Source organism: Diabrotica virgifera, chromosome 5 (genome assembly GCF_917563875.1).
Source record: "Diabrotica virgifera virgifera chromosome 5, PGI_DIABVI_V3a".
NCBI lineage: Eukaryota > Metazoa > Arthropoda > Insecta > Coleoptera > Chrysomelidae > Diabrotica > Diabrotica virgifera.
This window is the reverse complement of record NC_065447.1, coordinates 202,622,458-202,694,546: the sequence shown is the minus strand read 5'-3', so window position 1 is coordinate 202,694,546 and position 72,089 is coordinate 202,622,458. Positions and strand designations below refer to the sequence as shown.

The 72,089-nt window shown below is 33.1% G+C and overlaps 1 protein-coding gene across 1 annotated transcript; it reads left to right on the top strand.

Moving 5' to 3' along the window:
• The first annotated feature begins 43,897 nt into the window (after positions 1-43,897).
• LOC126885569 (uncharacterized) lies at positions 43,898-48,034 on the top strand. Its single transcript, XM_050652158.1, has 2 exons — positions 43,898-44,036; positions 44,368-48,034. The coding sequence occupies exon 2, from the start codon at positions 45,686-45,688 to the stop codon at positions 48,032-48,034; it is 2,349 nt and encodes a 782-aa protein (XP_050508115.1). The 5' UTR covers positions 43,898-44,036; positions 44,368-45,685.
• Positions 48,035-72,089: the final 24,055 nt, after the last annotated feature.

Below are 72,089 nucleotides of genomic sequence, written 5' to 3'. Positions count from 1 at the left end.
TGAATGGAGAAAAATGTATAAATCGGTATTTTAACGGTTTCTATACCGGGTATAACGAAAATACAGGTAATAAATTAAACCACATATTATGGGACCAAAAATAGTTCCAATGAACCTAACTTACCTTAGTACAAATATGCACATAAAAAAGTTACAGCCCTTTGGAGTTATAAAATGAAAATTGATTTTTTTTAATATATCGAAAACTATTAGAGATTTTCTATTGAAAATTGACATGTGGAGATTCTTATGGCAGGAACATCTTAATAATTATAGTGAAATTTGTGCACCCTTCAAAAATTGTATAGGGGTTTTGTTCCCTTAAACCCCCCAAACTTTTGTGTACGTTCCAATTAAATTATTATGGTGATACTAAGTTAAATTCAATATTTTTAAAACTTTTTTGCCTCTTAGTATTTTTTCGATAAGGCAGGTTTTATCGAGTTACGGCTTCTTTTTTAATATGTTACCATAAACATTTTATGGGGGTTTTGTTCTTTTAAACCCCCCAAATATTTGTGTACATTCCAATTAAACTATTACTGCGGTACCATTAGTTAAACACATTGTTTTTAAAACTTTTTGCCTCTTTGTATTTTTTCGATAAGGCACCTTTTATCGAGATGTGGTTTCTTTTTTAATATGGTTCAAAATATACCTAAAAATGTAAATCATAAATAAATTTTCATATTATGTATTACCAATAGTCTCCATAATCGTACTTAGCCATATACAAATATGTGGTGGATTTGACAAATATTCAAAATATCTCGATAAAAGCTGATTTTTCGAAAAAGTACTTAGAGGCAAAAAGTTTTTAAAACATTGTGTTTAACTAATGGTACTACAATAATAATTAAATTGGAACGTACGAAAAAGTTTGGGGGGTCTAAAGGAACAAAACCCCCATAAAATTTTTGTGGGGTGTCCAAATTTCACTATATATTTTTTTAAGATACTACTACCATAAGAATACCATTTGCCTATTTTCAATAAATTATCTCTAATAGTTTTCGATATATTAGAAAAAATCGATTTTCATTTTGTAACTTCAAAGAGTTGTAACTTCTTTTATGTGCACATTTGTACTAAGGTAAATTAGGTTCAATCGAATTATTTTTGGTCCCAGAATATGCGATTAAATTTATGACCTGTATTTTTGTTACACCCTGTATAGTCCATGTGGTGAGACCGCTCCCGTCTGAAAAAAATTTCTGATTCGGTTATTTAAACAATTTTTTTAAACAAATACAAAAGATCATGTTTTTTTGATTTGGAACATATATTTTTAGATTTTTTGGGCCAATCTAAACAAGAAAGGTATCTTATAATTTTTCTCAAAAATTGATAGTTTTGGAGTTATAGGCGATTTAAAATCTGAAAAATGCGAAAATACGCATATCCGAGGCTTAAAAACTCATATTTAAGTTAGTATTCTTGAGGTTTCCAGATACTTAGATTGAAGACTGAACATTCAAATTCAAGATTCTAAGGAGTGATCGCGTCTAACTTTAATTTATATCGTTGTTTTTTTAATCAAGTATATTCAAATGGGAAATAAGCCACAATTTTACCTAAAAATGATTTTATTAACGTTTCGACGCCCAAGTCGGGTGTCGTTGTCAAAATACAAAATAAAATTAAATAAACAAAAATGTTGTTGCTTAGTAAAAAATTCTTCTAATAATTTATTTAATCTGACTCATTTATATCGGCAATTCAGACACGTATTATACATTTTAAAGTAGACGACTTTAAAAATGATATTGCCAATATTGATGAGTTGCGTTCCTGGGACGACTTTACTAAAAGATAGTTCATTCGATTACATGAAATCAATCCCAACTCAAGAATAGCCGCCACAAAAAATCATAGCATGTGATCTGTCTTTAAAAAGACAACCAAATGCAACGGTGGTACTGAAATTCTCGCGTTAGAGATTCCATAGTAAATCACGAGGGAAAACCAGGAAAAACCTCGTGATACTATCCCGACATCGCAAGTATTTGGGTTTACATTTAGTTTACTCTCAAAACTAATACCAAATTCTGACTTGATATTTTAAATTTTAAATAATACTAAAATACTAAATATGTACTAACTCGATATGTTACTGATTTACTAATTGTGGTATTTTCTTTCTATTGACTTCCTCCTTTAGTATGGGTAACCACGTCCTACTGCATTCTACCGAGGAATTTGCGACACAATTGGTTTCATTTAGCATAATTAGAGCCGCTTTGATTTTTCTCTTTTTACTATCTGCTTCTTTTAGGACTATACTTGAATCTCTCCACTGAACTCTATGTGCATTATCCCATGCGTGTTGACATATTTGAGATCTATCAAATTCTCTATTTTTTATATAAGACTGATGTTCATTTACTCTAACGTCTAATGGTCTTGACGTTTCACCTATATAAAATTGTTCATATAAATTTCACCTATATATTATAAAAGACCATTAGACGTTAGAGTAAATGAACATCAGTCTTATATAAAAAATAGAGAATTTGATAGATCTCAAATATGTCAACACGCATGGGATAATGAACATAGAGTTCAGTGGAGAGATTCAAGTATGGTCCTAAAAGAAGCAGATAGTAAAAAGAGAAAAATCAAAGAAGCGGCTCTAATTATGCTAAATGAAACCAATTGTGTCGCAAATTCCTCGGTAGAATGCAGTAGGATGTGGTTACCCATACTAAAGGAGGAAGTCAATAGAAAGAAAATACCACAATTAGTAAATCAGTAACATATCGAGTTAGTACATATTTAGTATTTTAGTATTATTTAAAATTTAAAATATCAAGTCAGAATTTGGTATTAGTTTTGAGAGTAAACTAAATGTAAACCCAAATACTTGCGATGTCGGGATAGTATCACGAGGTTTTTCCTGGTTTTCCCTCGTGATTTACTATGGAATCTCTAACGCGAGAATTTCAGTACCACCGTTGCATTTGGTTGTCTTTTTAAAGACAGATCACATGCTATGATTTTTTGTGGCGGCTATTCTTGAGTTGGGATTGATTTCATGTAATCGAATGAACTATCTTTTAGTAAAGTCGTCCCAGGAACGCAACTCATCAATATTGGCAATATCAATTTTAAAGTCGTCTACTTTAAAATGTATAATACGTGTCTGAATTGCCGATATAAATGAGTCAGATTAAATAAATTATTAGAAGAATTTTTTACTAAGCAACAACATTTTTGTTTATTTAATATTATTTTGTATTTTGACAACGACACCCGACTTAAGCATCGAAACGTTAATAAAATCATTTTTAGGTAAAATTGTGGCTTATTTCCCATTTGAATATACTTGATTATAAAAATGCCACAAGAAAATAGCTTCAGAACAACGTTGTTTTTTTATTGTTAAATATGCGTGTTTATCCGATTTTTTGCCGGTGCGGCGCGCTCCATTTCAAAAATCTCCTATTTTCCTCCGGAAAATATATTTTTTAAATTCTTTGTAATATTCTAAATAAAATAAGTTTCTTGCCATTTTTCTCAAAAGTTAATAGATTTTAAGTTATAAGCGATTTAAAATCCGAAAAATGACAAAAAACGCATTTTCGGATTTTAAATCGCTTATAACTTTAAAACTATTAACTTTTGAGAAAAGTGTCAAGAAACTTATTTTATTTAGAATGTCCCAAAGAATCTAGAAAAAATATTTTTAGGAGAAAAATAGGAGATTTTTGAAACGGAGCGTGCCGCACCGGCAAAAAAATCGGATAAACACGCATGTTTAACAATTAAAAAACAACGGTATAAATTAAAGTTAGACGCAATCACTCTTCAGAATCTTGATGCTGAATATTTAGACTTCAATTTAAGTTTCTGGCAACCTCAAAAATACTAATTTGGATATGAGTTTTTAAGCCTCGAAAATGCGTATTTTCGCATTTTTCAGATTTTAAAATCGTCTATAACTCGAAAACTATCAATTTTTGAGAAAATTTGCAAGATACCTTTCTTGTTCAGAATGACCCACAAAACTCAAAAATATATGTTACGGAGCAAAAAACGTGATCTTTTGTATTTGTTTAAAAAAATTGTTTAAACAATTTCTGCCCAAAAATTCCGCCCGGCACCCTTCAGATTTGTTTAAAGGGGACATTTTTGAATAGTTATCCACAAAGAAACCGAATCAGAAATTGTTCCAGACGGGAGCGGTCTCACCACATGGACTAATACTTTAAAATTTGGTCAAAAGCTCGTTTCGAATCAAAGTAACTTGTTATAATGCCATATAATGACATTTGTGAGTCCCTTCTATTAAAAGATGTTTTCCATTAATACTTTACGATAGAAAATGCAAATTTGTTTAAATAAACACCAAATCACTGTAAAAACGCATAAAATAACATTTTGACCTTAAATATCTTATTTTTACGTCCCGAAGAAGCTTATCCTTTGTTCAGAGATCCAAAATTTTTTTTGTTCCAAAATTGAGTGATTAGAAATGGAAGCACCCTTATACATTCGGAATTTGCCTTGTATAGAAACGTACTTTGAGTTCATTAGGGCCCTTTAACTGCATAATAATTTTTTAGATCGAAATATTAATATACGCCGAGATGCTATATTGCAAAATATCGTCTTCTGGAAAATAACTAGAATTGACAGATAACATTCCGTTCTATTTCGTAAAGGATAGTTGCCATGGCAACAAATAGCTAGTGTAGTATAAAATAGTTCTTGATATCGTGCACATATATGCAGCAGGTAATTTTCTAGGAAAATAAAACAAAAAGCCATGCCAACACGTCTTCATAAATTGGAACAAATAAATGTGAAACAACAATTAATTTCGTCATGCATAACATAATAATTGGAGCAGCGGAAGGGCGTTTAATTAGTTAACGCCAGACTTACTCCAAAGCATTGCTAATTGGATAGAACGTTCAACAATCGAAGGTAGTTTTGGAACGCCATTATCTTACTGTTCTTTTGTTGGGGCATTTTACTTCACATACTTGTTTGTTGTCGGATGTCGCCTTCTACTTCCTTTGGCATTAATTAGGTATTATTGGCTCGACTTTATTTCTTTTGCTAGACTAAATAATAAAAGCTAATTAGTAATGTGTTCGTCGAATCACAAAGAAACCAATTAAAATAAAAAAATCTAAAACAAAACACTGAAAAACTTTTGTTCTCAATATTTCCAACAATATTTTGTTTTCAATATTTTATAAAATTTCCAAAATTTATTATAGGTTAATGTCACTACACCTGTTTTGGCAGAGTTTCTTTCTCAAGTGATATATTTTACTGTGTGTCTGTGCTTTAAATTCTCTAACTGAATATGTTGAAGACTGAGTACCTGTTTGTCTCAAGTTGATGATTCAGAATTATGTGTGTATTTTTTAATTTATTAACTTCCATATATTCTAATAAACATAAGCTTATGGCGTTTATTTTGAATTTGAAGAATTTGAAACTGTTCATTAAAATAATGATTATGATCTAGTAGGTGAAATGCGTACGCAGAATCCCTTTTTCTATTATTGAAAACTATTTTGTGTTCTGATATACGTTTCTCAAAGTTTCTGCTAGTTTGGCCAATGTAAGTTTTTGGCAGTCACCATATTATGTCAGTTTGTATACACCACTCTGTAATTGCTGTTTCTTGTGGATGTTATTGTTATTAATGTAGGATTGTAAATAGTTTACCTTATATTTTAAATTCCCCTGTATATCATTTTTCATAATTATTAGTACGAGAACGGCATAAGGGTCTACACATATGGACGTTGGCCCAGATGTACACAACGAATTGGGGATTACGGCGACGGTAGCGGACTACTTTTAACTTTATAGTTTTAGTTTATTGGAAAAAGACGGCGGCGGGTCGGTCCATACTTTGAACCAATTTTAATTGGGTTCTTTCACAGGAAAAAAAAAAGATTAGCCTAAGAGGGTTTGTTTTAGCGTAGGGAACGAGAACGAATACATTTAGTCGATTATAACATCACAGCGACGACAGACGCGTTCTTAGGGATAATACTTAGAAAAAGACGAATTAAGACGGGTATTATATTGATTAGACGCAAATTATCTATAAATACATTTCTTTTTTGTAAGAATAAGAACACGTAAGATTTTGGGCACAATTACACACTTTCACACTTTTACATTTCGTCAATTTAATAGTATCAATAATTTAGTCAACTATTTTATTAATTAAAACTGTTAAACATCAAACGGACTTTTATTACGATTGTCTTTAAAGAAAACCTACATTAATGAATTTGCTTAAGTTTTTGTTAGCTCTAAAAGCTAGTGTTATTTCTTTCTTTTCTAAGTGTTTGAATATTTTTGTTGATATCTTACCTCTGTAATATATGTAATATAGCAGAAGGTTCGGGGTTTTCTCTCTGGTGGTGAATAGACTAATTTCAGGACTTTCTTATGTAGTTTTTGGTTTTTAATTTCGTTTATTGTTTGTTCCTTGTACCCAATATGTACTGCTACTTGCTTAATAATATTTTCCAAAGCATTCCTAATTGGACAGAACGTTCAACAATCGAAGGTAGTTTTGGAACGCCATTATCTTACTGTTCTTTTGTTGGGACATTTTACTTCACATACTTGTTTGTTGTCGGATGCCGCCTTCTACTTCCTTTGGCATTAATTAGGTATTATTGGCTCGACTTTATTTCTTTGGTAGACTAAATAATAAAAGTTAATTAGTAATGTGTTCGTCGAATCACAAAGACACCAATTGAAATAAAAAAATCTAAAACAAAACACTGAAAACCTTTTGTTTTTAATAGTTCTACAAAATTTATTTTACGGTGTGTCTGTGCTTTAAAGTCTCTAACTGAATGGGTGAAGTCGAGTTCGCTCCGCTTAGTTCAGGTATATTTTAGAAAGGTACGAATTGGCTCCCGCATGAATGCGGGTTGGCTCTCATATAATCGCGGAAACATTAGACATTGTTGCCAAATCGTGTAATATTTATACTGCTTAGGAAATTTACATAGTGATATAGACTTTTTATAGGAAAATTATACTTTTAGACAAATACTTTTAGAGTTTGTTTTAGTTCAACATTGGCATATGAGACAATTTTAACACAAATTATCGGTGTCGGCCGGTATGCGCTCGACCGTTTTGCGCTCTTACCTGAAATCGGCCGGTTTGCGTTCTACACTCTAATACCCGAAAGTTAAGTTAGGACCGAAGGGTTAGGTCTTTCTCCTTTTCCATTAGATATTTCTAGGAAAGTACCTGTTTCTAACAAAAAGAGAAAATTTGAAAGAAGTGACAACGCTGGGTGATATTTTCGACATATTTAGGTAAAATAAATTTTGTCTATGGGAGCCAATTCGGACTCTACCTTTTTTAGTTCAGGTAAAATTCTTACCATTGGGAGCGAACTCGACCCCGTCCAACTGAATATGTTGAAGACTGAGTACCTGTTTGTCTCAAGTTGATGATTCAGAATTATATGTGTATTTTTTAATTTATTAACTGCCATACATTCTAATAAACATAGCTTATGGCGTTTATTTTGAATTTGAAGAATTTGAAATTGTTCATTAAAAGAATGATTATGATCTAGAAGGTGAAGTGCGTACGGAGAATCTCTTTTTCTATTTTATTGAAAGTCATTTTTTGTTCTGATATACGTTTCTCAAAGGTTCTGCTAGTTTGCCAATGTAAGTTTTTGGGCAGTCATCATATTATGTCAGTTTGTATACTTCACTCTGTAATTACTTTTTCTTGTGGATGTTATTGTTATTAATGTATTTGGTTAAGCTTTTGTTAGCTCTGAAATCTAGTGTTATTTTTTTCTTTTTTATGTGTTTGAGTATTTTTATTGATATCTTGCCTGTATAATATATCTAATATAGCAGAAGTTACGGGGTTTTTCCTGGTGGTGGATAGAATAATTTCAGGACTCTCTTATGCAGTTTTTGGTTTATAATTTCGTTTACTATTTGTTCCTTGTACCCGTTATGTACTGATATTTGCTTAATAATATTCTCCAAAGCATTCCTAATTGGATAGAACGTTCAACAATCGAAGGTAGTTTTGGAACGCCATTATCATACTGTTCTTTTGTTGGGGCATTTTACTTCACATACTTGTTTGTTGTCGGATGCCGCCTTCTACTTCCTTTGGCATTAATTAGACATTATTGGCTCGACTTTATTTCTTTTTCTAGACTAAATTTAATAAAAGCTAATTAGTAATTAGCTTTTCGTCGATCACAAATACCAATTTAAATAAAAAATCTAAAACAAAACACTGAAAACCTTCTGTTTTTAATATATCTACAAAATTTATTTTACGGTGTGTCTGTGCTTTAAAGTCTCTAACTGATTATGTTGAAGACTTAGTACCTGTTTGTCTCAAGTTGATGATTCAGAATTATTTATGTGTATTTTTTAATTTATTAACTGCCATACATTCTAATAAACATAGCTTATGGCGTTTATTTTGAATTTGAAGAATTTGAAATTGTTCATTAAAAGAATGATTATGATCTAGAACAGTGATATTCAACCTGCGGCCCGCGGGCCGCATGCGGCCCTCTAGCGTTTTTTATGCGGCCCGAAGGCTAACTAAAGGGCCATGTGATCAAATTATCTGTCAAATTTCACGTCTTTTTCAAATTATTTGATACTGTGCCGATGTGTTTTTTGCGTGTTTGGGCGTGAGGCAGACAATTTAATGATTTTAATTTTAAATTATATTGAAATTTGTAAGAACTCTGATTAAAAAGCAGGGTATTATTAACTGTTACTAATAAAGTATTAAAGTTAATGAACAAATACTCATTTTAAAAATAATCAGTATCTATTTACTACACTGCAACGACCCATTTATTAATCACAAGAAAAATTCAGGTCCGGATTAACAAAAAAAATTAAAATAATTGTGACCATGAAACAACACCTTGTATATTAAAATTTTTAAAATTCGTCTGCACATTTGAAAAGAGCACAAAAAATAAATTTAATTGCTCGCTTCAATTTTTTGCGCCGATAGTTTAATGACATTAATTTTGAAATTATATCGAAATTTTTGTTTTGAAAGTTCAAGTTTTTAAAAATTTCGACACAATTTCAAAATTAAATTCATTGGATTGTCTGCGCAAAAAATGGAAGCTCCATTAAAGCTCTTTTCAAATATGCAAACGGGTTTTGAAAATTTCAATATACAGGATGTTGTTTCAAGGTCACAATGGATTTATAATTTTGTTTAATACGGACCTGGATTTTTCTTGTAATTAGTAGTTGGTGCTTTGGGTTCTAAATGTGACATATGTGTACCAAATATCAAAAAAATATACAAAGTGGTTCTAAAGTTATGAGTCCCGAAATAAATGGGCAAAATCGATAAATCGCCTTGTAACTCGGTTATAAACTCAGTGGAGAAATAAATTTAGTATGTCTAGAACCGCCTCATTTACCTCTATTCACCATTCAAGTATTTCCGTTTCCCAATGAAACACCATGTATACTACTTCATCTTGATTGCGGCCCGCAAGCTGTGGCAATATCTACTATGTGGCCCAGGAAAGAAAAAGATTGAGTATCGCTGATCTAGAAGGTGAAGTGCGTACGTAGAATCTCTTTTTCTATTTTATTGAAAGTCGTATTGTGATCTGCTATACGTTTCTCAAAGGTTCTGCTAGTTTGCCAAAGTTTTTGGGCAGTCGTCATAGTATGTCAATTTGTATACTTCACTCTGTAATTACTTTTCTTGTGGATATTATTGTTATTAATGTATTTGGTTAAGTTTTTGTTAGCTCTGAAATCTAGTGTTATTTTTTTCTTTTTTATGTGTTTGATTATTTTCATTGATATCTTGCCTGTATAATATATCTAATATAGCAGAAGTTACGGGGTTTTTCCTGGTGGTGGATAGAATAATTTCAGGACTTTCTTATGCAGTTTTTGGTTTATAATTTCGTTTATTATTTGTTCATTGTACCCATTATGTACTGATATTTGCTTAATAATATTCTCCAAAGCATTCCTAATTGGATAGAACGTTCGACAATCGAAGGTAGTTTTGGAACGCCACTATCTTACTGTTCTTTTGTTGGGGCATTTTACTTCACATACTTGTTTGTTGTCGGATGTCGCCTTCTACTTCCTTTGGCAATAATTAGGTATTATTGGCTCGACTTTATTTCTTTGGTAGACTAAATAATAAAAGTTAATTAGTAATGTGTTCGTCGAATCACAAAGATACCAATTGAAATAAAAAATCTAAAACAAAACACTGAAAACCTTTTGTTTTTAATATTTCTAAAAAATTTATTTTACGGTGTGTCTGTGCTTTAAAGTCTCTAGCTGAATATGTTGAAGACTGAGTACCTGTTTGTCTCAAGTTGATGATTCAGAATTATATCGCACCTTGAAAACCATATGGCAATATCTGCAATTTTTTCATGAAATGACCTTTGAATGCAGTCTAACAGGAAAAAAATCTATTTTTTAATGCTATATAGCAGCATCTGCAAAAAAATTTTAAGTTCGGCACCAGAAAGATACATCCCTATGGCTTTTTTCAAAAATCGATTCTTCTTTTTATACCATCAGGCATTATCTGCAGTTGATGCTCTACGGTTCTAAAATTGGAAAAAAACTCAGATCTATATGGCAATATGTGCAAAATGTGGCTCACGCTTTTAAAATAAAAGCAAGATGTACTAAGGAAAAATCATTTGAATGCAACAAAACATAGAGTGCTGCCTAGAGATTTCATTGCAACACTGGAAATAAGCGACAAGACTATAACAAATTAATATACAACGTCGTACTGCAGATGGGTTTATCCCAAAAGAAAAGCGAGCAACTCATAAGAATGGAAAAAGAATCAACGAAGTCATGAAACAAAACATAATGATTTACATCAAGTCCATTCCTCGAGTCGGATCTCACTACCTAAGGAAACAAACTACCAGATAATTCGTCAGCGATGACAAAACTCTTGGTGAGAAAGTTACAGAAATTAACTAGATAAATCGGCATTATAAACAGCCTATAATACTCACCGTCAGGAAGTGGAACTCAATAGGAAAGAGAAATAAATGACTTAAAATCTGCAAAATCCAACACTTGCATCACTGCTTGTTTTGATTTACAATCATTACTACCGACGCCTTCAGGCGAAGTCTCTTTATTTTATTACAAAAGGAGATTATTAACATTATTTAATTTCACAATTTTTTGCCTGACCACAAATGCAGGACACTTCTGTCTTTGGTTCGAGCGAATTGCTAATCGTGATTCAAATGAAATAGCGTCGTTCCTGTTACAATTTCTGAGGAACCATGCCAGGGAAAAAGAAATAATATTATACTCAGGTAACTACTGTGGGCAAAATAAGAACAAGTATACTGTCTATCTTTGTCAATAAGCAGTACAGAAATTGAACATACCTAAAATTACCCACAAATTTTTGATAACGGGTCACTCCTAAAATACGGTAGATAACGTGCATTCTTTGATTGAGAAACAAAAAAAGGCTTTAAAAGATGACCAATTTACGTGGCTGCGCAATCGTTTACAGTAGGTCAAACAGCGAAAAACCAGGTGAACCTTATAAAATTAATGAAAGGTGTACATCGGATATATTGGACTTTAAAAAACGATGTAAGGAATGGGGAACAATTATATAGGTCTGGATCCCGTGTATGAAAAAAAGTTGATTAATAGCAAGCTGAAAATTTGTTAATAGCTTAAAGGTGTCTAGTCGTACAAACTTTGATATATGGGAACACTGGAACAGGGGAAGTTTTAATTGTGGAACAGTTTAAAATTTGGAACGGTCAGACCACAAAAACGTCACGTGTATTTTGTCCGACAGAACTTCCAATTAATTTGTTACTCTTTCATTTAACTCTCATGCAAAAGTCAGGCTGCTGTTTATCAGCAAATGGGCATGATAATGAGTGGAACACGTAGAACATGTCAAATGGCAAGAATTATGACAGGTGATAAATAGCAGTTTTTTTGCATGAGAGTTTTTGTGGTCTGACCGTTCCAAATTTTTATCCTGCTCCACAATTAAAACTTCCCCTGTTCCAGTGTTCCCATATATCAAAGTTTGTCCGACTAGACACCCTTAAGCTATTAACAAATTTTCAGCTTGCTATTAATCAACTTTTTTTTCATACGCGGGATCCAGTCGTCTAGGTCCAGGTCGTCTGGAATGACATAAGACGAGCTAGGTGGAGAAGACATTTAAAAGTAAGTTTCAGGTTAAGGCAAGCTTCAACGATACAAAGTTCAGAACCATTAATATAAGGCAAAGACAACTAGGGATGATATGGAACTAAGTAAAGCATATTCGCATCCACCAGGAATATGCAATCTCAAAAAACAAGATGTAGACACTCACTATGTAAGGCTAATTTTATTTAAGAGCACTATCATAGGTTTTATGCAGATTTAAATGTGACCCATGCAACAACAAAAACCGAACAGATTATAATATGCAAGACTTTGATTAAGTGTTAACACTAAAAAATTGTAATAAATAAGTACAATCTTAAATAAAAAAACTGTTATTTGATATGCATTTTTACTGCGTCATTTGCGAAAATTGATATATTTTTTAAAACCATATGGCCGTATGTGCTAAAATACCTATTTCCTAGAGGAAATTTTATGTACTTCTTAATTCATATAAAAATATGCAAAATTAAAGACAATTATACCAAATATCAGGTTTGTAGCTTAATTTTTGGAACTAAGTACAGGAAATAAATTTAACTTTACAACAAGTTAAAATGCTCATAACTCGATATTATGATTTTTGCAGTTACTGCCCTATGGTTTTCAAGGTGCGATATGTGTATTTTTTAATTTATTAACTGCCATACATTCTAATAAACATAGCTTATGGCGTTTATTTTGAATTTTGAAGAATTTGAAATTGTTCATTAAAAGAATGATTATGATCTAGAAGATGAAGTGCGTACGTAGAATCTCTTTTTCTATTTTATTGAAAGTCATTTTGTGTTCTGATATACGTTTCTCAAAGGTTCTGCTAGTTTGCCAATGTAAGTTTTTGGGCAGTCACCATATATCTGTTTGTATACACCACTCTGTAATTGCTTTTTCTTGTGGCCATTATTGTTATTAATGCATTTGCTTAAGTTGTTGTTCTGACAGCTAGTATTATTCCTTTCTTTTTTTTATTTGTTTGATTATTTTTGTTGACATCTTGCCTGTATAATATGTAATAGAGCAGAAGGTATGGGGTTTTCTCTCTGCTGGTGGGAAGACTAATTTCAGGGCTTTCTTATGTAGTTTTGATTTACAATTTTTGTTCATTGTTTGTTCGTTGTACCCATTGTTTACTGCTATTTGCTTAATATTATTCTATAAAGTATTCCTAATTGGATAGAATGTTCAACAATCAAAGGTAGCTTTGAAACGCCATTATCTTACTGTTCTTTTGTTAAGGCATTTTACTTCACATACTTGTTTGTTGTCGGATGCCGCCTTCTACTCCTTTTGGCATTCATTAGGTATTATTGGCTCGGCTTTACTACGTTTTCTTGACTTTGTCTTGCGGAATGGAAGCTTGGACCGTGAATGCGGCATCAATGAAAAAACTGGAATCATTCGAGCTGTGGGTATATAGAAGAATTCTAAAAATATCATGGACAGAACACGTCACAAACAAAGAGGTTCTTAGAAAGATGAATAAAGAAATGGAAGTCTTAAATACAATCAAAACCAGAAAATTGGAATATCTCGAACATATTACGTAAAGAGAGATACAACTTGCTCCAATTAATTATGCAGGGAAAGATTCAAGGAAATAGAAGCATAGGGAGACGCAGAATATCGTGGCTGCCCAACCTGAGAGAATGGTACGGATGTACATCAAACGAACTTTTCAGAGCAGCAGTCTCCAAAGTCCGAATAGCTATAATGATTGCCGACCTCCGTTGCGGAGATGGCACATAAAGAAGAAGAAGGCTCGGCTTTATTTCTTTTGCTAGACTAAATAATAAAAGCTAATTAGTAATGTGTTCGTTGAATCACAAAGAAACCAATTGAGACAAAAAATATTAAAATTTTTTTAAGCTATAAATGAGGAAGTTTTTATAGGTTGGCTGTATAACCATAGTAGTTAAAACAAACTGAGAATGCGAGCATTACCATAACGAAAACTTTATATATAGACCAGGGTAATAAGCTAGAAATAGACCATGTTCAGGACACTCAAAGATCCAGGTAGCTGACTTCTTTTTTAGTTATTGTATACATATAGGATAAAAACATACCTAATTCCTGCCTAGAGTTCGCGTCCGTTTTTTAATTATTAACAATTTAGTGCAAAAATCGCGATTTTTTCGATTTTTTGCACCCCATTCAAAAGCTAGTTGACATAAAATTACAAAATTCAATTATTTAGAACATTAAAAAACCTTCAAAATGCCGATTTTTGAAAGTTAAAAAGTTGATTTGTTGCTACGCAAACTGAAAAATAAGTGAAAATAGTTATTTGTTAATAACTTTTACAAAAACTACCTTAGAATTTTAGTGTTTCACCCAAAGTTGGGTATTGGGGTACTTAACAAACCCACAAAATTTGAGACCGATCTATTAATTAGTTTAAGAGTTACTTTAATTGTTTATCCCAGAGACCTTTATTTTGAAATAACATAAGACATAAAATAATGAAGATAGGGCAATTCTGAGTATGCCAAATGAAAGTAGAAAACTGATAATATCAAAATGTACTAAAAAACGATAAAAAGATTATCTAATATAGTCAAACATCCTTATGCCAAATTTGTGAATTTTTGTAGTTTAAAAACATTTAGAATAACTTTAAAAATATTGTCTGCAGAAAAAGTCATTTTACATATTACAAAAGCTGGTATTTTACACGAATTTTTAAAAATGTAGTTTAACCTTCGGATGAACAAGCGGGGGAAATTGTGACCCCAGCGTATATTTTTCTTTAATAAATTCAAAAGTATTTTTAATTTTTAACTCATTATTTTTTTATTTGACTTTAATATCATTCTAGATATCCTCATATTTTGAAATAAAAAAAATTCCCTATATTTTACGAATAAAAAATATATTCTGAAGTTGATGTTTAGTAAAATAGCGTCTATTATGTGTAATTACAAGTAGTTTTACGCTAATGACGTCGACTTGGCAAAGTAACAAGACACTTACTCAACATACACACTACACATGACACTAATACTCATCTTGTGACTGGCTGAATATGACATAAAGTCCATGCCAAAAAAAAATTAAAAATTAAAAAAAAAACTTTATTTTTTTGTTAATTGTCATTTTTGACATTTTTGACCTGGGGTCATTTTTACCGCCCCTTGGTCATCCGTGTAACAAAGAAAGGTTGGTCATCAGAAGGTTAATTGGTGACTAGTCGTGGTAAGTGAAGGGGGAGCTGGGAGGCGACAAATGCACGAGTTCAAATACTATAAAAAGCAACTTAAAACTACTATCATTTTCTATATCTCGGAATCTACTGAATATATTTTGATCGTTCTTTTTCAATTTGTATGTAATTTTTCTGTACATTACAAATATGCAATTTGTCTAGACATTTATTAATTAATAAACTAATAAATAATAATTAATAATAATTAATAAATTTGTTTAAACAATTTTTGAAAAAATAATTTTTTCCCAAAAATAGATGACTTTACTCATACTATCTAATTACGATTAATATATACTAATTAAGATAGGATATTTGGAATTTGCTTCGAGATATCTATCTGGCAATATGATATTCGTAATCTACGTAAAAAAATTTTTGAATTTGAGGCCGGTTATCTCGAAGATGGTTGGAGATATCGAAACGCCGTTTAAAGTTTTGGATTCAGGAGATAATTTGTATAATATTTTTAATAAAACATTAATATTAACAATCCAATTGGTTTCTTCCTCCTTCATCTATCTTTTCTCCTTCGTAATGTAATGTAATTTGTTTGAATATTTCTGTCCAATTATCTCTCTTCTTTGCGGCTTGTTTTTTCTTCGAATAATGAGTAACCAGTCATGTCCTTTATTTGGTCCGACCAACGTACTGGAGATTTTCCTCTGGATCCTTTGCCTGCTACGTTGCCTTTAACTACCATTCGTTCCGTGTCTTCTCTTCTTCTACTTTTGACCAAAATAGCTCAGCGTATTTTTGTTGATAGTTGTAGTGAATCTAGCTTTTATGTTAAGTTCTGCTAGTATTGAATTATTTGTGCGATGTGCGGTCCATGATTTACGCAACATTCTACGGTAGACCCACATTTCATATGCATTTATAATCTTTGAATCTGATTTTTGATAATCCAGGTCTCTAAAGCGTAGGTGGTGATAGGAAATATTAATGCTCGAACAAAAGCGTAATGTTTTTTGTAATGTCATTGTTCTTCCATATCTTTGTAAGTTTGGCTGTTGCCGGTCTGGCCATTGTGATGAGTCGACGGATATCGTCCTCGTATGCTCCTCAATTTATATTCACGTTCTTTAAAGCGTCTTTAAAGCAGTACTTCCCTTTTTCTCTTTCCCAAATATCTCACCTTTGATAACATCCTTGGGTTATAAGCTCGCATTCGATACCTCATTTGTCATTATATCGCACACCTAGATCTAAAGAGAGTTAAGTCAAAAATATGTGAAATTGAGTTAAGCTCACCATTTAATTCCCTGTACGGATACCTATCGATCAATATAAGAGATTTAAAAATATGTGCAAAATTCAACGCTAGATGGCACCCAGAGTCTCTTTTGTTGAATGAGCCAGCCAGATCCCTCCGCGCATAAATGGGAACAATGCTAGATGCAATCAGAATTACAAGCGGAGTGCCAGTGTCCTCCGTAAAAAGTATGGAGTTATTTTGAGTTGTACCTGTTTAGTTGAAATTTGAAGCAGTATTATTTTGAGTTGTCACCTTTTAAATGGTTATTGCTAATTACAAGGATACAACAATTTGAGTTAAACCTGTATCGCTGGCAAGGTAAGTAAATATTTTATTTTTATTTTTAGTTGTTACCTTACTCTTGAAACATTTTCGATATTGTAGTTGTGTCTGTTTTGCTGAGTTATATTTGATACTTCCTTTTTTTCTGTAAAATATTATCAAAATTACACTTATTTCGTTATTGACGATTCGAGTTTGTAGGTCGTACTACAGTTTAATGTTTATCTTACCATTAACAATATTGGTTCCTCTTTTACTGCCAATTTTTCAAGTTGGATCCCTTTAGATGGTTTCTGACAAATTTATCTTTACAACAAAGCCAAAAAGATTAAAAAATGTTTTTTGTGGGCTTTCTAAATTGATTTGTGGCACATAACTCTGTAAATTAGTAAAATAAACATTGTATATTTCAGGAAAACAATGAATCGCCGGCGATTTTTAGTAAGTATGGTAGAAGAACAGTATAAATAAAATATTACTCCTATAACTTCTAGTCAACATGCAACCGTGGAGGATAACTTGAAGATGTCATCAAGTGATAAAGTTCCATCCAAAGAAACTCATGCTGTTTTGACACCGGTTAATACATATATCCCTAGCACATCTAAACAGCAGCCCCGGACTATTATATTTCACTTATTTGGAGCCATTAAAGTGATATTGACAACTAAGATAAAGATCCTAATTTGCAATTGTTAAACAAAAATGCGCACCCACTTAAGGTCGTACCTTCATCATCATTGGCAACTTGATCCAGCAGAAGCAGCTCCAGTGCATCGGATACCGAAGATGATAGTGACAAAGTTGGCCCAGAAGATGTTATGGTTCCTGAAACTGCTACTAAGATTGAGATAGATAAACCACAATGTCCAAATCTAAAACACCAATTCTAGCAAGAATGGTTGTACCACCCTGTGGAGACAAATGTCGCCTAAAATGCAAAGATCAAGTGGACAAGATGTCAAGACAACAGGACTTTGATGAATTTTGGGCACTCGGTGATCTTGGAAAGCAAAAAGAATTCTTAGTACGCCACTAGCAACAAATAAAGTCTAAATATCGGTACTTAAGTACACACAATTTAAGAGCTCTCAAAAATCCATTTTACTTTGAGATTATTGGATCCAAAATGCAAATATGAAAGGCATTTTTTAAATAAACTCTTGATTTGAGCAATACAGCGATAAAAACAGCATATTCGAAGAAAACAGAATTATGTATTATTCAAGCCGATTTAAGAAGAAAACAATAATCATCATCCATCATCCAACCAAAAAGTCACTTCGTTCTAACTAAATGAACAATGCCTCTTTAAAAGAGAGTCAACTACAAACTTAATTCACCAACACAGGCTCAACTCAAGTTAGTATAACAAATATAAATATATTAATAAGCAAAAGGGAAATAATTCAAAAATATCGATTTTTAGCCTTAAAACGTGTATTTAACATTAAAGTACTTCAACATAATATTCTGGTGTATAAATAAAGCAAACCGTAAAAACGAAACACTCCCGCAGTTAACATGGACACCCAAAACAGTTTTTCGTGTTTTTTGAAAAAAGTGCTTTTTTGACTTAACTCTCTTTAGATCTAGGTGTGCGATATATTTTTTAGTAACGTAGGAGTTATATGTTCAAAGTACCTATCTTATATCTTCAAAGCAAGTAGAGTATCTTCAAAGCAAAGATAATCAGCATATAACGGATAACCAAGTGGCTATTCTGGCGGTAAATAACCCACTCACCAAATAAAAACTGTTGACAAATTGCAATGATCTCAAGAGACTGGCAAAAGATACTGAATTGTATTTAATATGGGCACCTGGTTAAGAAGCGGTGCATGAAAATGAACGAGTAAAGACTTTTTTGCAAAACAAGGAAATAGGTAAATCTTTGTAGGTGTAGAATCCTTCTATACATCATTAAAGAAATGAGGACTCGTTAAAAGAATTGGAGAGCCGCTAAAGGGAAATCCAGACTAAAGAAAATAATCAAGAATATTGATAAGAACTCTCGGCAATTTAGTGAACCTTAATAAACGGGAAAACAAAATGGTCACTGAAATGGATAACCGGACATTGTCATTTAAGAACAATGGTTACGTCTTATCTCTTAAGACCAATGCCAGATATTAACGAGTCTCGCCTGAACTAAAAAGAAGAAGAAAAATAACGTACAAAATATAAAAGATACCTATTACCTTTTTTTGAGGATATCTTTAGTTTTGTAGAAGGACTGCTAGAAATAACAACGTATATGCTTATTTTTGTTCTTTTTAGCAATTAAACCAATGTAACTTAAATACAAACTTAGTACATTCTTTTCCGGTTTTTGCTGTAAATTTTAAAGAACCGCTTGGATTGACATGAAATTTGGTATACGCATAGCTAACATGTCAAAAAAAGTGATATGGTGCCGATGTGTGCTTTTGCCCTGGGGGTGACTTTCACCCCATCTCGGGGGTGAAAAAATATATGTCCAGGATAAGTCCCGAAATGGATAAACTGACTAATTTTAAGCAACTTTTGTTCTATAGAGTTTTTTCACCAAATCAATACTTTTTGAGTTATTTGCAGTGAATATGTTCATTTTTCAACAAAATCACCACGTTTTTAGACAGTTTTTCGCAAATAACTCAAAACGTATGCATTTTGTCGAAAAAAATATTCTTAACAAAACTATAGCTTATAAAAAAGTGTAAAAGTGTAAAAGGTGTATATATTAGGTCTCTATACCTAATAAAAAAGCTCTCTGCAAAAGAAGAGTTATACCTAATGAAAAATAGGTTCATATTCGAAAAATTCCAAATATAATAATTCAATGTGAAATATCCAAATATTGAAGCATTTGTGGGGAAAACACATTACAACTTTTTTAATGTGTTTAAAAAGCTTTATTTCTGTTTTTATAAAAAAAATTTCTAGCATCAAATATAAGCAAGTTACGCTCAAAATAAAAATGGTCCCTATTGGCTATGTGTATGCCAAATTTCATGTCAGTCCAAGCGGTTCTTTAAAATTTAGAGGTTTTGCAATATTTTACCTTTAAAGAACGTACTAACGAGGCTTATTTTAAATAATTTATAAGATTTTTATTGTTTTGTCGACTTGCTGTAGATAATAAATACAACGGCTTAAAAAAGCAATTATTCCAGTAAGTTTTTATTACCCCGTATATCCGACGTGAAATAGGCAAATTGATCTCACCTTAAAAAACAGTCTTTGGCACGTCATTACTTCACCTCGGATAGGATATCCTTCTTCTGGCTTGTTATCCCAAGGATTTGCCTTTTCTTTATGGTTGACCTCTGGCTCCTCTTTTCCGTTTAAATCTCCGTACATTTATTTCTTTTAGACTATTATCGCCTATTATTCGGTTCTTCAGAGAGATGTTTCTAATATCTTAGTTTTATTGCGTTTGAACCCTTGTAAATTTTTTGGCCTTTTTTCGCATATAACTGAGAAGGGCCTGAAACAATATGGTCGGGAATCAAATTTAAGGAGAGATACGATGTACGAGGGCCAATTCGTAGATAAATGGAGTTATGTAATTTTCTAGCTGTATAAAAATTTCTATCTGAAATAGTATAAAAGTATTGTGTTCTCAATTTAGCATATAGTATGATACAATTGATCCAAAAATGGTATAACCCAGACATCAAAAGTGAAAGTTATCCTCCAACACCAAATTGTTTTATATGGTCCACATAATGTTCAGAAAAAAGTCACACCATTTTGAGCGTCGGGTTAGGGGGTGGGGAAAGGGGGGAGAAATCGATAAATTCGTAGTTTTTTAAGTTTTTCGTCAATATTTCTAAAACTATGCGGTTTAGCATGAGCAACCTTCTATACAAAACTGATCTACATTAAATTTGAAATAAGAAAGGCTATTTGCATAATCCTTCTAAAATAAACGGTTCCAAAGTTACGGGAGTAGCATAGTATAATTGGTCCAAAAAAATGCCTAACCCAGACATCCAAAGTAAAAGTTTTCCTCCAACACCAAATTGTTCTATATGGTCCACATATTGTCCAGTAAAAAGTTACACAATTTTGAGCGTCCCGTTTGGGGGGAGAAGTCGGTAAATTAGTAGTCTTTTTACGTTTTTCGTCAATATTTCTAAAACTATGCTTTAGCGTAAACAATGTTCTATAGAAAAATGTTCTCTACATGAAATTTAAAACAAAAAAGGTCCTATACATAATTATTATAAAATCAACGGTTCCAGAGATACGGAAGGTAAAAAGTTAAGGTTTTCGATACTTAACTTTACTTAACTACTTACATTTTTTGGGCAATTAATGATGATTTTCTGTGGTGAGGTTGACGTTTCTTCAAGGGCTTATCACTAACATACCATGGTCCACTGAAATAGCAAATTTTATTTACAAAACACAACCCTGTTAAAAAAAAATTCTTTCATCAGTACATATTAATGTTGTTCTGAAGATATTTTCTTGTGGTATTTTTGTAATTAACTAGTTTTGATGGTAAATAAGCCATAATTTTACTAAAAAAATGATTTTATTTAAGTTTCGACGTCCAAATCGGATGCCGTTATCAAAATACAAAAAATATTAATGAATTAAACAAAAATGTTGTTGCTTAGTAAAAAATTCTTCTAATAATTTATTTAATCTGACTCATTTATAGACGCTCAAAATGGTGTGACTTTTTTCTGAACATTATGTGGACCATATAGAACAATTTGGTGTTGAGGTTAACTTTCACTTTGTATATCTGGGTTTGGGTCTAGTTATACCATACTAATAGGCAACATTGTTTATTATAAATAAACTGTCCAAAATTAATGCATCACTTGAAGTAAAGGACCAAGTACCAAAATCAGCAAAAAAGTTTATAAGCAAAATTTTAATGAATGAATTGTAACAATTGTGCAACAGCGTTGTGCAAGAGCTTGATTGTGTAGAACAGTGTTTTCCAACCGGTAGACCCACTAGTGGGTCGCGGGCGGATTTCAAGTGGGTCGCGGCGTGGATCTTACAGCAGCTGAGTACCCTACAGACCGGTTTTCTCCCAAGCCCCAGTCGGACCTGTTTTCTCCCATTTGCTCTCTTACTCGGACCTAAACACTCGGTTATTATTCTCAGTCTGACTCTGGCTCTGGTATTTGCCCGAGTAACATACAACATTGGTTTGATATTCTTTCTAGCGTTGTTTCCGTTTAAAAATAATGCAGTTTTCACTACTTTTTATACTATTTAACAATAGATATTTGGCTGAAAAGTGGGTCTTGTGTTAAGAGGAAACTGCAATCTACTGTCGAAGGTGATCTTATTCGTCCATCTTCTAGCAATGACGCTAAAGTACCTCTAGTATTTTCAAACGTTAAGAAAGGGAAGAAAATGTTACGAAAATATTGTCCTGAATAACTTCAATACGGTTTCACGTTCATAGGTACGAATAAGAACCTATACTCCAATGTACTCCTTTGTTTCTAAACCTTGGCTAAACCTTTAGTTAGAAAGTATGAAGCCTTCAAAACTTCATTTCAACCAAATTTCAACTAAACATCTGGAAGCCTTAAATAAACTTTGATGTTTTTTCAAAGAAAAAATTTCGACTCGGCCGAATATCTAGAATGTGGCGTGGGGACAAGGTAATAAGTAAATAAAATTGCCATGGCCTCTTACCAGCTGTCTTTGCTAATAATAGCAAAAAATAGCGCTCCGCACACAGCTGACGAAACCTAATTGTGCCCGGGGCAGAAATAATTTCGTCATTTTTGTTTGACAAAAAAGCAGATTAACAGATATATTTATGTAAAATACCCCTACACTACAGTGAAACGTCGAATCAAGGAAATATCTGTTAACGTAAAGGAGAGTTTAATATCTGCTATGAAAGAGAATGACTTTTATTCTTTGCAATTAGACGAAAGTACACATATTGTTGACAAGGTTAATTTGTTATGCTTAGTAAGATTTAGTTTCAATGGATTAGTTGAAGAAGAAATGATATTTTGCCACACATTAAACACTACTACAACTGGCCAAGACATTTTCGAGTCCTTGGATAATTTTATTCGCGAAAATGGAACTAATTGGTCCAAATGTGTCGGCCTTACAACCGATGGAGATAAGAGATGGGTCGCATATATGAAAAAACATCAGAAGGTGGGTCGCCAAACATAAAAGGTTGGAAACCACTGGCTGTAGAATATTGGGCCATAATAAACTCATTACAAAACAGCTGAACTAATTACATATATACAGACCTGGTAGAGTACACACAAATGCCTCAACTAGAATAAAAATATATGAAGGAACAGAATCAGTTCAACTAATACGAGGAGTTTGACAGAGAGATACAATCTCTCCAAAACGATTTAATCAAGCGCTGGAGGTTGTCTTCAAAAAAATTCACTGGGAGGAACGAGGTATTAACCTTCGGATGACCAAGCGGGGGAAATTGTGACCCCAGCGTATGTTTTCCTTTAATAAATTCAAAAGTATTTTCAATTTTTAACTCATTATTTTTTTATTTGACTTTAATATCATTCTAGATATCCTCATATTTTGAAATAAAAAAAATTCCCTATATTTTACGAATAAAAAATATATTGACGAAGCAAGTTTTCAATCCTAATAGTAAATTAATAATATTGAAAAATATTAAAAATCACTAAAAGATTTTTAAATTGAAAACTTATTGGTACATTTTCATGGTAACACCTCCAAGACTTCTATAATTTGCAAGTCATATGGATGCTGCAGTGAAGACGAGAGGGAAGGAATTCTACACTTTGCAATTCACATCCCCCGTCTGCAGCCGGCAAAGTTCCAACTGAAAGATGCACCTGGTTACTCTACGGAGTAATACGAAAATAAATAAAAATGTGTACCATTTTTATTCGGTTGCGATGCGAAGGCAAACCAATCTTACTTTTTAATTAGAATACGGAGTGCAGTCCAGTTCCTTTAACCGCGATTTTCTGCTCTTATTGGAGCTTCATCAGAAGAAACGTAGGCACTGTTCTCCATACTCCAACTAAATTGCATCGAGAGGTTTTCCCACACATCGCAACCAAATGGATGATAATAGGTGGCTAGCGCCATCTGGCAATTGAAAGACGAAGCAAGTTTTCAATCCTAATAGTAAATTAATAATATTGAAAAATATTAAAAATCACTAAAAGATTTTTAAATTGAAAACTTATTGGTACATTTTCATGGTAACACCTCCAAGACTTCTATAATTTGCAAGTCATATGGATGATGCAGTGAAGACGAGAGGGAAGGAATTCTACACTTTGCAATTCACATCCCCGTCTGCAGCCGGCAAAGTTCCAACTGAAAGATGCACCTGGTTACTCTACGGAGTAATACTAATGTGTTTAACTAACGGTATCGCAGTAATAGTTTAATTGGAACGGACACAACCATTTGGAGGGTTTAAAGGAACAACACCCCCATAAAATCTTTATGTAAACATATTAAAAAAGTAGCCGCAACTCGATAAAAACTGCCTTATCGAAAAAATACTAAGAGCCAAAAAAGTTTTAAAAATATTGAATTTAACTAATGGTATCACAATAATAATTTAATTGGAACGTACACAAAAGTTTGGGGGGGTTTAAGGGACAAAACCCCCTTAAAATTTTTATGGGGTGCCCAAATTTCACTATAATCTTTCTTTAAGATACTCCTGCCATAAGAATGCCACATGTCTATTTTTAATAAAATATCTCTAATAGTTTTCGATATATGGGAAAAAATCGATTTTTATTTTGTAACTTCAAAGGGCTGTAACTTTATTTATGTGCATATTTGTACTAAGGTAAGTTAGGTTCTTTCGAACTATTTTTGGTCCCAGAATATGTTGTTTAATTTATGACCTGTATTTTTATTACACCCTGTATATTTAGGACAGATCTCTCTTATTCATTCTTCTTTATTTAGGTATTATTAATAGATTATAGAAGTTTGACTGGCTCAGAATGAATATTTTTAAAAAGCTGGAGTTAAAAGCGAATAACAATTTTTCGTAGTTTGGTAAAAAATACTATTTTCTTCGGAATAGAAAGATTAGAATCAGAGATACGAAAAAATGTTTAAATATTCCCAAGCACTTGGGTTGAAACATTTTTTCTACGGCAAAAATTGAGTGAATCGTAAATGAGTATATCGAAAACCTTTAATTTTTTCGATATAAAACTAACACTTTCGATAGCGAATAAATCGAAAGCTATTAATTCTAGCAAAAAAAAATGTATAGAATATTTTTTGCTTAGAATTAATGTTTGTACCAACTTTTGCTGTCAAAATATAATAAAAAATTTCCACTCGCGAGATGGGGTAGCAATCATCCCCATGGTAAAAGCACCTTTCGACATCATATAGATTTTGATCCTTGGACTATCCACTACTTATTCTCAAATTTTCAAGCAAATCGATCCATTCTGTAAAAATTGCAAGGTGAAAAGCTTCGGTTTCTGGACTATAATTTGAAACTATAATTTCATATGTACATTCCTTAAAATTGTAAAAAAGGTATATATTGATCAATAGACTTGATCTATTTTTTAACATAATCCACGAAAATGTATTTATAGCTTACTGAAAATTATATTTCCACATTCAGGAACAATAAAACCGCCATACATCCAATACTGCTCGCATTACTCGCGAGACAAAATTGCTTTTAAAGCGATACACAATATTCGTTTATATAAAAGTGTCTGTTACATATTTTCAAGAATATCCTAAAGCTTTCAGCAAGATATCGAATTACATAATGCCGAACAAAATACTTTTAGAGTTATTAACGATAAAGTATACCAAATTTTGTTTAGAATGGTTTGGATCATCTCTAAGTATTAATTACACCTCACGGGAAAATTAAATTTAGGGGTAAGTGAAAAAGAAACAAAAGGAAAGTAATTTATAAAATATTATCAATGATTTCTTAAAAATATTGTTTTTATAAGAAAATATGTCGTTAAAAACCGAAGAAGAACGAATAAAAAGCATCCTTGAAGTTTACGAAAATATAGCTCCAGATGAGCAATTTAATTTTAATTATTTAGCGAATTAAGAAATCATCCACTAAGGAACTTGACGAATAATGAAACACTAAGAAACTTGACGAATTACGACGAAAACAGACCCACGACGCATAGAAGATGCACGAAGAGCGAGACATCAAAAGGTAGTCACATAGTAGGTAAGAAGAGCTATGGATTGGCATTACAATGGACCCGGCAAGTGAAGTAGTAGAATAGGTTAATTAATAAAATAAGATAATTAGCTTTAGGAAAAGAAATACAGAAACCCATACACGAGGCATGTAAGGACGCTATATACCTGGGAATGCATGCCTCACCCCTAGGTTAAACACTACTACTACCCTAACAACACAAAACATTCCAGGAATGTACTATCAAAGTTCTATTAATGTTTGAAGGTACTGGACATTCAAGGAACATTCGGTGAATATCTGATTAAGTTATTCGTGGAATGTTACCACAAGACATTCTATGAACATACTACCAATGTCCTATATTTTAAGAGAGGCCATTTACTATTCAATTTGCATTCATTTTCAAATTTGCTGCGTGTATATATGTATTTTGGCAATCCAAATCACGTGACTTCTGGTTCTCGTTGGCATGGCATACAGGTTACAGAGGTTATGTTTGTAATATCATTTCATTTCATCATTTCAATGTTTATCGTCATATTTTGGATTTCGTTTGCTGTATTTTGTGAACTTTATAAACTTTACCACACTGCAAAGTGATTATTTAAGGAAATTATTATTGGAGACACCAGATGTTTGGAGAAAGGTAGGGCAAACAATTTTTATCAATGTTCATTTTTCTCTGATATTTATCAATATTGATGAATTTTGCAAGCAATAACATTATTTCTTTTATTTTTTTAGATATTTATTGAAGCTGAAAATAATTGGGGATTTAGATCCATATACAATTCAGTCAGAATTGGATTTTACCATAAAGTGCATTCCACCAAATTACTATTATAGATATTATAGATGAAAGCATACAAAAGCCTTCAGGCACATAAATATTTTACAGCTGGATTTGTTTTTAAAGTTGGAGTAAAGTTGGAAGCCACAAGCTGCAAATCCAGCTCCTGGATACTACTGGGCAAACTAGAAGATTGAAGAGGACAAAGCCTTTTGAACTAGTTTGAGTGATAGTGAAAAGCAGAGCATAATGCTTGTGTGCATGTGTATGTTAGAATAGTGCGGTTAGAAGAGAAGAGCATAGTGCTTGTGTGCCTGTTAGATTAGATAAGAGACGCTATGGGTAATCTCTTCATTTTAAGGAACAGTAGTAATTAAGGTTAAATTAAAATTGCTCATTGGTCAGAGTTATGACCAGATTGTAATTCTAATGAACAATTCAATACAATGAATCGTCATCGTAGTGATGATTATGGAAAAAAATATATGACAAGATTTTGTGCAATAAAAATGTTTATATTTATCAAGGATTTATTATTTGGTATGGTATGGCTACATATACAGTCGGAAAAATGAAAGAATATCCATGAATGAACATATAAAACACGCTGTATTTTCCTGTCACCGTGTCACAAAGAAAATTGTCCAGTGCAAGTAACAATAATTATTACATGTACTTGTGCTGACCAGTTTTTTGTGTGACACGGTGACAGGAAAATACAGCGTGTTTTATATGTTCGTTCATGGGTATTCTTTCATTTTTCCTACTGTACTTCTGGTATATCGTCGGTGATGTGACAATACCTCCTATCTGCTTTTTCATGAATTTTGTAGGAGATGAAAAACTTGTTTGGGCCACCTCGTGTTTTCATATATTTTTTTATTTGTTTTGTAGTAAATTCAACTATCTATTTACTACAAAACAAGTCAAAACTTACGTATGAAAATAGGAGGTGACCGTAAAAAATGTTTTTCGTCTCCTGCAAAACTCATGAAAAAACATATAGGAGTGGTATTGTCACATCACTGACGATATATTTCAGAGAATGTCTAAAAAATATACTTTGAATGTCCTAAGAACATTCATGGAATGTTTCAACAAGACATTCAGTCTAAACAATATACTTTGAATGTTCAAAGAACATTCGTAGACATTCATGGAATGTTCCAACAAGACATTCAAGGAATGTTTAAAATGCTGACACAGCACTTTCCTGGGACTTTCCAGGGACGTTAGTGTGCTTTTGGGGACATTCCAGGAATGTTTTCAATGTCCTGTGTGTACCTTCTAGGAACATTCCTGGAATGTTTTGTGTTATTAGGGTACACACCACTTAATAAATTTCTTTTGAGTTTTAGGACATCCAAAAGAGAACCAAATTTTCTTCCGTCCAGCAAAGTATTCCAGATGAATCAATCTCTAGTCCTGAGCATTGAGGCTGTGTACCGTTGGGTGTCGGCCGGCGACGTAAGCAAACACCGCTTGCCAAAAATCGGTGATCGACCGTCAGGCACAGACAAAACCCTGGTGGGAGAACCAGTGATTAAGGTTAAAAACCAAGGTCACTGGCTAGCTGAACGGGCACACATTTGGAGAAAATGATTCAGAAAAATGAACGGTATACAATGGAGAAAGGCGTGTAAGTGTAACCCTACCCCTTCGTAAGCAGCATCACCGCAGAAAAGCCTGTCGGATGCTCCATTTCCCAGGGCATCCAAGATCAAAAACAAGTACGGTCTCCAATGTTATTTCTGCGATTGGTGAGGGATAATGTGGTAGCTTGGGGGCCAGGGAGGTACCGTCTCCTTGAGGCGTGACCTCTTTGATCTTCGGACATGAGAACACATTACTCCGGGAAGCTCATGTCCCCTTGAGCTGGAATTTAATGAAATGAAGTTACAAATCTTAGAGAGAGAGATCATTCTACGAATAATGGGACCAGTGAGGATAAGTGTAGGCGAATTTAAAAGATTAACCAAAAAAGAAATTAAAGAAGTCATTCAGGGTGAAGACATAATCAAGTTCGGGTGAAGGCGCAAAAGCTCAGCTGGCTGGGACACACAGAAAGAGCTAACCCAGACTCTACGCTAAAGAGAATAACTGACTGGAGACCAACAACAAAGAGACCAAAGGGAAGACCCAAAACAAGATGGAGAGATTAAGTCTTAGCAGACATAAAGAAGCTAAGAATCTACAATTGGAGGAAGTGATGTAGGGACCGGAAAGAATGGAGGAAAGTTGTAGACAGGGCCAAGTCACACAACACGCTACTTTAATAATAAAAGACAACAGTGGACTGATTCTCCGCAACAAATGAACCAGAGAGCCCGGGCGGCAAACGCTCCGCCAGGAGTGAATAAGCCATAATGAAGATGATAATGATGTTTATGTAGGCTTCTTCCCTGTTTTCAGTTGCTTATCTAGCTGTTCTCTTTTATTCTTTCTGCAAATGCTTTTATTATATCTTCTTTTAGCTACATAGTTTTCGATCGTATTTTGGATATAACCATTTTATTGTATTTTACCTACTACAAAAATGTAATTTCTACAAAACAGTATTTTTCTATGAAATGCAGTGAAAGTTTTTCTATTTTTCGGAAGCTTTTTTCTTGTGGAATTTTAAAAATAAATATCTTTAATGGGAATTTACCAAAATTTCGATTTATTATCATCTTATTTCACCAAATACGTTTTTTTATGTTTCGATTTTCACTTCGGAAACCGTTCTCAAAAAATAGTTTTTTCTAAATGATTTCCGAAGTGAAAATAGAAACTTCAAAATAAACGTATTTTCGTACAGTAAAACATTGAAAACGTTTGTTTTCTATACTTCCGCAAAATTTATTATAACTATATTATAACTGTATTATTTATTATAACTGTATGTGACTACAGTAGGCCAGGGTAATAAGACAAAAATATACCCTGTTCGTGACACTTCAGCAACCAGGGTACTGAAGCGTTTTTTCGACAAGTAATACCTATAGGAATAAATTGTAACTATTTCCTGCGTAGGATCTGGCGGCCATTTTTATTTATAAACAATTAACTCAAAAAATGGCATTTTTCCTTCTTTTTCAAATCACTGAAAAACAGTGAAACATGATGTTTTTAGTACAAATATCTTTGAGATTATGGAAAAAGCTTTAACATGACATATTATATTGTTAATATAATTGCCAAAAAAAGGTCGGAATTACAAAAAAAAATATTTTTGCCATAACTGCTGTAGAAATTAGTGTACAGGTTTGAAATTTTTGTCAAACGAGGGTTCTTTGGTGCTTAATGTGAGATAAAAATTTCAAAGCGATTCATTCAATTGTTTAAATTTTATTCGAATTGTTTATCTTAGAGAGCATTTATTTTGCAATAACATAAGTCAGAAAAAAATGACGTTAGAACCATTCCACAGGTGTCAAATGGAAGAGCATGAGCTATGTTTTTAACTTGGTTTAAACAAAGCGAATAAAAAATGCACTTATTAGTAACAAATAATTATGAAAAGTATCGTAAATTTTTCCTTATAAACTTTTTGAATAAATTTTTCCAAAAAAATTAACTTTATTACCCTGTTTTAAGTGCACAACTACTAAGTAATGTTATTTATATCATAATTGATAAAAAATTGTAATAAATATATATAATTTCTTATATAACAAAATAAAAAATTTATAAGGAAAGATTTACGATACTTTTGTATAATTATTTATTACTAATAAATGCATTTTTTATTCGCTTTTTTTAAACCAATTTATACATATAGCTCATGCTCTTTCATTTGACATCTGTAGAATGGCCCTAACGTCATTTTTTTCTGACTTATGTTATTTAAAAAAAAATGCTCTCTGGGATAAACAATTTGAATAAAATTTAAACAATTGAATGAATCGAATTGAAATTTTTATCACATATTAAGCACCAAAGAACCCTTATATGACAAAAATTTCAAAACTGTACACTAATTTTTACAATAGATATTGCGAAATTATTTTTTTTTGCAATTCCGACCTTTTCTCGCAATTATATTAACAATAAATCAATAAATCAAACTGTGTAATACGTAATTTTAAAGCTTTTTCCAAATCTCAAAAATATCTGTACTAAAAAGCCATAAGTTTCAATGTTTTCCATAGATTTGAAAAAAAAAGGAAAAATGCCATTTTTTGACACTTAATTGTTTATAAATAAAAATGGCCGGCAGATCCTACGCAGGAAATAGTTACAATTTAATCTTATAGGTATTACCTGTCAAAAAACGCTTCAGTATCCTGGCTGCTCGAGTGTCATGGAAAAAACCTTATTACCCTGGACTACAGCTGTTTCCGCAGAGTGCCTTTCTAAAGTGATTTAGTTTACTATGGGTTTGCGTTTTTAAAGTTTTTAACTAAAGAGGTTGAGGAGTGGGGAGCTGTTTGTCTCGAGTTGGTCATTCAGAATTATATCTGTATTTTTTAATTTATTAATTTCCATAGATTTTGAAACTCTTCATTAAAAGAATGATTATGATCTAGAAGGTGAAGTGCGTATGTAGAAGTGTCTATTTTTCTATTATTGAAAGCCCTTGTGTGTTCTGCTATCCGTTTGTCATAGGTTCTGCCAGTTTGACCGATGTAATTTTTCGGACAGTCACCACAAGTTAGTTTGAAGACACCACTCTGTAGTTGTTTCCTCTTTCAAATATATTAAGAACAATAATAGCCGAAAGAGAAAACAACTACAGAGCAGTGTCTACAAACTAACTTGTGGTGACTGTCCGAAAACATACATCGGTCAAACTGACAGAGCCTTTGACAAACGGATAGCAGAACACAAAAGGCTTTCAACAATAGAAAAAGAGACAATTCTGCATACGCAATTCACCTTCTAGATCATAATCACTCTTTTAATGAAGAGTTTTTCAAATTCTGCATATTCAAAATAAAGGCCTTATGCTATCTTTATTAGAATCTATGGAAATTAATAAATTAAAAAATATAGATATAATTCTGAATGACCAGCTCGAGACAAACAGCTCCCCACTTCTCAATCTCTTCAGTTAAAGTCTTTTTAAAAAGGCAAACCCGTAGTAAACTAAATCACTTGAGAAAGGCACTCTGCCGAAACAGCTGTAGTCACGTAGTTTTAATAAATTTTGTGGAAGTATAAAAAACAAATGTTTTCAGTGTTTTACTGTTAGATAAAATGAACTTCCATCAAGTAACAGTCGAATCCATCAATTATTTAAACGTATTTTCGATTTCAATTGCAGTTAATTCCCATTAAACATAATAAATTACAAACCAAGAAGACGAAAAGTCTCAGATATACAAATTTTACTGTAATAAAGCAACTAAAATAATTGAAATAAAATAATAAACAATATTTTAAATCTAAGACTTTTCGTCAAAAGAAACTGCTTTCTGGTTGCATCCTGAATCTCCAGCTTTAACAATTATGATAAGCACGGAGACGACGAATATAGAAAAAAGCAGAAAAGAACCGAAAGACAGTTTCGAGTACTCAAAAATCTGAGTAAAGGTGAACAAGGGGGAAAGGCAGTTTTTGTATTTATTTAACTTAGAGTTGGACCACCGTCTCCAGATAGCTATTTCTGCCTCTAAGGCGTCATCGGTGGAGCTGTGTAGTCACAACTCTGAATCAAACATCAACAAACGTGCCTTATTTAAGGGAAATTACCGCGAATGCAATAATTCCACCTTTGAGACGCAAATCAGCGACATCTTTCATAAAAACGAGGAAGACGAAAAGCCTCAGATACAAAGTTTGATTTGGGTACTCGAAACTGTCTTTCAGCTCTTCTCCTGGACGAAAAGAGAGCAGATCCGTGACCATTGTCCTTTCTGCTTTCTTCTATAATCGTCGTCTTCGTGTTTATAAATTGTTAAAGCTGGAGATTCAGGATGCAACCAGAAAGCAGTTTCTTTTGACGAAAAATCTTAGGTTTAAAATATTGTCTATTGTTTTATTTCAATTATTTTAATTGTTTTATTACAGTAAACTTTGTATCTAAGGCTTTTCGTCTTCCTCCTTTTTACGAAAGATGTCGCTGATTTGCGTCTCAAAGGTGGAATTATTGCATTCGCGGTAATTTCCATTAAATAAGGCAGGCTTGTTGATGTTTGATTCAGAGTTGTGACTGCATAGCTCCACCAATGAGGCCTAAAAGGCAGAAATAGCTATCTGGAGGGGGTATTCCCATCTCGGCTCACTATAATCCTTTAGTCCTTTATGATGCCCTAGGTACATTTTAAAAAACCCCCCAAATCGGCTCGAAGATTAACAGGTAGATATTAGTAGGTGTAATAATAATTTTATTTTGGAATTATAGATTAGAGAAACTTTCTTATTAACATAGAACAACATCCTACCCTCAATCCCATTCCTTCAATATTGTACAGAAATTTTGGGTTCTTTGCGAATTTAAGAAACAGCTTTTCTTGGTTGGACATGTTGGCCGTGGAATCGATTTCGCTACTGATACATAGGATAAAGCTTGGTTAGATGTTTGAGACATATTGACTGTTTGGATATCTGCTACGCCACTGCCCATGTAGTCAAAAACAATTATTTTTAGTTAAAGGTACACTAATGTTACTGTTTTAGCAGTATGTTTTACAAAGCACCACAAAATACAGAACTCGCCGCTAGGCGGCTCTTTTCGTATCCCTCATACTCGTTTCATAATGACCATCATTAAATGCTCGTTGCATAAGATACTATTTTTCCATTGAGATGTAAAATTATTTTATAGTAACAATTAATATTCCATGAGCCGAGCTGGTATATTTTATATCGGGCAGTTTTAATCTTTGCGCCGTCTTAGGACATTTTTAAATGACCTACCCTGTTTCTTGGGCCGAGATAGGCACTGCCCATCTGGAGAGGGTGGTCCAAATCTGAATCAAATAAATACAAAACTGCAGTTTCCCTTGTTTATCTTTACTCAGATTTTTGAGTACTTGAAACTGTCTCTCGGCTCTTTTCCTAGACGAAAAAAAAGTAGATACGTGACCGTTGTCCTTTCTGCTTTCTTCTGTATTCGTCGTCTCCGTGCTTATAAATTGTTAAAGCCGAAGGTTCAAGATTCAACCAGAAACCAGTTGCTTTTAACGAAAAGTCTTAGATTTAAAATATCTTCTTCTTCTTTTTGTATAGACATGACTCTGTCTGTTTTTTCAATGTGCCTCTAGTAAGTTGTCGTTCAGTCGTTTTCGTGGTCTTCCCACTGATTGTCTTCCTATTGGGGAACCGTCTCTCGCTGTCCTGACTACCCTATTTATTGTTAGGCTTATGTGGTCATTCCATTCTATTCTTCTGCTTCTTACCCAGTTTTATCCGCCTTGCATCTCCGTCGTATATCTGTACTTCTAGCTCTATCCCATAGAGTCTCTCCATCGATTTTTCGAAGGGTTTTCATCTTCGCTGTTTCGAGCAATCTTTTTGTCCTCTCTGTGTCGGGTCATGTTTCTGCCTCGTATGTCATTATTGGTCTGATAACTGTTTTATAAATTCTGCCTTTCATTTCTTTTCCGATATTTTTATTTCTCCATATTGTGTCATTCAGGAAACCTGCGGCTCTGTTTGCTCTATTTACTTGATCCTCCACTTCTGTTTCGAGTCTTCCGTAGCCAGATAGTGTGATGCCTAGGTATTTAAATTCCATCACTTGTTCTATTATCTGACCTTCCAGCTCCAATTTACATCTTTTTGGATCTGCTGTTATAACCATACATTTGTCTTTTTTGAGGAAATTAACATGTTAAATTTTCTGGCAGTTATGTTGAATTGGTGCAGCATACGTTGTAAATCATCTTCAGTTTGAGAGATTAGTATTGCATTGTCCGCATAGCAGATTACTTTAACTTGTTTTTCTCCCATTTGGTATCCTTTTTTAGTTCTTACTTTTTTTATTATTTCGTCCATGATCAGGTTGAACAATAAAGGACTCAAGGAATCCCCCTGTCTTATCCCATTGCCGGCTTTAATTGGGTCAGTTAGTTCATCTTCCACTTTTACTTTTATTGTGTTGTTCTGGTAGATGTTTTCTATCGTTTTAATTATTCCCAGAGGTACCTCTCTCGAGTATAATAAGTGGATAACGTCCTTTAATGTGACCCTGCCAAATGCTTTCTTAAGGTCCACAAAACATAAATATGCCGGTTTGTTGTATTTCAACGATTTCGCTTGAACTTGCCTCGTTATAAATATACCGTCAGTGCATGACCTTCCCGACCTAAAACCTTGTTGTTCTACTGCTAATGTTATAATTTCATTCAATTTGTTTGTTGTTACTTTTGTTGTTAATTTTAACGTTTTCTCCTCGATGTTTATTTCTTCGTTTGTCGTAACTTCAGGTATTGGTGGTTCATTATCGTCGCCTTTAGCAAATAAAGATTGGAAGTAGTCTGCCCATGTTTCCTTCTGAATGTGTTTCGCCTTTATTAATTCGTTCATCTCCTTTCTTTGCCCTCTAATCATTCTCCATACTTCTTTTTGTGTTCCGTATAAGTCGTGTTCCATCTGTTATGAGAAACTCTGCCAGTGCTCCCTTTTTATTTGCCTCACTAAAGCATTCGTTTCGTTCTGATTTGTTTGTAGTGGTTGTATGCCTGCTGTATTTTGTTCTGTATTGTAAAAAGGCTTTCTTCTTTTCTTCGCATTTTATCTTAACTTCCTCTCTAAACCACGGGGTTTTCTTCTTTAATATTTGAGTATTCGTTATTTTTCTGTCTCCAAGTGAATTTAAATTATTGTTTATTATTTTATTTCAATTATTGTAATTGTAATTGTAATTGTAATTGTAATTGTAATTGTAATTGTAATTGTAATTGTAATTGTAATTGTAATTGTAATTGTAATTGTAATTGTAATTGTAATTGTAATTGTAATTGTAATTGTAATTGTAATTGTAATTGTAATTGTAATTGTAATTGTAATTGTAATTGTAATTGTAATTGTAATTGTAATTGTAATTGTAATTGTAATTGTAATTGTAATTTTATTGATTTATTACAGTAAACTTTGTATGTGAGGCTTTTCGTCTTCCTCGTTTTTACGAAAGATGTCGCTGATTTGCGTCTGAAAGGTGGAATTATTGCATTCGCGGTAATTTCCCTTAAATAAGGCAAGCTTGTTGATGTTTGATTCAGAGTTGTGACTGCATAGCTTTACCGGTGACGCTTCAGAGGCAGAAGTAGCTATCGGGAGATGGTGGTCCATCTCTGAATCAAACAAATACAAAAACTGCCTTTTCCCCCCATAATAAATTAAAATTTTACTATTTAATATCATGCATTTTAAATTTTAGTTAGCATAACGCTGTGCAATTTTCATCATAATTTTCACATAGGTACTTTTAATTATTGTTAAATATAGTTCCTTTATCAACTTTAACCAAATATAATAACAATTCAATAGGAAACGTGTACTGATCGGTTTTGTCTTTCAGTGTATTGTTAAACTCTCTCTCTCTATTCATACCATGTTTGATCTAATATTGTTTTTGATCGGTTACGATAATAGACCTGTTCATAAAGCCGTATAACCATTTAACTAAATTAAATATTCATCACGAGTTGGTAGCAATTAAACAGTACAATTCTGTCCAAAACCAGCGGCGTCGTTAATTTATTTAATGCTCATTTAAACTAGTGTTTAATAAGTTACGAGCTCTAAACGAGGTTAAGTCAACTAAGTATATTACGTTACATTTCAATATTAAAATATTCATTCAATTGGGATCTTATTCGTTATATTCAGTATGTATTGTTAACCATATCTAATTATTTGAACCCTCCAGCGGACGGGGGAAATAATGTTCCACGAATACATATGTGTGGCCTGTGAGGACCAAAGTGAAAAATAATTTTTAAACTATTTATTGGTTATGTATTTCTATAATAGTAGCGTTTATTGTTTCAATACAGTTTGAATATTCAAAATTTTTGAGAAATAAACACACAAATAAAAATTCTCGAATTTTGTTTTCGCTTTTTTATTAAAACGTTTTTATATATTTGGCTTGGTCTTTGTCACTATGTCCAGGAAATCTTGTAATCCATTTTAAAGATACTTCCAGATTACGTCTTCTTCTGTACATGCCATCTCCGCGACAAAGATTGGCAATCATCATTGCTATTCTAACTTTTGACATTACAACCCGAAAGAGTTCAGTTGAGCTGCATCCAAACCATTTTCTGAGATTTCTCAGCCAGGACATTTTTCTGCATTATTATTTTAGGAGTTCATATCTGTCACCACGTGTTATATGGGGTCTAGGACATTTCGCCGTCGCCGTTTCGCCGTCGCCATTTCGCCGTCGCCGTTTCGCCGTCGAGCCATTTCGCCGACGCCGTTTCGCCGTCGAGCCATTTCGCCGTCGCCATTACTTGTATATAAGTTTTGAATGGTTTTCGAACGATTATATTTCGAACACTTTTGCATAATGAAGTTTTTTATTTTTGATACAGTAAAAACAATTGAAATTGAAATCCCTTTTCTCAATATTGTTTATTTCCGGGAATCTGATAATAGTCATATTTTTAATACTGTAAATATTTTATTTTTCAGACGAAAACAATGTATAGTTGAATACGAAAATATAACTTGGTTTAACTACCAACATCAGCATTTTATTTACACTGACATTTAGTATAAAAAAAAGTTAGTATGTTATCACGTTCTTGTAAACTTAACCAATGCCGGTATGGCGACGGCGAAACAGCCGACGGCGAACTGGCTCGACGGGGAAACGGCCGACGGCGAAGTGGCTCGACGGCGAAACACCGACGGCGAAACACCGACGGCGAAATGGTTGACGGCGAAACGGCGACGGCGAAACGTCCCAGTCCGTGTTATATGATCCAAGTATTGCAGTTTTTTATATTACGTAGACACTTGCAGTTTTTAGAATAGCTCAGAAATCGATTAAAATGAAATATTTAACAGCTTTTGTATAGAGTCATAGAGTTTTATTTTTTATTTTAATCCATTTTAAATCTAAATAATGCAATAGTATTTAGATCTCGTTCTCAAGTACAGTAGAATCCCGATAAGTCGGCCTCCGATATCCCGGACGTCCGGCTAACCCGGATCGATTTTCATCAAACAAAACAAACATTTTTTCACTTTGACTGAGATTTTTGTTTACACAGAAATAAACAATATTGTATACAACTGTCCATAACTTAGATGTACCTACTGTGCATATTTATTTCATGTTTTTGCAATTATAATGGAGTTCATCTGTAAGTATAGGTACCGTGTTTTATTAATTTTTACCATATTCTCTGGCTAACCCGGATTATCGATTAATCCGAGTTATCACTGTACATCAATACATAGCTGATCGATAGCTTAGTGGTAGAGCATTCCACTGCAACTGCAGATTAAGAGGTCCACGGTTCAAACCCAGATCTTCCTTTTTTTTAGTTTGCTTTTAGTCCAGGGCGGATCTGTTTTGAGATGGACGTTGAGAGGTGACTCAAATTTTTTTTTGCAGAAATTGCTTGAAAATAAATAAAATAATAATATTTGAGTTATCCTTCCTCTAAAAAAGGTCCGGAACATTGTTTAAATAATCAAAATGTCAAGAATTAAAGGAAAAATTCGATTTTTTTCTTCGTTTTTTGATTATAACTTTAACAGTATTCATTTCCTAGAAAAGTTGTACTGACATAAAAGTTGCGTAATTCAATTTACTACAATATAAAATTGGTTAAAAATTTAAAAAATAGTCACCCTAGTTGCAAAATAGCAATAATTGCGAAAAAACCATACAAAAACAAGTATTCGCATTTTACGTTTTTCAACCATTTATGCTACACTTAGGACCTTCATATTTCAACCAGAAAAACTTTATGATACAGTAAAACAATGTAAATTTCATTAAGATCGGTTCAATAGATTTTGCAAAATAAATTTTTGCAATACAGCTTTCGCAAAAAAAATTCATTTATTCAAAATGTTACAGGACTGAAAATAAAGCAGATAGCAAGTTGAATACTTTTTTGCTTATAGAAGTGTACTGTACCTTGCATTTGCAAAATTAAAATCGATTAATTACCACGGCGTCAGAAAATTTTTGAAATAAACAATAATTTTTGGTGCTACGCGCAGGACAGCGGTGTTCGATTCGCACAGGTTGATTTCCACCAAAATGTGTTCCAATCTTTATCTAATATATTATTCTCTTACTCTATATTTTGTTGTATTTTAATTTTTTAATTCCACAAAAACCAAACTAATTTTATTATTGTTTGTGAAATATTGTCTAAACAATTGCATATGTTTAAAAATAATAACCTTTTATTATTTAAATTAAAATATATGAACAAAGAAAGTTTTTGCTAATAAAAGTGATTTTTCAAAGGATAGAGTATGTGTTTTTATTTTGCAATAAACAAATTTATTTATTTATATCGAAATGTCATAAAAATTAAAATTTATCAATCATTATCAACGGTCATTGGAATGCCCAATCAGAGCAACCTATCCGCTGTCCTGCGCGTAGCACCAATAATTAATGTTTATTTAAAAAATTCCTGACGCCGTGGTGTTAAGCGATTTTAATTTTGCGAAATTGCAAATGACAGGTACAGTTCACTTCTATATGCAAAAAAATTTTCAACTTGCTATCTGCTTTATTTTCAGTCCTGTAACATTTTGAAAAAATGAGTTTTTTTACGAAAGCTGGATTGCAAAATTTATTTTGCAAAATCTATCGAACCGATCTTAATTAAATTTACAATGTTGTTTTACTGTATCATAAAATTTTTCAGGGTGAAATATGAAGGTCCTATGTGTACGATAAATGGTTGAAAAACGTAAAATGCGAATACTTGTTTTTGTATGTTTTTTTCACAATTTTTGCTATTTTTCAAAAAGGTTGACTATTTCTTAAATTTTTAACTAATTCTATATTGTAGGAAATTTAATTATGCAACTTTTATCTCAGTACAACTTTTCTCGGAAATGAATACTTTTAAAGTTATAATCAAAAATCCAAGAAAAAAATCGAATTTTTCCTTAATTTTTTGATATTTTGATTATTTAAACAATGTTCCGGGCCTTTTTGAGAGGGAGGATAACTCAAATATTATTATTTGATTTATTTTCAAGCAATTTCTCCAAACAAATTTGAGTCACCTCTCAACGTCCAAATGTACTAATATTTTTACAGATGCGCCCTGGTCTATTTAGTTAGCAAGTTAATATATTATTAGCTATATTAAGGTATATCACAATTATTCTTTCGAAATATTTTTTATTAATTTTTTACAATTTTGTTTTTATAACATTTTCTTTGATTTATATGAGTTTAAAATCGATTGCAAATTTCTTTCATGACATAGGGATTAAAAGAACAATATAGTTAATAATTTTATATTGTGTCCCATACATAAAAAAACCGTGGTGTTATAAAAAGCACTTTTTTTATAAAAGTATAACTTTTTAAATATTTTTGCATGAAACTTATATATGTCAAATAATAATCTTAATTATATTAAAAATCACATATATGTTCTAGTCACTAGGATACCTGGCTTTCACCCAGGAGGCTCGGGTTCGATTCCCTGCATCGGATATTCTTTTTGTTTTTAAAATAGACATTTTGATATGAAAAATAATTGTTTTTATTTAGTCCATGTGGTGAGACCGCTCCTGTCTGGAAAAATTTCTGATTCGGTTTCTTTGTGGATTCCTATTCAATAATGTCCCCTTTAAACAAATCTGAAGGGTGCCGGCCGGAATTTTTGGGCAGAAATTATTTAAACAATTTTTTTAACAAATACAAACGATCACGTTTTTTGCTCCGGATCATATATTTTTAAGTTTTGTGGGTCATTCTAAACAAGGTATCTTATACATTTTCTCAAAAATTGATAGTTTCAAATTATAGGCGATTTATAATCTGAAAAATGCGAAAATACGTATTTTCGATGCACAAAAACTCATATTAAAATTAATATTTGTGAGGTTACCAGATACTTAAATTGAAGTTTAAACATTTAGCTATAAGATTCTGAAGAGTGATTGCGTCTAACTTTAATTTAAACCGTTTTTGTCCATGTCCATCCGATTTTTTACCGGTGCGACGAGCTCTATTTCAAAAAACTCCTATTTTCCTCCGAAAACTATTTTTTCTTGATTCTTTGGGACATTCTAAATAAAATAAGCTTTTGAACATTTTTCTCAAAAGTTGGTAGTTTTAAAGTTATAAGCGATTTAAAATCCGAAAATAAGTTTTTTAGCACTTTTCGGATTTTAAATCGCTTATAAGTTTAAAACTATTAACTTTTCAGAAAAATTTTAAGAAACTTAATTTTATTTAGAATATTCCAAAAAATCTGGAAAAAATATTTTTCGGAGGAAAATATGAGATTTTTAAAAAAGGGCGCGCCGCACCGGCAAAAAAATCGGATAAACACGCATAGTTAACAATTAAAAACAACGGTATAAGTTAAGATTAGACGCGATCACTCTTCAGAATCTGAAAACTGAATGTTTAGTCTTTTAAGTATTTGCTCCCCTTAAAAATACTAATTTAAATATGAGTTTTTAAGCCTCGAAAATGCGTATTCTATAACTCGAGTACTATCAATTATTGAGAAAAATTACAAGATACCTTTCTTGTTTATAATGAACCAAAAAACCTAACAATATATGTTCCAGATCAAAAGAACGTGATCTTCTGTATTTGTTTAAAACAATTGTTTAAACAATGTCTGCTCAAAAATTCCGCCCGGCACCCTTCAGATTTGTTTAAAGGGGACATTTTTATATAGGATATAGGAATCCATAGAGAAACCGAATCAGAAATTTTTGCAGACGGTAGCGGTCTCACCACATGGCCTAATTATACTATTTACATTGTGGTGGTAAATAAAATAAACACGTGGAATTATAAAATGTTATTTTTTTAGAAAAGTGTAATTATTTTATTTCTTTGTACTCCATTTTAAAGGTAAAATAGCGTTGTTTATTGACCAACAAAGTTAACAAAAAAATTTTCACAGAAAATACCGGTATTATAATCAAATTCTGTCAGAACATTCCCTGCAATAAGCTGTTTGATTTTTTATTATGCTGCAAATATATATTTTTTTAAAGATGAAGTAGGTTTCAGTCCTAATAGCAATATTAATAACATTTAAAATTTTTAAAATATTACTAAAAGATTTTTAAATTGAAAATTTATTGGTCCATTTTCTTGGTAACACCTCCAAGGCTTCTAAAATTTGCAAGCCAGATGGATGCTGAAGCGAAGAAGACAAGAGGGAATTCAAAAAACTTACAATTCACGACCCCGTCTGTTCAGCTGGTAAATTCCAACACAAAATGGAACTAGTTACTCAAAGAAGTAACGACCAATATTAAAATAAAATAAAAATTCCATTTTTATTCAGTTGCAACGCGAAGGCAAAACAATTTTATTTTTCACTTAGAATACGGAGCGCAGTGCCAGCACTCTGAATCGCCGATTTTCGACTCTTGTTGGAGTCTCATCGAGAACGTAGGCCTGCTGCTCCATACTCTAAGTGACCAAAACCGAGAGTTTACCCCCACACCGCAACTGACGTGACTGGACTAGGTGACTAGCGTCATCTGGCAATTGAAAGATGAAGTAGTTTTCAATCCTAATAGCAATATTATTAATATTTAACAATATTAAAATATTACTAAAAGATTTTTAAATTGAAAAATTACTGGTCCATTTTCTTGGTAACACCTCCAAGGCTTCTAAAATTTTGCAAGCCAGATGGAGGCTGAAGCGAAGAACACAAGAGGCAATTCAAAAAACTTACAATTCACGACCCCGTCTGTTCAGCTGGTAAATTCCAACAGAAAATGAACCTAGTTACTCAAAGAAATAACGACCAATATAAAAATAAAATAAAAATTCCATTTTTATTCAGTTGCAATGCGAAGGCAAAACATTTGGCAAATGGGTAATTTTCTTGGTAACACCTCCAAGGCTTCTAAATTTGCAAGTCAGATGGATGCTGAAGCGAAGAAGATAAGAAGGAATTCAAAAAACATACAATTCACGACCCCGTCTGTTCAGCTGGTAAATTCCAACAGAAAATGGACATAGTTACTCAAAGAAGTAACGATCAATATAAAAATAAACTAAAAATTCCATTTTTATTCAGCTGCAATGCGAAGGCAAAACAATCTTATTTTTGACTTAGAATACGGAGCGCAGTGCCAGCACTCTAAATTGTCCATTTTCGACTCTTGTTAGAGTCTCATCGGAGAGAACGCAGGCCTGCTGCTCCATATTCTAAGTGACCAACACCGAGAGTTTATCCCCCACACCGCAACTGACGTAAATGGACTAGGTGACTAGCGTCATCTGGCAATTGAAAGATGAAGTAGTTTTCAATCCTGATAGCAATATTAATAATATTTAAAAATATTAAAATATTACTAAAAGATTTTTAAATTGAAAACTTAATGGTCCATTTTCTTGGTAACACCTCCAAGGCTTCTAAAATTTGCAATCCGCGCTCCGTATTCTAAGTGAAAAATAAGATTGTTTTGCCTTCGCATTGCAACTGAATAAAAATGGAATTTTTAGTTTATTTTTATATTGATCGTTACTTTTTTGAGTAACTTGTTATGGTCTATTTTCACGCAAAAGCCGACTGCAATTTGCAGCCGTATGTCAGTCAATATTTATAAACTTGCTGTGATCAGCTACCGTACTACAAGAAAATATGAAAATAAATAACTCTGAATTGGTCACTACTAGTTAGACAACCAACAGTACCCTTGATAACACAGCATAATTATCAAACAGTATTTTGGGTGGCATAGTCACTATCACAAGGGTCTGTCATTGACACCGACGCGAAAGGTTTTACTTTTTGGTTGGAGGTCAGGAAGTCAAGTTCACGTGCCAATGTGAGGAAAATTAGGGGTTTTCCTTTGAACGTTTGGAAGGAATAGCGTAAGGGGTCGGATAGTTGTGGAATGAATGTCTGGTGGGTTTTGGTTTTGTTTGTCAATCGGCCGATGTAACGGACTTTTGCTGAGCGGAAGCAAGGGTTAGAAGCGTGTTTTCTATGCCGGTGTGCTAGGGAAATTTTATATTTTCCCGGATAATCACAGCCCTCTTTGAGGTAAGTTAAGATAGATCTCGTTATAATTTAACCCTTTTCATTTTCCTCAATTCAAAGTTGAATCTTACTTCTTTATTTCTTTACTGTCACTTGTTAATTGTTTTTGTGGTAGAATTCGAACGTAAAAAGAGCGTGTAGTTTACCTATACTATCTTTCACTTTTTGTTGGTGTTAAGAACTTTAAAATTTACAGTAACAACCGGTGGTTGATGATTTTGAATAATAATAAAATTCTGACTTAATTAATTAGGCCGGGTAGACAAAAATCAAAATTTGAATAAGAATGTTGTCGGCAAATTAAATTTTTGCTTAAAATATGAACTATTTGTAGGGTGCAAGTGTGAGGTCCTAGGTATACCTACCCAAATATATTAGTCTTCGCATGGCATAGGGTTCTGCCTAAGGTGAAGTCACAATGATTAAATACCAAGCTTAACGACTGAAGTTTGGCTATGTAAGTAAGGGAAAGCAGAAATCGAAAGGTAGGAGGATTTTTCCTTTTTTTTTTTGAAGTATTGGATTTTCAACGCAGAAAATTCTACACAGTGGTTATGTTAATATCGTGCGGCTAAGTGGACTGAAACATTATCACTTTTCGTTTAATTTAAGGTTGTTCATACTTTAATAACATTTTCTATTTTGTTTTTCCTTTTCTTTTTTTATATATATACAGTATAATATCAATGTGAGCCTATATAGATCTATAAGGAGTTTAATACCGTAACATGTATGAATACAACCTTGGTTACATTTAAATATTTAATAATATTAACTTAAATAATTATGTATTATAAAATGTTTTTTTTTATGAGATTAGGATTTCTTTTAACTTCTGATATTTACCTATTTATCGGTTAGAAGTAAGTAATTTTACGTAGTGGTATCTGGGGAAAACCGATTGGCGCAACCGGGTTAACACTATAAAAGATATTTAGGCATTAAGTACTTAGGTACGACTCACGATATCGCCTTCTTCTGAGCTAAGCCGGAATACCACTGTTAAGGTCACCGTTCTTAGAGTCCTATGATCAAAACTTAATTTTCAATTTTTTTTTTATATTTTTTTTATTTAACCAGCGCAGCGGTAGCAAAGACCGTAACAAGTGGCGCCCAAACGTGATTTTTTATACAGTGTGCACCATAACTTATGCATAGAATTTACCAAAATAATTTAATTTTATTCATATTTCATTTATTCATTTAGTATGTACCATTAATATATTCTAAATAATCCAGTATTATTTATCACTATTTACATATCACAGTGATATTATCATATTTATATTGTATCGAGTCTTAATTTAAGAGTCTACACACTTAAATTAGTTGTTGTGGTGTCAAAATATTAGTTAGTAAGAATTCTTTAGTACGGTATTGTGCTTTATACATTTCCACTTAGAATTTGATTGATTTTGCTTGATAATCCAATTTTGACTTAAGTAACGACTTATATGGGTAATTATTTTAAATTTCCCTACAGTTTCCTACAGTAAAAACAGTTTTATGGGTTTACTAATTTTGCTTTTACTGCTGGTCCTTTATATTTTTTTGAAGGGGGTGAGGAAATATAAATAAATTTTCTTCTTCTTTTTTTTTTATTATTTTTTTATTGTTGTAAAGTAATTTGTGGCTCGGACTGTTTACCCAAAATGGATATTTATAGGTTACGTAGCGACGAGTTAACTTATGAACTCACAAGTAGAGGCTATGACATTGGAGACGGTAAGGTAGAGACTAAGCGCAATTTACTACGGAGTGCTATAAAAGCAGAGATTTTAGGAAGAATTAAACCCAGAACGGTGGAATTCGATCCCGTATCGGAATTAGGTATTTGTTCCGGTCAAATTCAGGAAATAGTAGGGGACTTAGAACAATTCGATATTAATAACGTTAGATCTGAATATGCTAGGATTAACACCAGGTTACTTCATGTTAGTAGAAGAGTGGAAAATATTTGTGCTCCTTTAGAGCTTAGAGATGAGAAACGGAACATGATGGATTTAATGAAGGACTTAGTAGTTAATTTAGAGACACTAGTTACAGGTGGTACATTAGAAGCTGTCGGTCAAGATGACCCTACGTCATCTTCCAGCTTATTGGATGCGAGTACAGACGAATTGGCAGACCTTTTACATAGATCATCGGCGATAGGAGAAACAGTATATGGTACAGAAACGAATAATCCTAATAAGTTAGCTTTAAATTATACCCAAAATTGTAATACGACTCCTTCAGCGACTTGGTCAGGAAATTGGATGCCCAAACGAACATTACAGGAATTTGACCCTCTTTTTAAAAATATTTCGTCTAGTTCAAAACCTAGTTTAAAAACTAATACAAATAATACTACTACAAGTTCAGCTCAGCAGGTTCCTACTATTAATAACGTTGTTGTTACAAGTAATGATTACGGTCACAATGCTGATAATGACTTTTTTAGACCTAGTGTTAATATTCCTGGTCCGATAATTAATCCTTCGTTGGATAGTAACAATGTTTCTACAATGCCAGCTTTTAATAGATTTACTAATAGGACTATACCTAGTACTAATCATATTCTTGAATCAAATAATAATCAGTATCTTGGTACAAATAATATTCCTGGAAATTTTGGGAATACTCCCATTTCTTCAAACATTATTCCAAATAATACAAACCATGTTACTTTTGCGGAGGATATCGCTCAATCGTTAAGAACAAGCTACGCGGAGGTACCTAACATGCATAGGACAAATCCGGATTATAATTTTCCCAATAATAATTTAGTAAGTCAATATTCCGGTAGTAGCGGTAACAATTTTTATCCTACACCTTCTGGTAACGTTCCTTCAGATTTAAATAATTTTTCAGGCTTTGTTTCTCAACTAAATAATAATTATAATAATTTAGGGGGTAATACGACTCAGCCGAAAAATTTTTACACTCCTGATAATTATCCAAATCTTAACACAGCTTTCACTACTAACGTAGGTAATTCATCACATTTTGGACAAAATATTTCAAGGAATAATTTAGGTTATTCGACACATCCAAATGAGGTGTCCGATAAATGTATGGCTAAAAATTCAGAAATAAAGGTACCCGATAAATTTGTAGATGTGGGTAAATGGAAGTTAAGTTTTGACGCGACTTCTAGTGTAACAGACTTCCTTGACCGTCTTGAGGAAATGCGAATTTCGAGGAATATTTCTGAAACTCAAATGTTAAATAGTGTGTCGGAATTACTGAACGGCGACGTAAATATATGGTATCGTTTCGCCAGGAGCAAAATTTCGAGCTATAGAGAATTTCAACAAGTTTTGAGGAACACCTTCTTGCCTAGTAATTACGAGGAGAAAATTTTAGAGATTTTGAGACATCGTACCCAGGCTACGGGAGAAAACGTAGTTATCTATGTTGCATATATGGAAGGACTCTATAACAAATTGGCTACTAAACCAGACGAGATTTCGAGGGTCAGACACATTAAGAACCGTATGTTGCCATATATTCAATTAGGTTTGGCTGGAAAACCGGTTAATACCATAGATACCCTGATTTATGTCGGTAGAGAAATTGAGGAGGCACATGCAAATGCGCAGGAATATCGTACTCCACCTGTTAATCCTCGTAATTCTGTCGAACCAGGATTAGAGTATAGGCGACCGAACTTAAGGGTCTCTGCCATTAATAATTCAAGACGTTCCAACGGCGGATATTGCAATACGAATTCTCAAAGTGGTCCAGTAGGTCCTTCGTTTACGGGTACTACTTCAAATTCTGGAGCAGAGGTAAATGTCACAGCGTCAACTACCAATACTAGTCCATCTTCATCTGTAGATGTTAGTGCGGTTCCCACGACTTTAGTTACTAGGGGTAAATGTTACAACTGTGGTAAGATTGGTCATTTCCGAAGACAGTGTGCCCAGCCAGCACGTCCTTTCTGTTATCGATGTAAAGAGCCGAATGTGAAGATTACGAACTGTCCTAAGTGCTCGGGAAACGAGTTGGCAGGTTAGTAGGCAGTCACCCTGGTAGCCTGAGCAATTTTTCAGTGGCTAATGAGTTTAATTGTGTACAGGTAGCTACCCACTCGGTCGATCCTCCTTCTAGTGATCTTAGGGTAGTAGATTGTGTTGATAAGTCAGTGCAATCGGTTTGTTTATCAAAGTCCGTCGTCTCGACTCAGATGCGGTTGGTTTTGGATTATATATTTGCAAGTTTGCCAGACGACAATAGGCCTCATCTTATCGTAGATGTTTTAGGTGTAAAACTTAGAGCTTTGCTGGATACGGGAGCAAATTTAACAGTTTTTGGAAGTCCCGGTTGGGATATTTTAATGAATTTAGGTTGTAAACTTTCAGCTACAGAGATCAGTACTTGTCGTGTTGCCAATGAAGCAGCTTGCGAGGTAAGTGGTACGGTAGAAATACCATTTCAATTAGAAGGACGAATTAGGGTCTTAAAAGCGTATGTCATTCCCGACTTACCCCATCACTTGGTGTTAGGTATGGACTTTTGGTTGGCCATGGAAATAGTCCCAGATTTCAAGAACCAGAGTTGGTCTTTTAATGTTGAACAAGATGAGGGTGCGACTTCAAGTTTACAAGTATGTCCCATAGCTAGTGTTAAGCTCAGCAGGACGTTATCTGATGAGCAGTCAGCACGATTGAACAGGCTGGTCGATAATTACTTCGAGACCGTAGGGGGAAAATCATTAGGGAAAACTACTCTTATTGAGCATAAGATAGTCCTTACTAATTCAGAACCAATCAAAATACGTCCATATAGAGTTTCTCCAGCGATTCAACAAATGATCGATAAGGAAGTGAAGTCGATGCTTGAAGAAGATATTATTGAACCTTCTAAATCAGCGTTCTCTTTTCCGGTTGTCATGGTTCCGAAAAAAGAAAAAGGCTCGTATCGATTCTGTGTTGATTATAGGCAGCTGAATAAGGTTACGAAGAAGGACGCTTATCCCATTCCCTTTATTGCTGGAATACTTGATAAGTTAGGAAACGCCCGATACATAAGCTCTGTGGATGTCAAGAGCGCTTTCTTCCAAGTTCCTGTTGCCGCAGATTCTAAGGAGTATACAGCTTTTTCGGTACCTGGTCGTGGTCATTACCAATTCAAGCGTATGCCTTTCGGTTTATCTAATAGCCCCGCTACTTTTCAGCGACTAATGGATCGAGTGTTAGGCCCCGAATTAGAACCATATGCTTTCGTCTACTTAGATGACGTTATAATAGTCACGGACACATTTGACAGACATCTCGAAATTCTGGAAAAAGTTTTCAAACGGTTGTCAGGTGCTGGTCTGACCTTGGCTAAGGACAAGTGTACGTTTTGTCGGAAGGAGTTAAAATATTTAGGATATGTGGTAGACGATTTAGGTCTCCACTGTGATCAGGATAAGGTTAGGGCCATTCTGGAAATACCAACACCCAAAAACATAACAGAAATTCGTCGCCTAATAGGCACGGCCTCGTGGTATAGGAGGTTCATACCTCAGTTCTCGTCAGTAGTTGCACCGATTACGGGTTTGCTTCGAAAGAACAGAAAATGGAACTGGACCGAGGAATGTGAGGATTCCTTTCGTAAGATTAAGGACTGTTTAGTATCTGCTCCCATCCTAAGTTGTCCAAACTTCTCTAAGCCGTTTCAGCTTCAGACGGACGCCTCGGCGTATGGTATCGGAGCGGTTTTAAGTCAGCTGTCAGATGATGGCGAACACGTAATTGCATATGTGAGTAGGTCCTTGTCACATACCGAAAGAAATTACTCTACCGTTGAGAGAGAATGTTTGGCGATTGTGTGGTCCATAGAGAAACTGAGGGCATATTTGGAAGGTTATTCTTTTACCGTCGTTACAGACCATCATTCTTTGACGTGGTTATATAAATTACCACAACCAACTGGGCGACTAGCCAGGTGGATTCTGAGACTCCAACAATTTGATTTTAGGATTGTACATCGCAAGGGAGCTGAAAATGTCGTTCCAGACATGTTAAGTAGGGCCGTCCCGAGCATTGACGTTGTCGATTTAGTGCAGTCGCAAGATGATATTCCGGAGGTTAAGGATCCATGGTATGTCAAACAGAAGACGTTAGTGGAAGAATCTCCTTTAAAGTATCCGTTGTGGCGAGTGGCCGATGGTCGATTATATAAGTATGTGGCGAATCGTTATTCGAAACTTGTAGGATTCGAATACGATTGGAAGTTAGTGGTTCCAAGAGATAAACGGAAAGATATTCTTCGGAAACAGCATGACGATCCAACTTCTGGTCATACTGGTGTACATAAGACTTTTCATCGAATATCTTCAAAATTTTATTGGCCTAAAATGAAGAGTGATGTCGGCAAGTACGTAAGGAATTGTCATACTTGCATCGCTAGTAAACCCGAACAAAAGGCTCCAGCTGGTCAATTATGTGGAAGACCTGACGTATCGAAACCATGGGAATTAGTGTCGGTGGACATAGTAGGTCCATTTCCCAAATCAACCAATGGATATCTTTATATTTTGAGTGTACAGGATTACTTTACCAAATTCTGTATTTTCCAACCTATGCGTACGGCAAATTCGAAAACCATCTGCAAGATTTTGGAGGATCACGTATTCTTACTTTTTGGAGTGCCCCAGAAGCTGCTGACCGATAATGGGAAACAATTCGTTAGCAAGGAGTTTGTGGATTTTACAGGTTCATATGGTGTTGATCTTATACGCACTGCTAATTATCACCCGCAAGCTAACGCTTGTGAACGTCAGCATAGGACTTTAAAGACGATGCTGCGCTCCTATGTAGCAGACAACCACCGTCAGTGGGATCAGTACCTGCAAAAGGTAGCGTGTGCTATTCGCACTTCCATCAGCGAGACTACGAAGGTAACTCCTTTTCTGGCAAATTTTGGCAGGGAAATAATTGTTAATGGTAAGGATCATTCACAAGGCGTTTCTAACGAGTCCGTGGTTGCAGAACCTGCGAACCGACCTAATGAATTGTCAAAGTTATTTAAAGATATTCGCCAGCGGCTGGATAAGGCCTACCAGACTAGTAAAAAACGGTATGATCTCAGGCGTAGAGATGTAATTTATGAAGTAGGGCAAAAGGTGTGGCTTAAAAACTATGTACAGTCCGATGCGGCAAGTTACTTCACAGCATCATTAGCGCCAAAATTTCGCGGACCCCTAACAATTTATGAAAAAGTCAGTCCTTGGGTATACAAGTTAAAAGACGATAAAGGTACTAGCGTAGGAACTTGGCACAGTAAAGATTTGAAAGCAGATATCACTGCTGTTTCAACTCCAACTTAAGTCATCTTATATGGTAGATTGTAATACTGATTTGTCTAGATATGGTTTTTTTTAGTAAGTATACATATATATTTTTTTTTTAATAGAACTCCAGGAAACTTTAGAGCACATAGTTTTGTTCTAGGCAATTTTGCAACGACCTTTTCCTTTATAGGTGTTCGTTGTCACGGATTTTTTTTTTTTTTTTTTTTTTTTTTGCATACATTGCCAAGAGAGTGATATCTCTACAAAACGAGCTGTGGGTAAGATTTTTTTTTGAGTAAGTGATAGAGTATTAGAACCTTATAGTTATTGAGTATAATTCTTATCTCAGATAGGACTTTTTCTAATGTTACAGATACTGAGGTATCTTTGGCAATGCAAGTTACCGATGATGTATTAGTTGTGTACATGCAGGTTTTTTTTTTTTAGTATGGAAAAGTGAATTGATTTGGAAAATTGTCGATCCCTATAGGATCAAAATTTTGGCTATGATTTTTTTTTTTGTGCTGTAACTGGTGATTACCAGAGGCCATGTAAAGGGTCCCGATTTCAACAGTATCAAAGTTGATTCTGATAGTCTAGTTTTTAGTCTTATTTTGTAAGGATACTAACAATAGAATTAGAAAAATGCTTTTACTCCCGTCAGTGGCTCAATATATTCAAGTCCACGCGCCTTTCTGTGTTCACTCACAGTTAGGTGTTGCAATATTATGGATATCATACTCCTTAGGGGCGAAGGTTTAACCAACCACACAAATTTGAGGCCATCCATTTTTTTTTTTTTTTTTTTTTTTTTTTTTAGGAAGGGGGTGATGTTATGGTCTATTTTCACGCAAAAGCCGACTGCAATTTGCAGCCGTATGTCAGTCAATATTTATAAACTTGCTGTGATCAGCTACCGTACTACAAGAAAATATGAAAATAAATAACTCTGAATTGGTCACTACTAGTTAGACAACCAACAGTACCCTTGATAACACAGCATAATTATCAAACAGTATTTTGGGTGGCATAGTCACTATCACAAGGGTCTGTCATTGACACCGACGCGAAAGGTTTTACTTTTTGGTTGGAGGTCAGGAAGTCAAGTTCACGTGCCAATGTGAGGAAAATTAGGGGTTTTCCTTTGAACGTTTGGAAGGAATAGCGTGAGGGGTCGGATAGTTGTGGAATTGATGTCTGGTGGGTTTTGGTTTTGTTTGTCAATCGGCCGATGTAACGGACTTTTGCTGAGCGGAAGCAAGGGTTAGAAGCGTGTTTTCTATGCCGGTGTGCTAGGGAAATTTTATATTTTCCCGGATAATCACAGCCCTCTTTGAGGTAAGTTAAGATAGATCTCGTTATAATTTAACCCTTTTCATTTTCCTCAATTCAAAGTTGAATCTTACTTCTTTATTTCTTTACTGTCACTTGTTAATTGTTTTTGTGGTAGAATTCGAACGTAAAAAGAGCGTGTAGTTTACCTATACTATCTTTCACTTTTTGTTGGTGTTAAGAACTTTAAAATTTACAGTAACAACCGGTGGTTGATGATTTTGAATAATAATAAAATTCTGACTTAATTAATTAGGCCGGGTAGACAAAAATCAAAATTTGAATAAGAATGTTGTCGGCAAATTAAATTTTTGCTTAAAATATGAACTATTTGTAGGGTGCAAGTGTGAGGTCCTAGGTATACCTACCCAAATATATTAGTCTTCGCATGGCATAGGGTTCTGCCTAAGGTGAAGTCACAATGATTAAATACCAAGCTTAACGACTGAAGTTTGGCTATGTAAGTAAGGGAAAGCAGAAATCGAAAGGTAGGAGGATTTTTCCTTTTTTTTTTTGGAGTATTGGATTTTCAACGCAGAAAATTCTACACAGTGGTTATGTTAATATCGTGCGGCTAAGTGGACTGAAACATTATCACTTTTCGTTTAATTTAAGGTTGTTCATACTTTAATAACATTTTCTATTTTGTTTTTCCTTTTCTTTTTTTATATATATACAGTATAATATCAATGTGAGCCTATATAGATCTATAAGGAGTTTAATACCGTAACATGTATGAATACAACCTTGGTTACATTTAAATATTTAATAATATTAACTTAAATAATTATGTATTATAAAATGTTTTTTTTTATGAGATTAGGATTTCTTTTAACTTCTGATATTTACCTATTTATCGGTTAGAAGTAAGTAATTTTACGTAGTGGTATCTGGGGAAAACCGATTGGCGCAACCGGGTTAACACTATAAAAGATATTTAGGCATTAAGTACTTAGGTACGACTCACGATATCGCCTTCTTCTGAGCTAAGCCGGAATACCACTGTTAAGGTCACCGTTCTTAGAGTCCTATGATCAAAACTTAATTTTCAATTTTTTTTTTATATTTTTTTTATTTAACCAGCGCAGCGGTAGCAAAGACCGTAACAAACTATGTCCATTTTCTGTTGGAATTTACCAGCTGAACAGACGGGGTCGTGAATTGTAAGTTTGTTGAATTCCCTCTTGTCTTCTTCGCTTCAGCATCCATCTGGTTTGCAAATTTTAGAAGCCTTGGGGGTGTTACCAAGAAAATGGACCAATAAGTTTTCAATTTAAAAATCTTTCAGTAATATTTTAATATTTTTAAATATTATTAATATTGCTATTAGGATTGAAAACTACTTCATCTTTCCATTGCCAGATGACGCTAGTCACCTAGTTCATTCACGTCAGTTGCGGTGTGGGGGATAAACTCTCGGTATTGGTCACTTAGAGTATGGAGCAGCAGGCCTACGTTCTCTCCGATGAGACTCCAACAAGTGTCGAAAATCGGCGATTCAGAGTGCTGGCACTGCGTTCCGTATTCTAAGTGAAAAATAAAATTGTTTTGCCTTTGGATTGCAACTGCATAAATATGGAATTTTTATTTTATTTTTATATAATTTTTATTTAGGGTAGGGGATGTTTGCATTTACTCGAGCGCGTCAGATTATCACATGGGGAGAAACCTTGTAACCTGTAAACGTACCTCTATCATATGTTGGCTCTTAATACAGGGGAGTTCGTTAAGGGGGGTCCGAAAAAAAAATATTCTTGGAAAAACTCGAAATCGTCAGATAAAGTAAGTTAAGTACATGCAAAACAGTGTATATTTCAAAAATCTGACGATTTGAGCGGGCCGTAAGGAGATGGGCTACTCACAAAATCGAAATGAACGTTAAATCGACAAACTAAAAATACGTGTTTAATATGTTTCAAAAATCTATCGAATAATGATACCTAACACACCCCCCACGGAGAAGGGTGTGGGGCAAATTTAAAATTTTAAATACGAACTCCGCGATATTTGGCGAAATGAACATCAGATCGAAAAACGGAAAAATACACGATTTCAATGTTTTTGAAAAATCTATCGAATGACACCAAACACGACCCCCACGGATGTGGAGTGGGGGTTACTTTAAAATCTTATAGAGGAGCCTCCATTTTTTATTGCAGTTTTGGATTCCCTACTACCGTAAAGGACCTTACTGGACGTAAAAATTTTTAAAAAACTTTTATGCGAGACATTTTTTTGAATTATGGATAGATGGCGCTATAATCGGAAAAACGATTATTGGAAATGGAAAATTAAATTAAAAAATGGAAAGTCACCCACTTTATGGAAAACTTAACTTAACTTTTTTTGGTTTTAGGACCTAATCTTCACAACCCAATAGGTCGCCATAACGCTAGAATAACTGCAAAGGGCCTAGCCGAGTAAGATGGTGAAAAGTGCCCCCAGCTCGATTTAAATTCCATATAGGCCACTTTTTAGCACATATAGAGGAACTCACTTTCTGAAATTTTTAGCCCCCTAGGTGGTCACGTGACCCCCCTAGAGCCTAATTAGGCTTTTTATGTTTTTATTTTTTATCTCAGCCGCATCAAGAGCTAGCCAAAAACTTTATTTAAAAAAGTTGTAAGTTTCAAAAAGATCTATACGAAAATTTTTTTTTTTTATTTTTTGGCGGGGAATTCGAATTTTTAGAACAATTTTAAACTTTTAAATAACTCTGAAAACAGAACTAAGACACTCGTTTTTACTAAAATCAATTATAATGTGTAATTTTGCACAATCTTTCACCCTGAATTTTTTCAGATTTTTAAAATTGGTGAAACGTACCTTTACAAATAAAAAACCGCATTTTTTCGGTTTTTTTTTTCGTTTTTTGATACAATTTTATACATATTTTTCAAAAAAGGTAACACTGTCACTAGAATAGGTAAAAGACTGAAAAATAATTGGGGTTTGCTTAATAAAAATTTTTTGTAACGCCATCCATTTTCAAGATACAGGGCGTTGAAGAAAACAAAATTTTACACATTTTTTACGATTTTGCTGAAACTACTGGCAACATTGTAATAAAACGTGGCGGGATTTAAGAGGTGGTTATTGTGCATGTTTTGACATACAACTAAGGATTTGATATTCATCATATTCATCATTGGCGCGTATAGGGGTAATGGTCTGAACTTTTTAAAGAATAAAAATAGTACGCCACTGACATATTTCAAATTAACAATCGTTTTTGAATTCCTCGTTCAATTTGTGACAAAAAATGTATCTTCTTATTTTTTCATACGACGCGCCATTTTTATTCAAAAAATAAAAGATCTTAACCCTTACAAAGTATTCGAACCTCTAGTAGTTTCTACATCTACATAATAAATAAAACTCGTACATCCATTATCAAAATTAATTCGAATACTTTGGAAGCGTTAAGATATTTTATTTTTTTGCAGCAAAACGGCGCGTCGTATGAAAAAATGAGAAGATAGATTTTTTATTGCAAATTGAACGAGGAATTCAAATATGATTGTTAATTTGAAATATGTCAGTGGCGTACTATCTTTTTTTCTTTGAAAAGTTCAGACCATTACCCCTATGCGCGCCAATAATGAATATCAAATCCTTAATTGTATGTCAAAACATGCACATTAACTACCTCTTAAAACCCGCCAAGTTTTATTACAATGTTGCCAGTATTTTCGGCAAAATCGTAAAAAATATGTAAAATTTTGTTTTCTTCAACGCCCTGTATCTTGAAAATGGATGGCGTTAAAAAAAAAAATTTTATTAAGCAAACCCCAATTATTTTTCAGTTTTTTACCTATTCTAGTGACGGTGTTAAATTTTTTGAAAAATATGTATAAAATTGTATCAAAAAACGAAAAAAAAAACCGAAAAAATGCGGTTTTTTATTTTTAAAGGTACGTTTCACCAATTTTAAAAATCTGAAAAAATTCAGGGTGAAAGATTGTGCAAAAATACACATTATAATTGATTTTCGTAAAAACGAGTGTCTTAGTTTTTTTCTCAGAGTTATTTAAAAGTTTTAAATTGTTCTAAAAATTCGAATTTCCCGCCAAAAAATTAAAAAAAAAAAATTTTCGTATAGATCTTGTTGAAGCTTACAACTTTTTTAAATAAAGTTTTTGGCTAGCTCTTGATGCGGGTGAGATAAAAAATAAAAACATAAAAAGCCTAATTAGGCTCTAGGAGGGTCACGTGACCACCTAGGGGGCTAAAAATTTCAGAAAGTGAGTTCCTCTATATGTGCTAAAAAGTGGCCTATATGGAATTTAAATTGGGTTGGGGGCACTTTTCACCATCTTACCCGGCTAGGCCCTTTAGCATACTTTCCTCCCCTACCATTAGTTTAATGCCTCGACAACTAATAGCCATTGACATGTTACAGTCGATTTTTTCAATCTGGTTCCTAGTGTAATGTGTAGTGTGTGTGTGTGTTGAGTAAATGTCTTGTTACTTAGCAAAGTCGACGTCATTGTATTTGCAAAGAGACGCTAATTATTTTATTTGAACGTCTGCGGTCCCTCCGGTGAGTACCGATCGCACAAAGATAGAAACTATTTTCATTAATTAATTTTTAATAAATGAAAAATTCTCTACCCAGGTGAGATTCGAACTCATGACCGTTGGGTCAAAAGGTAGGCGCTCTTATCACTGAGCTACAGAGGGGGTTGTAAAAACATTGATTTTTTTGTAAACTCAATACTTTTTAAGTTATTCGTGGTTCAAAATTTCCATTTTCATTGAAAAATGACACCTATTCCGACGTTTTTTGGCGAATAGCTTAAAAACTATGCATCTAACGAAAAAACTATATAAAATTGTTTTGTAGGTTATGAAAAACAAAGAGATTTGTTTCTTCAGAATTCCTCTAGTTATAACACAAGAGATATGGTAGGTGAAAAGAGATTTTTTGGTGCACACTCAAGGTGTATTTAACCTGAAATGACAGAAAAATGGTTGATTTTAGGGGTATAATGCTACAAATAACTTTTGTAGTGCTTAAAAAGACATTTAAAATGAGCACTGTTAAATAATGACGATTACATTCAAACTCAACCAGATATGCTGCAAAAATATTGATGACTAATATATTTTAAGGAAAAATGAAACAGTATACTTAAACCGCATCCACCAGAATTTAAATACAATATTTTTATTTTATAATACCTTTTATGCTAGTGTGATTTCTATGTTCAAAAAATTGGACTGGTTTAAAATGTATGGTTTTTGAAAAAAATAAGATAAAATTATAGAGCGCAATGATACTCAGCTGAGTAGTTTTCTTTTTAAGTTGGTGCTAGATGTACTTTTTCGCGGTCTTAGTCATAATAATTGGTTATAGTTTGATTTTCACTCCTAGAGTATCTACATTTTTCTGTACTTTATCGAATATTTGAGAAAGCTTTTCGAATTTGCGATGGCCTCTACCCCTTTTCATATAAAACGTTTGTATGGTATGTATTTGTTCATACGGTATGTATTTTAATGAACATTAATTTGTATTTAATTCATTCTATGCTGTTTATACCTACTGCTCATTAGTAAACATTTTCATACACGCCACTGGTTTTATAAAGAGGTCACACTCCATTCCCAAGCAATTAACTGAATAGACTGGTAATGGCAGCATTCTCACTGTTTATGACAGCTGAACTCCACGAATCTGTCAACTGTACGGTGATGGCCACTCTTGTCGAAGTTAAAAATACGAGTTAACAGTTAACACACACAAGACTGGTGAAGCAATTTACATTGAGCTACGGATTCAATACTGGGGAGCTTGTACCTCGTTCGCCAGAGAATTTTATTTAGGCGTAAACGGATAATTGTTCCAGCGGTTTTGAGCAGTTTTATGTTCTTGGTTAAACGACTGAAATATTAACATAAAAAGGGAAATCCCTATACCATAGCAAAAATACTGTAGAAAAAGACTTCTTTTTGTAGCTGGTATATATAAATTTTATTAAAAAAATTTCTTAGATCGAAGTTGGACAAAAACTTTTACATCACAGATTAACAAACGTTTTCGGTCTTAGCAGATCATCATCAGGTTAAACTCTAGATCATTGTAGTTGAAACTAGCCACAGAAATTGGTCACATGACCTTTGAAAAACAAATTTTAAGCTATATTTGCTTGATCTAATGCAACAACAAGTCGATGTTAGATGATTAAAATATTATCAAATTAATGTGCGTCTTTATCTTTGCTTCAAGATTGGCACCGTGCACCTGCTGGTATTATGAGTTGGTCCGAATTCCTATGCACTATGTGTCAATAGGGAAATAGATTGTACAGCCAACATTTCCAACAAAGTGAAACTATTTCTCAAATTCGCAAAGAACCCAAAATTTCTGTACTACATTTCTGTAATTCCAAGATAAAATTAATATTATACCTACTAAGGGGTAATAATATCTACCTGTTAATCTTCGAGCCGACCTGGGGGGTTTTTAAAATCTACCTGGGGTATCATAAATGGCTAAAGGATTATAGTGAGCCGAGATGGGAATACCCCAAATACAATTTAAAGATTAAAAGTTTGCTAAATAAATGAAATAAAGTATTGGACCGAATTTAAAGATTTAAGTACTTAATTACAAGGAAATGCAAAGACTTTAAAATGATATCTTACTTGACCCCAGTGCAATAAAAAAATGTTGGGTGATGCTTACCCTGAAGTAGCTGTTAAAGTAAAATATATATTATAGTAATATCGTAATTATATTGTCGTCATCCAACCAATTTACGTCCAGTGCTGGACATAGGTCTCCCCCCAATTGTTTCCACACTTCACGGTTTTGTGCTGATTGTTGCCAGTTTTTACTAATCCGCCTGATATAATTTGTCCATCGTGTAGGCGATCTTCCTCTACTGCGTTTATCTTCTCTTGGTCTCCATTTCATTAGCTTTCGTGTCCATCTTAAGTCCTTCAGACTGGCGACGTGTCCTGCCCAGTTCCATTTGAGCTTGGTGACACTTTTTATAACATCTGTGGTACCGGTTCTTTGTCTCAGATCTCCAATTCTAATTTTATCCCGTATGATTACGCCCTGCATGGATCTTTCCATACGCCTTTGAGCAACCCTCATTATCTATGCTGTTGCCTTGGTTAGATTCAGTGTCTCTGCTCTATATGTCATTACCGGTAGCACAGTTTTTAAACTGATTGATATACTGCTCCTAAATATGTCTCTCAGCGCTCCGTAGGCTGCCCAAACAAGAGCTAATCATCTTTTTATTTCGCATGTTTGGTTATCTCTGCCAATTCTAATTTCATCACATAAGTAAATATACTTTGCCACTATAGATCAGTAAGGATCTGTTTTTAGGTGGATGTGAGAGGTGGCATTCAGATTTTTGCGGATAAAGTTAGCTGATAACTTCGTTAATATTAATTGATTTATGCTCCTTCTCAAATATGCCCGGAAGATTAATAAAAAAAATAAAATATTTAAAAATTTCAAAAAAAATCGTTTTTTTTTCTACTTTTTTGCTTATAACTTAAAAACTATTCATTTTAGAACAAAGTCCTATAGGAATAATACAAATATAATTAAATTTTCTATCAGATACGATTGGTTAAAAATGTCTTAATTTATCACCCTTGCTTCAAAATAGCAATAAATATAAAATAAGGGGGCAAAACAAGCCTGTCCTTATTCAATGATTTTCCATCACTTAGGTTACACTTGGAACCTTCCTAATTCGGTTAGAAAATGTTTATAATGTGCTAAAACCGTACAAAATTGACTTACTAGATTTTGTTTAATAATTTTGCAATCTAAACTTTTTTAAAAAATTAAAATTTTTTAAAATCTTGCACAACAAAAACTAGAACATACAAAGATTTGTCAATTTTTTTACATATAAAGAAGTACTCCGCCTATCTAATGCACTTTACAGAATTGATATCGGATTATTTAAGCAGCCTCAGCAATGTTTTAAAGTTATAAACAATTTTTTGGCTTATAAACAAATTAGTGCTGTGGCCAGGAGGGGGTGCTACGGGCTCCTTTATTTAGATGGACTTACCCAAGTTTTTTTTTATGTATTTTAACCCGTAGAACACGAATTTTTTGGGTAACAGTTGATCCGGATGTCGATAAGGTTGTTATAAATAAAGAACTTGAGGAATTACATAACATCGATTTTTCGCAATATAAAACATTTTTTTTGTATTTCTTGGGTAATTCTAAGCAAAAAATGTTCTTACAAGTTTTTTCGTAGGATGCATAGTTTTCGAGATAAACGCGGTGGAACCTTCAGAAAATCGAGAAATTGCAATTTTTGAACGCGAATAATATACCGGGTGTCCACTTATATTTTCCCCCATTTTAACTGCCTATAACTTCTAAACGGCTCAAGATAGAAATATACGGTTTTCGCTGAAATGTTTTATTTTAGCAAAAGTTTTGTCTGAATGGATTGAATTTTTTATATCGCCTTCAAATACGAAAAAAAATGGCGAATTTTTTGAAAAAAACGTTGTTGACTTTTTTTTAAAGGAACACTCAGCATATTTTCTTTTAAATTGAAAGGAAGGTCATTCACCTATCCAGCGATATGAAGTTTTTCAAAATCCGTTGTCAAATCACTGAGTAATTAATTTTTAAAATGAGGGGTGCAACGTGGATATCACATACCTAAATAACATAACTGAGCAAAATGATATTATGTTATGTGATTTCCACATTGCATCGCTCAATTTAAAAATTAATTTCTCAGTCATTTGACAACCGATTTTAAAAATTTTTATATCGCTGGATAGATAAATGACCATTTTCTCAAGTTACAGAAAATTATACTGGATGTTTTAATAAAAAAAGTCAACAACATTTTTTGTTTCAAAAATCCGCCATTTTTTATTTAAATGCGTTAAAAAATGGTCATTTACCTAAAAACTTGAAAAAACGTTTATTTACCTATCCAGCTATATAAAAAATTTTAAAATCGGTTGTCAAATGACTGAGAAATTAATTTTTAAAATGAGAGATGCAATGTGGAAATCACATAAATTGATATTATGTTATGCGATATCCATGTTGCACCTCTCATTTTAAAAATTAATTACTCAGTGATTTGGCAACCGATTTTAAAAAACTTTATATCGCTGGATAGGTGAAGGACCTTTCTTTCAATTTACAAAAAATATACTGGGTGTTCCATTAAAAAAAATCAACAAAGTTTTTTTCAAAAATTTGCCACTTTTGTTTTCGTATTTGAAAGCGATATAAAAAGTTCAATCCATTTAGACAAAACTTTTACTAAAATAAAACATTTCAGCGGAAACCGCATATTTTTATCCTGAGCCGTTTAGAAGTTACAGGCAGTTAAAATGGGGGAAAATATAAGTGGACACCCGGTATAACTTTTGATTAGAAAATAAAATAGCAATTCTGCTGACAGCATTTGAAAGTTTAAGTCAAATGATACCGATTTTAATTATTTGCATTGCTAAAAATTAATTTTTTTATTATTATACAAAGCTATTTGTTTATAAGCCAAAAAATTGTTTATAAATTTAAAACATTGCTGAGGCCCCTTAAATAATCCGATTTTAATTCCGTAAAGTGTATTAGATAGGTAGAGCACCTCTTAATATGTAAAAAAATTAGCCAACTTCTAAATGGTCTACTTTTTGTTCAGAAAGATTTTAAAAAATTTGAACTTTTTTAAAAACATTTAGATTGCAAATTTATTATGCAAAATTTATTAGGTCGATTCTAATGAAATTTGCTACACGATTTAAGTATGTTACAAAGAATTTCCTGAGCGAATTACTAAGGTTCTAAGTGCCACCAAAGTGGTTAAAAAATATTGAATAGCAACAGACTTATTTTGCCCCATTATTTTGTATTTATTGCTATATTGCAGAAAAGACAATACCTTAAGACATTTTTTACCAGTGGTATATCATACAAAATTCAATTATCTTTATTTTATTTCTCTACGAATTTGTTCCAAAACGAATCGTTCTAAAGTTATAAGCAAAGAAAGCAGAAAAGCATGATCAGTTATAAGGATTGTATTGTCAGCAAGACGAAGATGATTTAACTTTTCTCCATCTATTGAGATCTCTTTATTGTTGAGCATCTTAAAGGCATATTCCAGAACACTTATGAATAGTTTTGGCGAGAGTGTGTCGCCTTGTCTTACGCCGCGTTCTTTGCTTATTTGTTTGGTTTTATCATGTATCTTAACACACATTGTTGCCTCTATAAATATTATAGATGAGTGTACTATAACGATAGTCAATGCGGCATTCATTTAGAGCTTCAAAAATGCTATCCAGATCTATCGTGTCAAAGGCTTTAGGAAAATCCACAAATTCTAGAACAAGATGCTTATTATATTCTATTGACTTTTTAATAATTAGTAACTTTACTGCATGCAGATGGTCTCTTCTTCCAAAGTTTGTGAGAAATCTAGCTTGTTCTTTTCGCTGGTAAAAATCTAGCTTGTCGTAGTTTATGATAATGTATCTGTTTCGTTTTCATTCAGCCACCCTGTATGTTATCCTGTTCTATAAACTAACTCCATATATAAGTTTACAAAATATTAAATTGTGTTTCTATATTTATCCAGAGCAAAACTATTAGCCAGAACTCCACTTAAGGTTTAGCTTATTTCTTCGTCTAAAAGTTCTTATTCCGCTATTCTCGCATGCGACCTCAACAAGATAAAAAAGTTAATAACTTGTGGCCAGTGTAATATAAAGTTTCATTCTTTCTGGCGATAATGTTGTTTCTGAACATTACGCACTTGAAAAGTGCGTCAAGTCGGAATGAAATGAGGGGAGAACTTTCTTCAACTGAGTAACTCAAACAAGTTTTTATCTTTGCTTCCCATCCATACCCTCCTAATTTATATCCTTAACTTTCTAAACAAACTTTCAGCGTTTATTTATCATATCTTCATGGACCTAATTCAAATACTTCAACAAATTGTGGGTTGAAATTCTTCTGAAAAAGAATTATGTTAGTAGCTGACTTAAAAAACTTTATTTATGATAAACTGTATCTTTTAGTATGTTTCATGTATTAAACTATTGAATTTCTTGTTCTCTGAAATTAACAAAATTGATTTACTATTTTTGTTAGGAGTATTTTTGTTAAAATTTCTAAATTTTACTTTAAAATTACATTAAAAACAAATCATTAATATACTAAACAAATTGTGTTTCTTGTTGCTCGGTAAAAAAATTCTTCTAATAATTTAATTTTATTTGACTCATTCATATTGACAATTCAGACATACACAGGGTGTTTGGTAAAGACTGTGCCATAGCTTAAGCTCAGATTCCTGAGGTTAAAACAGGTCGATTTAAGCTAACTTACCTTAGTACAAAATTTGATAATAACCGAAATACAGGGTGTCAAAGTTAAACTTTTATTTTATGTATTTTTGAATATCTCCTGACAGGCATGGGACAACAACACGAAATTTGGTAAGTGGTGCTGGTACTGTACACCCTACTAAATTATGTTAAACAAACGTTTCTGGCTACTACCAGAGGCGTACGACGGGGGAACGTGAATGGTTGACCCTTCCAAAGGCAGAAGTCACAGGCAGAATTGCTATTTTAGTGCAATTATTTTATTCTTTAATACTTTCTATGTAAATTACATACTCTTCAGTCGTAACCATAAAGCCATTAGTTTTCGAGATATTTGAATCTAAAAACGAAGGAGCATAATACATTAATCAAAATAAGTGGCTCTTTTCATTTTTAACTGCAAATATCCCGAAAACTAATGACTTTATCGTCACGAATGAAGAGAATATTATTTGCATAGAAAGTATTGGAGAATCTAAAAATTATGCTAAAATAGCAGTTTCATAAGTGGCGTAGAATTTGGGAAGGGTCAACCATTCACTTTCCCCTGTCGTACGCCTCTGGCGGTAGCCAAAAACGATTATTTAACATAATTTGGTAGGATGTACAGTACCTACACTTTCTGCCAAGTATTACACGGATAAGTCAAATTATTTTAAAGTATTCTTTTTTTTTATTAATTTATTCTTTATTTTAAACTTTAAGAATTATATGTGTGCCTGGACTATAAAACTATTTGACATATCCTTATGATACTTGGCAGAAAGTGTAGGTACTGTGCACTCTACTAAATTATATTAATAAATAATCGGTTCTGGTTAATACCAGAGGCGTACGACAGGGTAAAGGGAATGGTTGACACTTCCCAAATTCTACGCCACTGATGAAACTGCTGTTTTATCATAATTTTTATATTCTCCAATACTTTTTATGCAAATAATATACTTTTCATTCGTAACGATAAAGTCATTAGTTTTCGAGATATTTGAAGTTAAAATGAAAAGGAACACTTATTTTGATTAATGTATTATGCTTCTTCGTTTTTAGCTTGAAATATCTCGAAAACTAATGGCTTTATCGTTACGAATGAAGACTACGTTATTTACATAGAAAGTATTGCAGAATCAAAAAATTGCACTAAAATAGAAATTCCGCCAGTGGCGTGGAATTTGGAAAGGGCCAAACATCCACCTTCCCCCGTCGTACGCCTCTGGTTGCTGCCAGAAACGTTTGTTTAACATAATTTAGTAGGGTGTACAGTACCAGCACCACTTATCAAATTTCGTGTTGTTGTCCCATGGCTGTCAGGAAATATTCAGAAATAAATAAAATAAAATTTTAATTCTGACACCCTGTATTTCGGTTATTATCAACTTTTGTACTAAAGTAAGGTAGCTTAAATCGACCTATTTTAACCTCGGGAATGTAAGGTTAAGCTATGGCCCATTTTTTACCAAACACCCTGTATATTATACATTTTATAATAGATTACTTTTTAAATTGATATTGTATAATGATATTTTTGAGTTGCGTTCCGGAGATGACTTTATTGGAAGATAATTTATTCGATTACATGAATTCAACTTTAACTTAGGAATATTCTTCTTCACAGGTAAATGGGAAGAAGTGTACTTTTGAAGCATGTAAATTAAATACTTCCGAGCTGAGCGTTTTCGGCTTATAAAGCCATCTTCAGAGCTATGCTACAATAAAAAGGTCTCTAATGAATAATTGATTTTAGAATTCAAAAGTCTAACTTACGTCAAAAGGTTCAAAATACCACTATGAAGAGAAATGGATCCCATGTATGATATAAAAATACTTCTATTTTTTTATGCAGTTTTTTTAATTGATGGAAAAAACTGGAAAAAAACTTGTCTGATTGTTGAAAAATGCTCAACCCAGCTATTGTTTTAAGGTCGGAAAATTTAAAAACATCTATTACAGGCATAAAGGACTTTTACACGAAAAATTACGAATCGAATATTATTTTTATTTATGCAATAATGCCTACTTAATTTATTGTAGTCCTTTTGGTTAATTGTTTGCTACTTTTTCCGAAGTGGAAATTGAATTGCCACATCTAATACATCCGATCTACTTAATATTCCAAGGTATCACTTACTTACTGAAATCAAGATTTAATTATTTATTTACCATAAAACACAAGTACAGTAGTACAGCCTTTTTTGCTGCTAAGTTTATTTCGATATTTGAGTCTTAACCTTATTTCTCACGTTAGTGCGGCCGATATGTGAAACAATTGAGCGTTTAATGATACAAGCATATAATTTCGACCACATTACACATATAAAGGTTCAAATTTAAATATGAGGCCACCTCATATTTTGCCTTTTACTAAAATGGCGGGCATTCAAAATGGCGACTATATATATGTTACCAATAACACGATAACTTTTGATCGAGACGTGCGATTTCAACCAAATTTGGTATGTAGGTTCCTTTTTTGATGTATAAGATTGAGGTCTTGAACCGGAAGAATCGGTTTACCAAAAGTTTTATTTTTCCTGGTTTTTATGTAAAAATATGTTGTTTTTTTCCAATTCTTTCACCCTGTACTTATTTATTTTTTAAAAAGTTAATACCTCTATTGAAAAGAGCGTAAAAATGTTGTTTAGGAAATATTTTAAATTTTTTAGCTGTATTAATTACCATTTAATAAATGCATAACGTATCTTCACATGTACCTATATGCGGCGGATTCGTGCAAATATTATAAGAATTATTGTGAATTTAATGGTGGAAGCATATAATTTGCACTACATATAATACACATGTAAAGGTTCAAATTTAGATATAAGGCCATCTCAGATCTTGCCTTTTACAAAAATGGCGGGGCATTCAAAATGACGACTATACATATGTGACTAATAGCACGATAATTTTTGAACGAAAAGTCCGATTTCAGGCAAATTTGGCATCAAGGGCCTTTTTTGATGAGTAAGATCGAGGTCTTGAACCGAAAGAATCGGTTTACCAGAAGTTGTGTTTTTACTGTTTTTTTTATAAAAATATGTTGTTATTTTTTCAATTCTTTCACCCTGTATATATTAATTTTTCAAAAAGGTAATACCGCCATTGAAAGGGTGTAAAAATATCTTTAAAGAAATATTTTGAACTGTTTAGTTATTTTAATTACCATTTAATAAATGCATAACGTATCATCACATGTACCTACCTATAATATGCGGCAGATTAATTTTGAATGCCCGCCATTTTTGTAAAAGACAAAATCGGAGATGGCCTCATATATATATTTGAATCTTTGTATGTGTACTATGTGTGGTCCAAATTAAATGCTTCTACCTTTAAATGCACAATAATTCTTATATTATTTGCATGAATCTGCCTCACATAGGTTCATAGGTACATATCAAGATAGGTTATGCATTTATTAATTGGTAATTAACATAACTAAAGAGTTTAGAATATCCCTAAAAAATATTTTTACGCTTTTTTATATACAGGGTGAAACAATTGAAAAAAGAAACAACATATTTTTATATAAAAAATCAGAAAAAACACAACTTCTGGTAAACCAATCCTTCCGGTTCAAGACCTCGATCTTACACATCAAAAAAGAACCTACATACCTTTGGTTGAAATCGGACTGTTCGTTCAAAAGTTATCGTGCTATTAGTCACATATGTATAGTCTCCAATTTGAATCCCTGCCATTTTTGTAAAAGGCAAAATCTGAGATGGACTCGTATCTAAGTTTGAACCTTTGTATGTGTAGTATATGTGGCCCAAATTATGTGCTTCTATCATTAAATGCACAATAATTATTATAATATTTGTACGAATCTGCCGCATATAAGTACATGTGAAGATAAATTATGCATTTATTTAATGGTAATTCACATAATTAAATAGTTCAAAATATTTCCTAACAAACATGTTTACGGTCTTTTTAATGCCGGTATTACCTTTTTGAAACATTAGTATACAGGGTGAGGCAGATAAAAGTCCTATTAGAAATATCTCGAGAAGTAAAGGCAACAGGATTATGAAAATCGGATTTAAGCGGTTTTTACATTTATGGAGTCTCCTCGATGTCTACTTTCTTAAAATATTAGGTTTTGTAATATTATACAGGGTAGTTTAAAAGATAATTACGTTTTTTTTTAAATTTCGTAGCAATATTCAGACCCTGTAGAATTGTATTAGTTTGACATTAAAAACTATATTTATGTTAAAATGGTTTTTAATATAGTCTATTATTGTTATTAATTGTTAGTATAGCTAATTTTTTAATTTTAGTATACGGGGTTGGTCGAAACCCGGAATGAGTATTTTCTGAGTTTTCTTAAATGGAACACCCTACTACACAGTAGTTTTTTATTTCTTAAGCATTCCCTATACCTAACTATTTTAAATTGTGAGTTATGGGTGATTAAATCCAAATATTAATTGTAACAAAAAATACGTGAAATTTTATTAGGTTGACCGTGAAAATATTAAATCACAAATAATTTTTCGGAAATGAATACATATTAATCTAGACTGATCCTTAAAATTAGCAATAATGGTTGAGCTATCAAAATAACTACGTAATTAAGATTGTTGTTTCGAAGTTATAAGCAACTTCCGGTATGACCGGAAGTAGCAAATATATATTTCTATGATTAATTATTTATATGGGAAATAAGCCACAATTAAAATGAAAAAAATAATTTTATTAACGTTTCGACGCCCAAATCGGGTGCCGTTGTCAAAATACAAAATATTACTAAAATAAACTAAAGTGTTGTTGCTAAGCAAAAAAATTCTTCTATAATTTATTTAATCTCACTCATTTATATTGGCAATTCAGACATATATTATACATTTTAAAGTAGAAGACTTTAAAATGATATTGCCAATATTTATGAGTTGCGTTCCTGGGACGACTTACTGAAAGATAGTTCATTCGATTACATGAAATTAACCCCAACTCAAGAATATCCGTCATAAAAAATTATAGCATGTGATATGTCTTTAAAAAGACAACCAAATGCAACGACAGTGAAAATTTTTTATGACGGATATTCTTGAGTTGGGGTTAATTTCATGTAATCGAATGAACTATCTTTCAGTAAGTCGTCCCAGGAACGCAACTCATAAATATTGGCAATATCATTTTAAAGTCTTCTACTTTAAAATGTATAATATATGTCTGAATTGCCAATATAAATGAGTGAGATTAAATAAATTATAGAAGAATTTTTTTGCTTAGCAACAACACTTTAGTTTATTTTAGTAATATTTTGTATTTTGACAACGGCACCCGATTTGGACGTCGAAACGTTAATAAAATTATTTTTTTCATTTTAATTGTGGCTTATTTCCCATATAAATAATTAATCATAAAAATGCCACAAGGAAATAGCTTCAGAACAACATATATTTCTAATAGGCCAGTTATCTGCCTCACCCTATATACAGGGTAAAATAATTGAAAAAAAAACATATTTTTACATAAAAAATCAGGAAAAACACAACTTCTGGTAAACCGATTCTTCCGGTTCAAGAGCTCGATCTTATACACCAAAAAAAGAATCCATATAGTAAATTTGGTTAAAGTCGGAATTTTAGTTCAAAAGTTATCGTGCTATTAGTCACATATGAATCGTCGCCATTTCGAATGCCCGCCATTTTTGTAAAAGGTAAAATCTGATATGGCCTCATTCAAATCTAAATTTAAACGTTTATATGCATTGTATACGTGTACCAAATTATATGCTTGTATCATTAAATGTGCAATTCTAATAATATTTGCAGGAATCTGCCGCACTACGTGCCTTACAGGCGAATAATCTTGTAACCAAATTCTTATTTCCCTATTATAACATCAAATCAAATGCCCAAATATCTCCCGAATTTATAAACATTGTATCTATGGTAGGGGAGCAAAGTATGCTAAATGTGCAGTAACTCGAGCGCTTTGGGGACCTATTGGGTTGTGAAGAGTAGGTCCTAAAAACAAAAAAAGTTAAGTAAAGTTTTCCACCTTAGTGGGGACTTTCCACTTTTTAATTTAATTTTCTATTTCCAACAATCGTTTTTTTCTATTATAGCGCCATCTATTCATAATTCGAAAAAAATTTTCAAATAAAAGTAACTCATTTTTACGTAAGGGACCCAAATCTGAAATAACAAATGGGGTCTCTCATTTAAGGTTTTAAATAACCCCCCACCCCACCTCCGTTGGGGGTCGTGTTTGGTGCCATTCGATAGATTTTTCAAAAATATTGAATAAGTGTATTTTTCAGTTTTTCGATCTGATGTTCATTTCGCGAAATATCGCGGGATTAGTATTTAAAATATTAAATTTACCCCCACCCCTTTTCTGTGGGAAGTCGTGTTTGGTATCATTCGATAGATTTTTGGAAAATATTGAGTGCGTATTTTTAGTTTTTCGATCTGTCATTCATTTCGCAAAATATTCGCTTTTTTCTTGTGAAACTTTGGGACTCACCCATTTACTTACGCCACGCCCAACTCATCAGATTTTTGAAATATACACTGTTTTGCATGAACTAAACTTACCTTATCTTAATCTGACGATTTCGAGTTTTTCTAAGGATAGATTTTTTTTCGGCCCCCCTTAACGAACTCCCCTGCATTAAGAGCCAATATAAATATGGTAGGGGTACATTTTCAGGGTGCAAGGTTTCTCCCCTTGTAATAATCTCACGCACTCAAGTAACTGCAGAAATTCCCGCTTGGGATCCCCCACCATAATTGTCATCCGATGAACGGTTTGATTCGAAACCTTTCATTTCATAGAATGAAGATGATATCGACTGTTGGCATTTAGCTGTGCTTCCATTAAATTGAGTGTTTTGATAACAGCGTAATTTCCGCCTGAGTAAAACCGGATGACCTTTGACCTTTATGGTCAATGCTGAGTATATCGCTTCGTGACCGAGTTAGAAATGAAGACTTAAGACGAAGAACAGGAGTTACCGATGTAATTTACCGAACTGCCACACTGAAATGGAACTGGACCGGACAAGTCACACGAATCTGTGACGGAAGGTAAACGAAGGGATTACTTGAGTGGAGGCCGAGGTTAGACAAAAGAAGTAGGGAAAGACCACCTACTTGTTGGACTGACGATCTCAAGAAAATGTCAAGATATTGTATATTCTTCTTCACGTGCCATCTCCGCGACGGAGGTTGGCAATCATCATGGCTATTCTGATCTTAGATGCTGCTGCTCTAAACAGTTCGGTTGATGTGCATCCGTACCATTCCCTCAAGTTACGCAACCACGAAATTCGTCTCCTTCCTACACTTCTCTTGACCTGGATTTTCCCCTGTATAATCAACTGAAGTGTGTTGTATCTCTCATTACGCATAACATGCCCCAGATACTGCAGCTTTCGTGTCTTGATGGTTTCCAATATTTCCAGTCTTTTGTTGACTCTTCTCATGACTTCGTTGTTTGTTGTATGCTCGGTCCATGATATCTTCAGGATTCTTCTATACACCCACAGTTCAAATGCTTCCAACTTTTTAGTAGTCGATGCGTTAAGAGTCCATGCTTCTATCCCGTAAATCAGAGTCGAGAAAATGTAACACCTTGCTAGCCTAACTCTCAAGTCTAATTTCAGTTCTCTTGCACAAAGTACCTTTCTTATTTTATTGAAGTTTGTTCTTGCTTTCTCTATTCGAACTTTGATTTCGTTGGAGTAATCGTTTGTGTGATTAATTATTGTGCCAAGATAGTTATAGTTTTCTTGTTCTAAAGTTTTACCTTTAATTGTCAGGCTTTCTTGATGTTTATTGATAATCCATATTCTTCTCCATACTCAACTATCTTGTTCATTAGCTTTTGGAGGTCTTTAAGGTTGTCTGGCTATTATGATAGTATCGTCCGCATATCTAATGTTGTTAATTGGCGTTCCATTTACCTTTAGTCCTGCTGTTTCTCCCTCAAGAGCTCTTTTCATAATTTCTTCAGAGTATGCATTGAATAGTAGTGGTGACAATACTCACCCCTGTCGCACTCCTCTTTTAATTTCGAACTCTTCTGATGTGTGTTCGTTAATGCGTATGTGTGCTTGCTGTTTATAATATAGATTTGTTATAATTCGA

What these genes read in the sequence shown, in the direction of transcription:
- LOC126885569 (XM_050652158.1), top strand. Translation starts at nt 45,686, where the DNA reads ATGGATATTTATAGGTTACGTAGCGACGAGTTAACTTATGAACTCACA.